The 72,089-nt window shown below is 42.3% G+C and overlaps 1 protein-coding gene across 2 annotated transcripts; it reads left to right on the forward strand.

Moving 5' to 3' along the window:
• The first annotated feature begins 5,613 nt into the window (after window positions 1-5,613).
• LOC103720072 lies at window positions 5,614-15,061 on the forward strand. 2 transcript variants are annotated; one of them, XR_005508801.1, is made up of 4 exons: window positions 5,614-6,662; window positions 13,625-13,821; window positions 13,965-14,228; window positions 14,824-15,061. XR_005508801.1 is itself a non-coding variant. In XM_039119806.1 (3 exons), exons 1-3 carry the CDS (start codon window positions 5,799-5,801, stop codon window positions 14,083-14,085), a joined length of 1,182 nt encoding a protein of 393 aa, XP_038975734.1. In that variant the 5' UTR covers window positions 5,614-5,798; the 3' UTR covers window positions 14,086-14,332. The 2 variants fall into 2 exon arrangements, 1 of the variants encoding a protein (XP_038975734.1); XM_039119806.1 differs by lacking the exon at window positions 14,824-15,061 and having other exon boundaries at window positions 13,965-14,332.
• Window positions 15,062-72,089: the final 57,028 nt, after the last annotated feature.

Raw genomic sequence — 72,089 nt, forward strand, 5'->3', positions numbered from 1 at the left:
CTTTCCTAAACTCTTAAGCCCATTTATAATGTCAGTAAAACGAGTAAACATATCAGTTATGGACTCGGTAGATTCCATTTTAAACAATTCATACTTGTGTACTAATATGCTTATCTTTGATTCCTTAACTTGATTGGTCCCTTCATGTGTGACCTCAAGTCTGTCCCAAATTTCTTTGGCAGTAGTGCAAGTAGATATTCTATTAAATTCATTAACATCTAATGAGCAGTAAAGCATATTTATAGCTTTTGCATTTAACTGTGCTAGTCTTCTATCACTTTCATTCCAATCCATTTCTGGTTTGGGTATGATAGTGCCCTCTATGTTAAGTGTGGGTGTGTGAGGTCCTCTAGTGATGATTTACCACAGTTCATAGTCTGAAGCTTGAATGAATATCCTCATTCTAGCTTTCCAATAAGTGTAGTTTGTGCCATTAAATAGAGGTGGTCTATTTGTGGATTGCCCCTCACTCATAGAGCATCCCACTTGGGTTGTCATGATCTTTAACTCTTGATTGTTAGATCAATGAGCACTATTAGAGCACCTCGCTCTGATACCACTTGTTGCCCAAGGTGACAATCCAAGAGGGGGGGTGAATTGGTTTCTTCTCAATTTTGGTGTTTTAAAAGCTTTCTTAATTAAGTGCGGTGGTTGCTTTCTTAGATTATTTGAATGAGTTAAACTAGAACAAAGATGGAAGATAATGCAAGAATAAATGTAAACACAAGCACAACACAAACACAACAATATATAGTGGTTCGGTGCTCTCCTTAGCACCTACGTCCACTCCCCAAGCGACCCCTTGGGAATTTACTATAATCTCGCGGATTACAGTTGGATTGTTTTTCGGGCTCACAATCCAAAAATCTTTGTTGGTTTTACGGGCTCACCAACGAACCTATACACTTTGGTTTTCCGGGTTCACCAAAAACCTTTGTTGGTTTTGCGAGCTCACCAACGAACCTTTACACTTTGGTTTTTCGGGTTCACCAAAAACCTTTGTTGGTTTTACGGGTTCACCAACGAACCTTTACAAATAGTTCGACAAACAAAAAGAAAGATTCAAACTCCTAAATGAGCAAATGAAACAATATTAACTACAAAGAAGAGTTAGAAAATATTTATCGCTTTGAAGTGGCTTCTCTCTTCTTTGTCAAGGATGCTTCACTCTTCAAGGGAGGATGGAGCTCTTGATGCCTCTTTGAATCTGCTCAATCCCTTTCTTTGATTCTTGAATGAAGCTCTTGATGAAGAAGATTAGGGCACTTTTGTTTTCTTGTGTACTCTTTGATATTCCTTGCAAAAGTTGTTCTATCTGATGAATAGTGCCCCTTTAAATAGCTTCCCATATCCTTTGGACAAGCCCCAATGGTTAGAATTCAAAAACTAGCCGTTACTGACCTTGGGAAGGACAAAAAGTACATCTGCAGAACTAGCCGTTATGCTTCAGCCCGTGTTTGGGTCGGCTCAACCTGTCCTTGGGTCGACCCAACTTTCACTTGGGTCGACTCAAACATTCCTTGGGTCGACCCTCTCAGAAAACACAGAAACTTGAATTTCAGCCTTCCTTCCCATGGGTCGACCCAACCATTCTTTGGGTCGACTCAAAGTTCACTTGGGTCGACTCAACTTCTTCTTGGGTCGACCCTCTCAGTAATTCCAGAGAACCATTTTCTTTCTGCCTTTCTGTCTTGCCTTTGGGTCGACCCTCTCAGGGTTTGGGTCGACTCAAGCTTGGGTCGACTCAACCACTGTTTGGGTCGACCCTCTCAGTAAATCCAGAGAACATATTTCTTTCATGTTTTGAGGTTCTTGAAGTTTGGGTCGACTCATGCTTACCTTGGGTCGACCCAACTCACTATTCATCTGTGCCAATTTTGCAGAAGTGTGCCAAATGACTTCTTGATGTGCCGGGGTCGACCCAATCATCCTTTAGGTCGACTCAATCTACACTTTGCTGCATCTCAAGGTTAGATTCATTCAAATGAACAAAGACATGTATCTATATCAATTCATACAAATATACTGAGAGTAATGAACTTATAAATGAAGTATCAATTTAACTTATAATATACTCTAGATAATTGCTTGTTAATCATCAAAATAACACTATCATCCTCAAATATAAGTATCAATCTGTTTATACTCAATGTTTTGTAATCATCAAAAAGGGAGAGATTGAGGATGATAGTGTTATTTTGATGATTAACACAATGATTGAGGAAATATCTAATTAGCACTACAAGTTAACGTGATACATCACTACTGAGTTCGACACTCTCGATACATTAGAAGAATGAGATCAAGATGTCTTTCAACGATTAATAATGAGATTAAATTTGTGATAGAAAAGGGATAGAGAATTCTAAATTCTAATTTAGCAAAGTTTCAAGTGAAATGTACTCTTAAGGGCAAAATAGTAATTTTAATTGTTAAGAGTATGTAGCACTACCATGGCATACATTCAAAACTGCTTGAAACATATTTCATTGATTGTGTAGATGAGTCTAACCTAAAGATGCAGCAAAATGTGAAATGATTCGACCCCAACATCGGTGGAATCGACCCGGCACATCATGGAACCATCAGGCACACCTCTGCAAAAATGGCACGGATGAACAGTAGTGGAGTTGACCCTAAGTAAGCTTGAGTCGACCCCAGGAGAGGAGCCGACCCCAAGGAACCTTGAGTCGACCCCAGCTTCAAGCCTCAAGAAAAAAAGTCTCTGGAATTTACTAAAAGGGCCGACCCCAACTTTCCTTGAGCCGACCCCAGATGGAGCCGACCCCAGGAATGCTTGAGTCGACCCCAATGGAGTCGACCCTAACTGAACATGAGTCGACCCTAAGGCTATGTCGTTCAAAATTGTGTCTCTGGAATCCCTGAGAGGGTCGACCCCAATGGAACTTGAGTCGACCTCACTATGGTTTGAGTCGACCCCAAAAGGGTTGAGTCGACCCCAGTGAAAAATAGCTGAAATATAAGGTTCTGTGTTTCCTAAGAGGGCCGACCCCAATGTAGCAGGAGTCGACCCCAGTGAAAGTTGGGTCGACCCCAGTGAAAGTTGAGTCGACCCCAAGTATGATGAACAGTGGTTTGAGTCGACCCTAGGAAAGTTTGGGTCGACCCCAGCACGGGCAGAAGCATAACGACTAGTTCAGCAGAAGTACTTTTTGACCTTCCAACAGCAAGTAACGGCTAGTTTTTGAAATCTAACCAATGAGGGGTGACCAATGGATAAGGAAAAGTATTTAAAGTAACACTATTCATCAGAGAAAAGATCCTTTTGCAAATCAATCAAAGCTCATTCAAGAAAGAAAAAGCCCTAGCATTCTTCATCAAGTGCTTCATTCAAAGAACCAAAAGGAAGTGGTTGAGCAGATTCTAAGAGACATTAAGAGCTCCACCAACCCTTGAAGAGTGAAGCAATCTTGACAAAGAAGAGAGAAGTCTCATCAAAGCGATAACTATATTCTAAACTCTTCTTTGTAGCTCATAGTTGTTATATTTGCTCATCTAAGAGTTTCAACTTTCTTCTTCTTCTTAATCACCTTGTAAAGGTTTGTTGGTGAGCCCGTAAAACCAACGGTGTAGGTTTGTTGGTGAACCCGTAAAACCAACTGTGAAGGTTTGTTGGTGAGCCCGTAAAACCAACATAGGTTTTTGGTGATCCCGGAAAACCAAAGTGTAAAGGTTTTTGGATTGTGAGCCCGGAAAACAATCCAACTGTAATCCGAGGGATTATAGTGAATTCTCAAGGGGTCGCTTGGGGAGTGGACGTAGGTACTTAGGAGAGCACCGAACCACTATACTTCTTGTGTGTTTGCATTATGTATTGTTTTAACTTCACTCACTCATCAATTAACTCAATTAAGGTAGTAAAAATTTTAGAGAAACCAATTCACGCTCTCCCTCTTGGCTTGTCACCTTGGGCAACATCGACCATCAAGATGGTCCCTGTGAGTCTTACCATCCACCAGTGACACCTAACAGCATGTAGTGGCCACCCAGCGAAATGGAATGATTAACCTTTAGGTGCAGTTATCGTATGATACAGTTCTTTTATCGTGGATCCCTACAGATCGGAGGTCATGGATAACTCGTCAAACCCCGTCGTCTGTCATATGTCTAGATTTATTCGACTTGAGTTCGAGAGGGAAAAACTCTTTCTCCACCGTATATACTGCTCCGGCCAAGGTCTTAGAACTCAGTCTTATAAATCACATAGGATCACTCCTCATCTATCAAGGTCGATAGATTCCATGTAGGTGAATACCCTACTCCTACAGTGAACCTACTGCAGCCAATCTACACTACAAAGACCCATATGACTAGAGACCATGTATATGTGCAGTCAAACTACAATAACCTCACTGTGAGTAGCCGAAGCACCGCAGGTCAAAGGACCAGTTACACTATTGCAACATCAAGCAAGTCACTGACGAGTGGATAGACATCCAAGTGACTTCTTGTCTTGGTCACGCTCAGTACCCTTGTTCTCTAACAAGCACCTGCACTATCACTTCAGTGTCCCTACACTATGGACTCGAGTCTCGTCTATCCATAAGGAAAGCGATCTGTGCACTGATCTCATCGGATCGATCACCGTCCTCGTGATGATCCATTGATCAGGAGAATTTAGAATTTAATCACCAATGATACATGGCTCAAATTCTCAATTCTTGAGAATATATATCACCATCTTATTAATTCCTTGGACGATTCATAGACACATAAATAATATGAATGAAAAAGATGCCCATTTATTATTCAATAATAATAAAGTCAAGTACAAAACTATGTCCCAGAATTAATAATGTGTCAGTCAGATTGGCTTCTAGGGCATATATCTAACAAATACGTTGGCATATGATTTGTCTTAAAGGTCGTGTTTAAGATGATTAGTGACATACCGCCAGCAGACTAACGGTCCTGAAGGACTTTGCTGCAAGATGATGCGCAGCTTACTGCAAAAAGATTAGTTGGTGTTATGACCCTGCCATAGAGAACATGTGGTCATAGCTTAGGATCGATAAGATAAATTGAATATTTGAAAAAATTCGAATTCATGAAAAAAGAAATTTTCAGAATTTAAGAAAGATTTGATTTGTATCTTAGTATTGCGTATATACTTATTTTCTGTATATTATTGCCTGATTTATCTAGCTAGAGTGCTCATTGCTTACTGGGTTGTTTAGTTTATTATACGATTTATTATTTTTTTTTCAGATTTATAGAACTAGACTACAAGGGTTTTCAATATGAGAGAACGATTTGAAAAACTCTGACACAAGTTATTCTAGATTAGGGTTTATTTAAATTGATGTTTTATCTTAAAACTATTGTTAGAATTGTGAAATATAGTAAGTTGTGTTAGTTAAAAAAATAAAGTTTGCATATTATTGGTTAATGATTTTGCTGCATAATTATGATATCATATTGAGATGTCTTGAATACTTGTGGGGAGAGTTCTTTATGAGTCGGGGGCATGACAAGTTGACTTGGTGAGTTTGATGAATTAAATGGTTAGATCGGGTCGAAAATTAAATTAATAAATTTATTTATTTATTTATTTGTTTGTTTTAAAGACGGGGAAGAGAAGGTATGTGCGTAGGGTGGAGGGTGAGGGTAACGGCGGGTCGAGCGGGGATGCCCTATCCCCCGATCTTTGCTCTTCGGCGCCTGGTCTCAAATTCAAGTTTCGTTTTGCCGCGGTTTGTTTCTTTCGTTCCGTTTCTTTTTTAATTGAATTGCCCAGCTGAAATCCCTGAAGAAGGGGAGGAGATCGATAGGAAACCATGGCCACCAGCAGCAAGCCTGCCTTCGACGGCCAATCGCTTGAAGAGTTCTTCGCATCCTTCGCCTACAAAGGAGGAGGCGGAGGACATGACGATGGTATCAGGAAGAGGAACAGCAGCGGAGGAGGAGGAGGAGGAGGAGGAGGAGGAAGGGTTGATAAAAGAGTAGGACAGGGATGGCGCCTCCTCAGCCCTAACAACAGCAGCAGCAACAACAGCAACAACAACAATACTCCTCCTCCACCACCACCACTACCATCATCGTCGCTCCAGAGCACTACCAATAGGAAGAAGACCACCATGACAAGACCGGCGAGCATCCTCAACGGCCTGTCGCCTGCCGAGTTCATTGCATCCTTTGCCTACAAAGGAAGAAGGGTTGATGATAGAATAGGAAAGGGAGAAGACCTCCTTAGCCCCGGCACTCCTCCTCCACCGCCGTCTCTCAGGAATAGGAAAAGGAAGATGACAGCCGCCTCCACCACCACCGTCAGACGGGTCACCCGTTTCTTCCCCTGTCCTGCCGAGAGGTTTGTCGTCGTTGATGTCAAGAAAGATATCACTGGGAAGGCGAAAGCCTCATCCAGTGGCGCGGCCACCAGGAAGAGGCCAAGGACGACGGGCAACAAAGGCAGGACGGATGCAAACAGGCAGCCGCAGAAACGCAGCAAGGGGAGGAGAAAGCGGCGCAGCATCCAGCTATCTGCCGAGGAGAAGTACTCGGACGCCTACAGGAGAGTCAGTGATCACGATATGTGGGATGCTCCGCGGTCGTCCCACAACCTCCTGCAAGAAAGACACTGCTTCGATCCCTGGAGGGTCCTGGTTATATGCATCCTGCTCAATGTAACAACGGGCGATCAGGTAGCTTCCCTTTTCTCCCCCAAAAGTTTTATTGGTGAGATGAGTTGCCCTTGCTTGCATAAGGAAGATAACAGAAAAAGTTTTATTCGTTCATTTGCAATGAGTACCAAATTGACGGAAAACCTTGAGAAAAGGCTTTAAACATGAGCAACGAAGTAGCCTAGGGACGTTAGAAAAGATGCCTAGATGTTTTGTTGTCTGCATTCTTGAATTTTTATCACTAGATTTTGGGTGTAATTTCATCACTTTCTAGTTGCCTTAAACATCACTTTTGTGTCATCATATCAAACCTTATTTCTTCCACTCTCCTCTCCAAGCCAATGTTCTGCTTGTGCTATCGCCATGTTCTCCTAATTTTGTTTTGGTACGACCATTGCATGATTTTGCCAAATATATTTTCGAAATTTGAGGTGTTCTTGATGTTACTGAAGGTGCTAGTCTCAGATGCCCTTCATCAATTCTTGCCTAATTTCTCTGGACTTATTTTCCTCCTGTATTCCATCTTCTTTTCTTCTTTAGCCCCTCTCTTTTTTTTCCTGTTTATAAGAAGAATTTCAGATCTTGCAAGATTTGGGACTTACTTGAAACATATCAATTTTATTTTGAAGCCTTAGAGCTGCTAAGGCTGCACTAATATGTCAAATTAGCTGCTTCATGCGGCCCATTCATGATTCTCAAAAAATTTTATCATCCGAACCCATGTCGGTGTTAACTGGACCTGGAGTTTCCTTGATGGAAACATACAATTGCAAAGTTCCTATCGAAACTTGTGAAAATGTATAACTAGTTGTCATTGTTAGAACTAAAAAAGAAACTAATTTATCCACATCATGGATGAATTGCCACATGCCATTGCATGGCCTCTTTACATGAACTTGCTTAGGAAGAGTAGAGGTAATATATAGAAAGGGCTGGAAATGCGCTTGGGCTGGGCTTCGGGCTAGGCCCGACAAAATTCAAATTGAGTTTGGGCTTAAAATGTAGAGCCCATTTGTTTTTTGGGCCGGGCTCGAGTATGTCATTGGCTGAGAATAATGTATCATGCATCATTTACATGTGCTATAGGAGAAAGCCAAATTTTTAACTAGATTATTGCCTTGTGAAGCAATATTATGAAATATTAAATTTCAATCGGGTCTGGCTGAATCTATTCTTGGCCCAAACGGATAATTTGGGATAGGCTCGGGCTCGGGATTGAGCCTGGATTATCCAAAAATTTTGGGGTCTAAGCTTGTCCCGAAGCTCGAGAAAAAATTTGGGCCAGGTTCGAGTAGGGGCATGGCCCAATCCGGCCCGGCCCACTTCTAGCTCTAATTATTTCTTAAGTTATATGTTGTCATAAATCACTCTCATCAGGTTCTCACCATATGATTGTCTTTCTTCTTTCCTATATGGGTAGTAGAAATGCCCATGCAACAGTGGCATATAGTAGTCAACAATTGCTGTGCAAGGTGGTGGTTGTGGGCTTTTCCCTCTTTTTCTTCCCCTTCTCATTCTAGCTACTTTTTTTTCCTCTCTCTCCTTCCTTGCCTTTCTATTTACTAATTTGATGTGCTAGCATATTTTCCAACATGGACAGATGGTTTGTGTAGCATTGCTTCTCCCAAGTTGGAATCACCTTATGTACAAAGCAATCCTCCAATCATAATAACAGAATAAGGTAATATGTTTATGTTTGTTGGCCTTGGCTATTTTCTAATTATCACACAAGGTCATTCTGTACACTTACAGGCCCTTATCACCTTATCACCTTATCAAAATAGTTTTCCTGATGTCTATATCGTTTCCTTACATTGCACTTTTGACTTTGGTTCGTATAGAGCCACAAACAAATCATATATCATCAGCTTTCTATATCTGTAGTTACGATCATATAATTGAGGGTCTTAACCTCAGCTACGAATCTAATTAGTTCGTGTTTGAGATTAGAATCTTATTTCTCACATGATAGCCCAATATTAGATATTCATTGATTTTGAAAAATTACTCAAGACACTTAATGGCATCCCATTGCTATAGGCATGTCTATCACCTTCATTGCTATAGGAGGCAAGCCATAGGAACCTTATTGATCCTTAGGGATTTAGAATGTAGAAAGATCTGCAGCGCATATCTTATGGAAAGTGGGTTTAAGATCAAATGGTTATTAGATCCGATTCACCATGAGCCAAGAGGGTTGGGCTTTATTTTAGAAGAAACTTCAAGTTTGCCCTCAGTGGTTCAAAAACAGACCTGATATTTATTTAGTGTGTGAGGTGCTACATGTGTATCATGTGTGTGTCATTGCACTCATGCATATATACATATGAACATATATACATATGAAGATACATATATATATGTATGAAATTTGTGCCATGTCCTTAATTTTCTAAGCTTGCTATGCCAGACACTTTATGACACATGGGCATTTGACACTCATGTGCTGTGTCCTGATAACAATGCATCTTATGTTATAGAACACCACACACGCCTCCCAAATTTTAAATCCACCTCATTCAAGTGCTAACTACACTTTCAATACAATTGAACATCAAAGTAGTGTAAATATTTCTTTAATCAAATCAACCTAACAAAGGAAGCTTTTTTTTCCCTCTTAAAAGTTAAACAAATAGCTCCGTTTCTCTTTTTAATGTAACTTTCACCTTTTGTAACTAGTTTGTTTAACAAGGTTGGAAAATTTGTGACTTTGGTCAACTTGCACGCTTAGTTTTATGACTCATGTTAACTTGATAGCTAAGGCAACTCATGCATATAGACATGCATAATTTCCTTTATTTAATCACCTAATCAACTTTTAAGTGATTTAAACATCTATGATTAATGATCTAGTCATTTAATAACAATGGTTAAATAAAGACATGCACAAGCATATATATGTATGTATATATTTATATACACATGTATGCATGCATGCATGTATCAAGGTCTTAAATAATGCGGGATAGGTTTGTCCTAGTATTTTTTTTTTCCATGGATGAGACACCTTTCATACCAACACTCAGGATGGTAAACGACTCGCCCCATCTCGGCCCATTCCTGGTGGACATCAAGCTGTTCCACCATTATTTAAAAGCTTGGTACTATGTATCTATATGTATACATGCGTATATAAAATATGATGATGAATTATTTGTTAATTTGTCAAGGTTTATGGTAAAATCTTATACTTAGCAGGTATATCCCTAAATCCTAATGCTCAAACTATATGCATGCAAGCATGATGCACATAAATGGATGGATGGATACATGCTTGCATGCATGTGTGTATGTATGCATTTCATGTATGGATGCATGCATGCATGCATGTATGCTTGTATGTATATATGTATATATGTACGTATAAATGATGCCTGTAATCTCAAACACAATGTGCCTAGAGTAAATAGGGAGTTTTGGAGCTCCATATATTTGGGTCATCGCATTATGGACCAATGTGAATGGATTGCGCTATCCATAGTAGTATGTTACTTTGTTATCAAGAGATTTTGGAAGCAATGTTTTCTTGATGACCTATACTAGCTTGTCTAAGAACAATGTCTATTGACAAGATTTTCTATCAAAAGTGGTTTCTTGTTGAAAGGTCTTAGAACCAACATCTTGCTTTCCTTGTAATCTTATCAATCCCTTCTTTCCAATCCTTATTGGCAAAATGTTTGATTTTGTTCGTTCACCACACCTAAAAGTGATGGATGCACAAATCTTGTAAAAGGCGGCCTGACACTATCCAAAACTTTATGATGGACAAGGTTTCGAAGTGGGATGTGTAGGTTTTGGTGGAAAAGATGTGGATCTTCCTTCCTATGGTTTGACGGATGTCCCTTTTGTGATTTCACTATAGAATTAGTTGTAATTGATTGATCTTTCTTCTTTGGAAGACCATACTTGGAATTATGCTCTTGTAACAATAATTTTGCATCAGATAACCTTCATAGTTTTATAATTGTTTCTTCTTATTGAAGAAGATATCATCTTAAACTTTGTATGGATTGGGTTTGCAATGAATACCGCATTGATGCAAGACCTAGAGCTAGAGTTTTGAACAAATGCGATGAAGCGGCCTAGGAATTTTGAAAAAGAGGATTTAGATGTTTGCAATTCTGAATTTTTTGAACAATGTTTAGATTTTAGCTCTAGTTCAAAAACATTTGAATATTATTAGCATTGACATGCTACAAACTTCAATTTGAATTCACCATAATGAACATTGCTTTTACTAGATACATGTAAACGATCTCTTTTAACAAGAATGTAGATTGTACAATTTGAAATGATAATTGTAACCTTTGTTTAATGCAACATGTAGATCACGTGAAATATATTAAGATTTTAGTATAGCCATTTCCAATAATCATGTCCGGGATGTCCTACTCCTTTTCTTCGGAATGAGCGCGGAATAGGATTCATGTGTGAAGTTGTTTTATAGTGGGCTTAGAGGATTTACAAAAGATTAGTGCTTATAGTCAAGCATCATTGAATAGCCTTTGATGCCTTTCACGAGGGATGATGTAAAATCTGAGTAAACAAAAATAATAAAGTGGGAAAATGTTGAGATTTCTTGATAGACTTCTTCAATAATTGCGTCATTTCTAGACTTATAATTAAATCTTAAAATGTTGTAAATTATATAACAGAAATATTTCATTTTTATTTTTTAATGATATTAATTTTCTATGTTCTCAATATTTTTATCTTAGCATCAGAACTTCAAGTTGCTTTGGTCAACCTGTGAGCCAACACGGTGCCAACTTGATTAGACTTGACTCAATCCATATTTGAAGACTCGTGAATTGGGTTGGGTTCGAAAATTGGACCCGATCTAAAAATCTGGGTCAGATCTGGATCTTTTTCTCACCTAATTGAATCCTAATGTCATTCGGGTGTAGTTTGGGTCAAGAAAGGATGGGGCCGATTCAAAATGGACTCACCTGAACCCGAACGTTTTGGGTTTGGTTCGAATCAATAATATACAACTTAGTAAGCGTCAATTTAAGTTTCCCATGATGCTTGGGTTACTATGGAAGCTTGCCATATTTAAAATGTTTCCCATAATGGCTTGGTCTCCTTTTGGATTGCTTGGCTTATTATGGTAGTTTGGATAGATTTATGGCATCTTGGGTGGAATTTGTTAGTTTCGGTGCCGACAAGGCAGTATGAATTCTTCAATGATGCCATATAAATCCTCCTTGATGAATCGGTAAATCGGATGAGGTCACACTAATCCTTCTTCCTACGGATATAAATAAGACCACATAATTTACTTGAGGTCCTTTGGCCAAGCGTCCCTATATCATTATTGTTAATTTTAATGAGGCCACATATACCACTTACCAAATGTCTAAAAAATTCCTCATCAATAATTTGGACAAGGTTGAATGTAACAACTCTCTAGAGGTCCGCATATAACTTCGGGTATGGTATTCATTTTAGTTATCAATTCTTTTCATAAAAAGAATTAACTTTTTCTATTTGATATAAAATGAAAAATGGATATAGTTTTATTTCATTCCTTTTAAAATATTTTAAAAAATTACTATCTAACATAATTGAAGATATCAATAAATTTTACGTATTTTGTATATATCATATAAGTATTTTTTTTAGAAAAAGGGGATGGCTCAAGATTATTTTCTATTTATGTTGTAATTGAAGAAACTATAAAAGGTATACCCATGTGATTTGAAGGATATTGTTTAATATAGAAGATGTATCACTAATTATTCAATTCTTGTAATCACATTATGGTTCAAAGTATTATTGACTCCATTATTGTTTGATTGTGAAATTAAAGCTTGGTGAAGGTTGTAAACCATGAAAAAACTCACCTTGGATGGCTTGTTCCATCTTGATGATGCTGATGTCGAAGCAAGTTGAAGTTTCCTACTAGCTGAATCCTATATTAATTTGCTCAAATTAATGAACCAGGAAGGTTATAAGAAAATTGAAGGGAGGGTGGGAACAAATTGTTATCCGAATTGATAGCAAAGCCCAAAAAGAAGGCAATGTATTTGCCAAAGCTTATTCACTCGGATTTGCATGATATTGATCATGACCATGTGGAAGAATAGTTGGTACTGATCAATCTTGATCTTCAGGTCAAAGCTTTGGAAAGTAGGAAAATAGCCATAACTATGGTAAATACAACGGACCTTCAACATTGATCATGACTTCCTTATTGACCATGGTGGAGCAAATTCGATATACAAGTACGCGAGCATGTATGGTGCCACAGCCAACCTACAATCGGATGCAAGTGCAATGGTGATGCTGAGAAATTATTTGGTTACTCTGACTATAGTAACACATTGTAAGTGATTGCATAACCATAAAAGAAGAAACAAACAATGTTCCGATCTGTTGCTCTGTTTCCTTTCTTTCGGTCTTCCTAAATTGACCAATGGCAAGATCTTTGGGAACTTTATGTTCAATGTTCTTCAAATCCTGTTTTATGCTGCACCATACTCCAACTGTTGGAAATAATCTGATGAGGGCAGATATATCATAGAACCTTTGGCGAACGCATAATCTTAAAAGGATAAGATAAAGTGGGAAAACAACTTGGGTGCAGAGTTGAATGGCTTAATGGGAAACCTAAAAGTTCAAAAAAAGAAAAGAAAGGAGGGAAAATAAGCTGCATATATAGCATACCTGATATCTGGGAATGAACTGGATTTTCTTGTTTGAATTAATTCTCTCCCTGCACAGTGTTCTTGCTTGCTAGATTCCTAGATAGGTTGCTACTGCTCTTTCCTTAGCGACTGGCCAGAATGAAATGCTGATATATACATGCTGAGTAGTAGAGAGACCACATCCCCCCTGCCCCCCATAATAAAGCCTTCAAAAGGTCTTTTTCTAATATGGAAAAAAAGACAAGGGAAACAAGTTCCAAACAAAAATTGAACATGCATATAGATTGTACTTGTCATGGCCGTCGGCCGATTCACGTGTCACCTCGGGTGCAGGTTCGAAAAGTATTGCCAGGTTTTTTCCTTCAGTTTCCTGATGCAAAGTCCGTGAACAAGAAACTGAAGGAGCAGATAGTGGATAAGTTGCGGAGCCTGGGCTTGCAGTGGAAGCGTGCTCAGTTGATCATTGATCTTTCTGAACGTTACTTGAAAGGTGACTGGACTCATGTGACCCAGCTCCCTGGCATTGGCAAGTGAGTGGATCTAACTTTAACCTCTTTGTTTCCATCAAATTATTTGAGGTTATTTTTGTGTTTCTTGTTCAATTTCCCCAACATCTGGCTAGAATATTCATAGTGGACTGACATGTTTTGCTGCTGTCTTGTCTACTCCACAGGTATGCTGCTGATGCATACGCCATATTTGCTGCAGGCAAGCTAGAACAGGTGAAACCCCAAGACCATAAATTAGTTGAATACTGGAAGGAAGTTGGCGAGATGTTATGCAGAAAAAGCTGACTGTCACGAGTCCTTTTGGAGCTTAGTTTTATGTTTGTAATGGTGGATGTTTTGTTTACTTTTGAGGTGCCAGTTGGCATGAATGCTTGACAGCCAGTTAGAGGCATCTGAGTTCTCTCTTTTGATGTAAGGAATGACAAGAGGTATGCATCTGGTTTGGCTTTATCTAGTTTTGTAAGCTATGATTTCGTGCGTCTATGGTTCAGGTTACTGATTGTCTCTATGCTGATGGCACTGCTTGGGTTTATGTTCTCTCATTGGTTAGGTTTATGCTTTGGAATTGCTAATAACTAGTTTGTGTCGTATGATGCATGTGAGAGGACTATGTTTAGCTCTTGTTAAACTATACATGTACTACATGGGATGACTGATCGTTTGTGATTTATTGGTCGAAATTGGACTTTGTTGCTCTTCATTTTTCTTTTTTATGTTGGAGACTAGATTTTTCCCCTTTCTAGATAATTGTGAAATTTCTCCCTCAGTAAGTGTTTGATGGCATTTGTAAAGCACTTACATTCTCCAGTTCATTCCTATTCATTTTCCATTTGTCAGGATTCCCATTTTGATACTCTGATTGATCAGAATGAATAGAAGCATCCACGTAGTCACCGTCACTATTTTCCATAAGGCATGATCCTGCCTTGGATAATAATTCATTTTGAGACAGTTGTGCTTCTTCGTTAGTTTGCTTACCCTGTGCATTGCAGGCAATTGACTGGGGTTCTTGTATATTTGCAGAAAATTCATCAGGGTGTTTACTGTGCTATGATCCATCTTCTGTAATTATGAGTCTAACAAAGGAATCACTTGCAAGATTACTAAAAAGGGCAAGTCCCCTTTACTATCATTCTTTTCATAGTTTCCTACACACAGCACGGTACTATAAATAGCTTGCTTCGAGCATTGGCTTTAGAATAATCTTGTTTCTCTTTGGAAGCAACTATAAATGTTTTGGTTAATGCTAATCAGTTAGAAGCAACTATAAATGTTCTGGTTAATGCTAATCAGTTAGAGCTTTCTGTCTGTTTGGTGGCAGAATCCATATTGGCGCTACAGGACACATCAGAATCACAGGACAATGTTTGATGTGCAAACTGTTCATCACTTCCCAATTGATTGCACTGCAATCAGTACCAGGACCGGGAACTTGGCTGCCATGAAACAAAACATATGGTTCCAGGGTACTACCTGTAGAAGGAAGCATAGATTCATCAAGTAGCCTGGCAACTTTGATGGAATATCAGCAATGAATTAGTGCCAAAAGATCAGAAAATAACATATGAAAGATTTCGTAAGACAAACCAGAATTCGAAATAATATCAGCACCAAAATGAACGTGTGACTTTAATTAGCATATTTTGTCGGTTTCAAAACCATATTTACTTATCAACAATAACATACTTAAGGATGAACACAAAAGGCCAAGAAATGATTTCCGTATATTAAGGATAGCAATAAAATAGACAGGTTGCAAGAGAATCAAGATGGTTGTCTTTTTCAAATTTATATCATTCCTTTCGTACACTTTATTCGCCTGTAAGTGGAAATGCAAATCACCCACTTGGAAGCAAAACACTACCGTATGTTTTCAAATGCATACGCTGAGGACCAGTGAACATCAGAAAACCAATAATATAAGCCAAGACAGTTTCACCCTACGTTCCTATGCAATTGCAATTATATATGACAGAGAATAATTAGGAACAACACAGTTTTGGATAGAGGTTCAACTGAGCCGAGCCGAGTCGAGTAGTTAGAGGCTCGAGCTCAACTCGATTCAAAATAGTTAGACTCAAAACTCAATTCGAGGTCGATCCAGTCTTAATATCCAAGCTCAAAGTTGATTCAATTAGAAAAAAACAATACTTGAAATTGACTTGTCTCGACTCGATTATCAATCAAGCTATATTCGAGCTCAACCTTGAGCTCGAATTCGAGCCTTGGTCATAATTAAAAGGTATAGACAAAAGTTAGAAGTTAGGTCAGATTTAAAAATAAATATTATATTTTAAAATATTAACTTAATAATATATATTATTATAAATATAATATTATTAAAAATATATATAGTCGATTAGGCTCACAAGTTTCATGTCAAATATTTTGCTACTCGAGCTTGACTCAAAAAACTATTCGAGCTACTCAAGATCGACTCAAGGTTGGTAATAGTCGAGGCGAGTCGAGTCAAGTTTGGATCTGAGTCGTACTCAATTTGGGGCCTACTAAAAATTTAATTTTTTCTGTATTTTAAATGTTATAATATTCGGTGAGTTTGAGTAACTAAAGTGGTAAATGAATTGAAAATTTTCGCCATAAGTAAATATTCCAGACATTTTATTTTAATAACTCTTGATGATTCCATGTTCATTATCTTTAAATTTTGCTCCAAGCATGACTGTAGACATTGAGAAGTCCTTAGTAGAATTTCATCACCCTTTAAGATTATCCAGCATCTATATGCAAAAAGTGGCATGTGCCTGCATCCATATTGGTCTGTAATGGGATTATGTGGCTTAATTGGCTGTAGGTGATAGCTTAGCCAGAGCTAAAGAAAGGCGACATCTTTTCGAAGTAGTTTATGTTGAAGGAGAGGCAGCAGCAAGATGAGAAGAAGGTTTATGTGATGACCATGCACATGGATGAGAAGGTGGTGGCTCTCCATCTAGGCAATTTAGGGCGTGCTCGCCAAGCTCACACCATCCCAGGCTATGTACATCAGTGTTTGGCAACATCAAGACAGGGTATGGAGAAATGAAGGACATGAGCTACAAGTTTGCCATTAATTTTTGGCTTTCTTTAATCATTAAGCTATTTTAAATGCTTATCGATTTTTGTGATGATCCATGAGTAAAGAAGGAATGTAATGAACAAACAATGGGGATTGTTGTGGTTGAAATTTGGCCTGAGGGTGACCACACTGGAGGAAGCTGAGAAGACGCCGGCCGGGACGGAGAAAGGGAAGAAGGGAAGCCACCTCCTGTGCTCCGGGATACCTGCACAAAGTCTTGGCCAGAAATTCCGGCGAGGACCCTCCGATGGCTAAGTTAGCAGAGTTTTTGGAGAGGTTTCTGAGTGTTTTGAATTGCTTTGTCTTGCTTTTAATGGCTTATCGAAGGCCTTTTCCTACTCCTTTTTTATAGGGTGAGGGTCTCGGCCGTTACCTGAAGTCTCGGGCCGAGCTGTGATCAGCTGGTCATTAGCCGGAGGCGGCGTGAATCACGGAGATCAATCCCACGGGCGGAGAATTCATGAGATATCTTTTTAGATTTGTTCTTTGACGGGGCCGAGGTCGGCTCGGCCTTCAGCGAGGTTCGAGATCGGCCTGGCCTCTGGCCGAGGTCGGCTCGGCCTTCAGTGGGATTCGAGGTTGGCTCGACTCTTAGCGGGGTCGAGGCCTGGCCTACTCGGCTCTGAGGTCTGCTCGGCAGAAATTGGGTGGTTCCATGCTGGAGTAGGACGATCCATTTTGCCTCCGATCATTTTTTCCCGACTTTCGAGTTTGAGTCGTTCTTTGGCTCGAGCGAAGGAAGTAGCCGAGTTGTCGATCGTCCTATGCTACGACCAAATGTTCGTGAAGATGTATGTGTCGAGTGGGGTACACCTCTCATATCTTTGGAGCTAACGGCTTTAGGCCGAGCTTCTCGAGCCGAGCTGGGGTGGTTTAAGCTGATGGTAAGATACATAGCCTTACAAAGTCAATGAAGAGCTCACTATTTTCGAGCTCGTCCGCTGGCGCATTTCAGGCACCGAGATCGGACATCAGGTCTGCTTCGGACCTTAACGCGAAACCTAAGGTTGGGATCCTGTTTAACTTTCACACTGCAGTTCGCTAGGGTATCTTTTAGGTAGAAGGTCATCATGAGTTTTGATGCCTTTTGGCCTTGTAGATCTTTTTAGGCTTTAACTTGGGCGCTCGAACTAAGGTCGAGGCGCCCTCAATTTTTTTTTGAGGTCGAGGGAGCTTCTTCAGCTCACTGTCGACGCAGCAGGGCGCCCCGAGCTCGGGCCGGGGCGTCGTTGAATGTTCCTGCGGTTGAGGGAGCCTCTTCGGCTCGTAGTCGACACTGCAGGGCACCTCGAGCTTGGGCCGGGGCGTCATTGCATGTTCCTACGGTCGAGGGAGCATTGCATCCTTGATGGCTTCCGCAGATTTCTTCGTGCACTTTCCTCATCGCGTAGTCGGCCTCTGAGGGGCGGAGACATCTGAGGAGTGGCGATGTGAATGATAGACGATATAGCTTGCCCTCGTACATGAGGTACCGAGTCGCTTGGCACTTGATGAGAGCATAAAAGTGCAATCGTCATACCATCTTAATTAGTATTATAGCTAATCATTAATAATAAAATTAACTAATTAACGTTGTATTTGTATTTGAGTGCAAGTAATCCAAGAAACCCAATAACATTGGGTTTGAGCCCAATGCCCGGCAGCCCGAGCTCAAGTCAAGCCAACATTCCAACGCGTCCCAACCGCGTCCCAATCCTCCACGCCATCAACGACGTCCCAGGGATCTCGCAATCAGCCCAGACACATCTCCAGCTCCCAAGTCCGCCCTTGCAGCACCAACTTGATCGTGCCAGGCCGTCCGCGCCTTCAGCGCATCCCCACCACGCCTCACAGCCATCCAGCCAGTTTCCCAATCCTCCACGCCATCAACGCGATCGAAGCAACGTCCCACGATCAGCCGTGCCGACCACACGTCCGTTTCTTCTCCCAGCATGTCTTCACGTCCTTCTCCCAGTGCCCATCAAGCCATGATCGGCTCGTCCCAGCGATCCCACGACGCCCTCCTGTCGATCCCGCGGCCAGCCCCTCTTCCGTCCGTGATCCCACACTGCACCCCGCCTCTTCCGCGTCAAAGGGAAGAGCAATGGTCCCATCGTCCGCGTCCGAGCTTCCCGGATCTCTTCCGTGCCCCAGCAATCGGATCCCCCAAGCATCTCCCGTGATCTAAGCATTCCCGAATCAGCCTCCCCATGATCCAGCCATCCTCTTCATCAGCCATCCGTAAAGGAAGAAACCAGCAGCAAAACCGATTCCGAGCGATCATGCATGATCCCAGCCTCCCGCATCATGCCAAAGATCCCGCGGTAGCCTTCATTGTCAGCCATCGTAGCATCCCGCGTCCGCCCTCTCCTTCCTCCCGTCGATCCCGCGGCGCTCTTCATCCGGATCCACGTCCTCCTCCCAACCTTCCGTTTCAGTCTCTCAGCGTCACGCGATTCATCCCAAGCGCAGCCCGGATGATCCTCTCAACGTAATTAGGGGGGTGGACGACCTATTTAAGAAGGAGGGTGGAGCGCTTGGTGAAGGAGGAGTGGTGGAGGTCGGTTGGGCCAAAGAACAGGGGAAGGAGCACTCGGTTTGGGAGAGAAGAGAGAAAGAAAAAAAAAGAGATAGAGCATGGCTCTGTTTTGAAAAGAAAGAATAAAAAATTAGGGGAGGAGAAGAAAGGGGGAGTTTTGTGGTTTTTCTTCCTTTGTTTTTACGTTTTATTTTGTAGAAGGAGGAAGCATTAGGCTTCCAATCTTCATTTTATTTTTGTAATCAATTTATTTTTATCAAATCTATTATTTCTCTTTTATGAAATCCTTGTTCTAGGTTCAGTTTAATTTCCACTTTTTATGCAATCTTTTAATTTTTTTTATGCAATTTATTTTTTAGGCTTCAATCTTCTTAACTTCCATCCATTTTCTATGCCAAAGCTCTTCTTTGATTAGTTAAATATATAAATGCTTTCGAATCTAAGTACCTGTCTTCTAGTTAATTTTAATTAGAAAACATTCTCTGGTAGACCAGAGAATCATTCAACATCCCCGACATAATGTTTTTCTTTTGTTATTCAAAAATCGATTTTGAATCCGAATGAATGTTTTGATTTTTATGCAACTCCAGTCGCCTCCCTGTGGATCGACCTCTTACGACCACTATTCTTCGAGTAGAAAAGGTAAGAGTATAATTAAATTAAACTTTGTTTGTCGGTTCTAACAACGATCTGTTTAGCTTATTTTTAGGTAAACAGAAATCGGACAACAAAATTTTGGTGCCGTTGCCGGGGAGGCAAATCGAGAAGCAAGAATGATCACGAAGATCAAATCGAATTTTGGATGTCCGGAGTGAACGTACTATGGTAGTAAGTTTATTATTATTATTATTAATTTTTTCTTGTTTTGATTATTTTTAGTTAATAATTTCGTAGTTATTAAATTCTGAAATTTGAAATTTGGAATTTAAAATTTTGAAAAAAAATTTAAAAAAAAAATCAAAATTCTAAAATTTAAAAATTTAAATTCAAAATTTGAATTCTGAAATTCAAAATTTGAAATTTAATTAAAAAAAGAAAAAAATTGCTAGTAATTGATAGGGTGCAATCCCCCGAGGTTATCATACCTCTATTGGGGCTCCTCACGGAGTAATCTCTAGAGCTTATTCAACGGACATTCGGAGATTGACTGGCGCATAAGGATTAATTTTTAGTTTACATTCAAGTTATTCCTATATAAAAATTTAAATTAAAAAAACATAAAATAAAAAAAATAAAAAGAAAAAGAAATATATATATAAAAAAATTTGCTTGCTCATTTAATCAGTACAACCTAATGACATTTCATAAACTTTTTTTTAAAAAAAATCATTGAATATTTACTGCATTTAGTATTAAGCATTTGCATAAAATAATTTAAGGGCAAAATCCATTAAAAAGATAAGGTCGGAAAGTCATTACCTGTCCTTAGCCCAAAAATCACCACCTTGCATACATATCCTAAGCCAAATTAAATTAAAATCAATTAAACGTTGTTCTTAGGGTTTTCGAGCTCAATTAGGCTTTTGGAAAGAAGCGGCTGAAAGCCACTCCAGTGAGAATTTAGTAATTGGTGATGTCTAGGAAATTTTACAACAGTGAGAACTGTTACGGGTATTGTGGTACTGGTGTATCCCTTCTGGCACCACCACACACTCCGAAACTTTTCTGGTCACTGGTTACTGGATCGCTTAACTGGTAAGCTCAAGCTTAATATGAAAGGGAGATTAGGAGCTGTCTAATCTAGGAGAGAATTTTAGGAATTTTTACCTAATAATTCTCCACGCAACTAGATTTAAGAAGCTACTAAACCTTACTTAATTCTAAGACTAATAGAGTCAAATTGTTGTGTGGTATTGGTTGTGGTCATCTGTGTCTAGCCCTTCTTTTCTCTTAGAATTTCGTTCATTTTAGGAGTCAAATCTACTGAATTGTTGATAATGTATGCATGGTAGAAGGTCATTAAGGGGTAAGTTAACACCATTTGATCCTGAGATTGACAGAACTTTTCATCACAATCAGCGAATTGTAAGCCAACCATCAATCTCTACAATGGGTGAACATATTAGAACTTTGAATGAGTTGTTTGCACCCGCATCCGCTAGTCCCCTTACTTGCATAGTATTACCAATTAATAATGCAACCCAATTCGAGATTCAGGCTGCAACAATAAACATGTTACCCAAATTTCATGGGTTTGAGAGTGAACAACCGTATATTCATCTAAACAATTTTTTGACAATCTGTCAAACGTTTAGAAATCAAAACTTAGATGAAGAGGGTATTAAATTAAGGTTGTTTCCCATGACTTTAGAGGATCGTGCTGCTGCATGGCTGTATTCTCTTGCTTCAAATTCCATCACATCATGGGAACAACTATCTAGGAAGTTCATGGCTAAATTCTATCCCATGGTAAAGACTGAAAAAATTAAGGATGCCATCAGAACTTTTAGAGAAAAATCTGGAGAGGAATTTTTCCAACTTTGGAAAAGATTCCATGATCTTTTGGTCAAGTGCCCGCACCATGGGCTTGACAAGGCTGGTCTAGTACATTTCTTTTACAAAGGATTACCTCCAGCACATAGGAACATGATTGAATCCATGCATAAGGGTAGGTTCATGAACCAAACCCCTGATCAAGCCTATGAGTTCCTTGTGGACTTAGCTGAAAATGCACAAAATTGGAGTAGCTACGGTCAGGAGATAGATAGAGATGATTATGGGTCTAGAGAACCAAGTACCTACGGAATAAAAACAGATCCAGAACTCAAAAATGTCATGTCCAATCTGGTGAATGGGGTGAATAATCTAAGCAAAAAGTTGGATGCTTTTATGGTTTCCACTAACTCAAACTCACAAAAAGAGTCAAATCCCATCATGAAAGTGGAACATGAGCCACAAGGCTTATGCATCTTGTGTAACAGTTCTGAGCATCTAGTGGAGTGTTGTCCTAGTTTACCCAACATTAAGGCCGAGCAAGCAAATGCTCTAAATTCATATAGTGCCTTTAAGAAGCCCACTCCCAACTCGTTTAGCCCAGTTTACCACCCTGATAATGGTTCCACCCAAATTTCTCATACAAGCAGAACGAACCTATTCAGCATCAAGGTGGTCTACTAGGTTTTCAGAACAACTTTCCCAGGATAGGTCCATCACAAATGAACCAACCTTTGGTTCCATCGGTACCTCCTTATAATGCCCCTATCCCACAGCAACCTTCACCATTAGAAACCATGATGGCTAATATGATGAAACAACAACAAGATTTTATCAAGCAACGACAACAGACCAATACAGCCCAAGCCCAGACTAACCAATTCCATACGCAAGCAATTGCAAAACTTGAGGTTAGTCTGAGCCAAATAGCAAACTCTCTAGGGGATAGGAAGAAAGGTGAACTACCTAGTCAACCAGTGCCTAACCCTAGTAGACAACAAAATCAAGGTCAGAGAGGTCAGTATCAAATCGATTCTAATGGAAATCTGACCTATGAAGTCCAGGCAATTGCCACTTTAAGGTCTGGCAAGCAAGTGGACAATAAAGTCCAAATTCCTGAACACGTAAAAGAAAATAAGAATGAATACAATAAGAACCCTATTCAAAAGAGGGGTCAAGAACAGGACAAAAAGGAAGAACCCATAGAAACATACTGTAATAACCCCAAAATATTTTTTTTATATAAAAAAGGATAGAATAGTCCTTTAAAATTGATATGAGGGGTAAAATTGGAAGGAATGAAAAGATAATGGCATAGTTGTAGATGCGTTGAAGTGGTAAGGGTAAAATTGGAAAGGAATCAAAAGTTAATGGCATAACAGTAGATATGTTGAAGTATTAGGGGCAAAATGGGAATTTAATAATATTAAAAAAGGGTGAATAGTATCTTGATGTGATTTAATTGGAGGGTTTGAGCTGGCTCACGGGAGTGAAACAGAGAGGAGAGGGGGAGGGTTCTCAGACGGCAACAGAGAGGAAGAAAAAGAAGGAGACGAAAGGAAAGGAAGAAAGGAAGAGGAAGAAGAAGAAGAAAAAGAAAAGGAAGGAGATCCCGGTTGCGCTGCCAGCTGAAAGGAAAAGTGTAGATCTCCTTCCCCTCTACGCAAGAACCTCGATTTCCAAAAAGAAAAAGGTAAATATCCATCCCTATCTAGTCTTTTGATGATATTAGGCTATACAAAGGGTGGATGTAGTCTAGAGGGGTCGGATAAGGGTTGTAGAGGTGGTTAAAAGAGGAAGAATCGGATTTCGACAAATTTTTCCGGCACTACGGAAAAACTGTGTCGAAGTCCCAACTTCGGTGAATTATTTCGGAGGTCAAACGGCCTCCGATAGTGATGCATATTACTATTCTGGAATCCTCTATGAGCGTAGGATGTTAGGTAAAAATTTCATCAAATTTGGAGTCTGAAAAGTGGATCAAACCTGGGATGAAGTAACCGGCTATCGGTCCGGGTTACTGTTCATCCGGGTGGAAATAGGGGATTTCATGCTATAATAGGGTATTAAGCCTAGATCAAGCTAAAAGGGACCTTGTACTCATGCAAAGGAGTTCCTAATATACATAAATGGTGAGTTAATTAATTAAAAAGAAAAAGAAGAAAGAAAAGAAAAGATTTAGGGAACGGAAAAGTTGAATCAATTAAATTTCCCTATGTTATAATTGGCACGTAGATTATGACCCTTGATACAAGACTAAATGTATTGTAAATGCATGTCACAGTTGGGCAAGAAGTTAGGGAGCAAAAAAAAGAAGCCCCCTACTGCCTACCATAAAGTTTTGGAGGCGTATCGAGGCCGTGCCAGATTGACAGGTGAGTGGGAGTCATGTACTTTGCACCATGAGCATTCTTAATTCATTTTCATGAATGTCGCCAAGTGTGAATTGATTCCACTTGTGCATATTGACTGATATTGTAGTAGATTCCTCTATAATCTTGATTCTCCATGCTTGATTATTCTGTACATGCATTTGAGGGAACATTGAGAGGAATTACGAGGGGTTGATGAGTAATCAAATTGATTCCGAATTGTGAAATGATTTCTTTTGTAAATTGATTTCATTTCCTCTATTTCAAAGATTTGTAGAGCCTTTTTAGTGGTATATTGAGTTGTATTGCACTTCCTTGACCCTCACTTCTAACCCTGATGTTAGTTTATGATTGGGTAATGATCAAGTGAGTGGTAGTCTTGATTATACTCCTTTTTAGTAGAGTATTGGGAGGGTGCATTATGGCATTTATGCATGGCTTGGCAGTATCTGTAGGACACCTATAGTCGATGGGGGTTGAACATCAGCCTTTGTGCACATAGTAGCCTTCTGGGTGGGCGGAGCCCAGTCCCTTCCTAGGGGGGACACGGCCCTAGGCGTAGGATCGGCCGGTCCTACGAATTATATTCTGCTTGCCGCCGGGCATAGTAAGACCCTGCGAGGTGCAGTACGACTTTCCGCGGATGTAGAATTCCCGCGAGGTGCCATTTAGTATATAGATGTGAGATGGATTTCTGTTCTGGATACTGGCCAGTATTTACATGATCAGTGTGGTATCTTATCCTGCATATGCATGTGACAGTGGGGAGTTGTTGCTGGTTCGCCTGGGGCGTAAAACCCACCTTCCGATAGCTGTCTAGCTTTTACATTATCGATATGGTGTCTTATCCTGCATATGCATGTGACAGTGGGGAGTTGTTGCTGGTTCACCTGGGGCGTAAAACCCACCTCCCGACAGCTGTCTAGTGATGATTTACATATTGGTGTGGTGTCATATTCGATATATGCATATGGCAGTAGGGAGTTGTTACTGGTTCGCCTGGGGCGTAAAACCCACCTCCCGATAGCTGTCTTGTTGATGATTCAGCCTATTGACACCTGATTTATATGATTCAGTACTATGACCTGTTGAGCATATTCATGAGTAGCATATATGTTTACTTGATTATTCCATATATGCTTCAGATGAGTTAATATTGATTGTGGTGGTATTGATGACTTACTCCATATTCTCTATGTTGAGATCATGTTCATCTTGTTATTGATTTTGAGATTTCACCTCGAGCCATGATTATATCTGGTCTCATGTGCATAGTACTCTCTACTTCACTCACTGAGTATTTATATACTCACTCTCCAGTTTGGTGTTTTTGATTGCAGGGCAGGTATTGTATAGAGAAGAGCAGGGTTAGAGATTGCCTGCTAGCTGTGCCGCTCCATAGTATAGTATAGTATAGTATAATGTAGATAAATGTTTATACATTTTGGTGTATTATAAACCTTCTATTGTATATAGTGCATAGTTACAGTCATAGATCCTGTTGTGGATATGGGTTTGACCATGGATGGATTAGGAAGCAGGTATATATATATGTGTGCAGATGAGTTATATGCCTGAGATGATGTATTGATATATATTGTCCAGGTTTATTATGTGACAGATTATGTGATTGCTGCTCTAACAGGTAGTGTGTTGTATGTATTGAGATAATCCTGACAGGTCACTATAGGAAAAGTGATCATTTTGTGCATGCATCATGCCAAATTTTTCAAGATTTATTGATGATTGATAGGTAGTAGGGTTCTACGCGGTGGCTGGTGGCCTTATGCCTACCCGCACCCTAGGACCGTCGCGGCGGCCCGCCGGGAACGGGGCGGGGGTCGTGACAAAGCTTGGTATCAGAGCAAAGGTTAAGAAAAGTCCTGTCAGAGCAATAGGGTGAGTTAGGATTAAGTATAGGATTATACTATGGAGCATAAGGTTTTTCTGTATGTTAATTTATGAGTCATTTACAATTCAATAAAATATATTATGACTCAGTGTGTAACGACTGCCCTCTCTTTTTAACTCTTTTAGAGACATATAAAGAATACCTCCAAGGAGAGGACCTGCTCGTCTTGGAAAGAGGATGGAGCCAGATATAGCATTGGATGCGGGTTCCGCACATGTCGAGCCCTAAAGAGAAAAATCTCCTCCTGCAGACAGGCAGAGAGTTGATGATCAAGGAGAGGTAGGAAGTAGAGATGCATTGATGGAACAGTTACTGGCGGAGAATCAGGCTCTGAGGGAGCAGATTGCTCGGGGAAAATCTCCTGCCCCGTCAGTAGTATCCATCCCACCTCCTGTACCTGTGCCAAGAAGTTTGGCCAGGCGGACTCTAGATGATGAGGGGATTACTGTACAGAAATTTCTTAGGCTCAGAACCCCGGAGTTTAGGGGGAAGAAGGTGAAGATCCTCAGAGATTTCTGGAGGAGACTGAAAAGATGATACGGAGACTGCCCTGTTCTGATGCAAGAGCTATAGAACTTGTAGGGCTTACAATGAAGGAAGATGCCTGGGACTGGTACCAGAGACAAGTGGAGAACAGATTGTACAGTAGGAATCCTCCAACCTGGGAATAGTTCAGGCAAGCAATGGTGGATGAGTTTTTGTCTCCGGCTGAGAGGCAAAATCGGGCTCTTCAGTTTGAGAGGCTAAAGCAGATGCCCGGAATGAGCGTATCTGAGTATGCTCGTGAGTTCACTAGATTGGGGAAGTATGCTCCTTACATCATCCCCACTGAAGCTGCCAGGATAGAAAGATTCAGGCGGGGTCTGATTTCCCCGCTTTATAATGCAGTACTGGCAGTAGAGGTCCCCACCTTGTCTAGGCTGATAGATAAAGCAAAACAGTGGAAGACCAGAAACAAAGAAGAAAGAGCTGAAAGAGAACAGAGGAAAATAAGTATGGGGAAAGGGCAAAGTAGCAGAGGTAGATATGAGGAAGTAGATCTCTCGGAGGGCCTGACGGAGCAGTCTGTACGCTCAGCTCCACCTGCCCCACGTAAGAGGAAATGGAGGGAAAGAGGTCAATCACAAGATACTTTTCTACCATCAGTACCTCGTCCTCCAGTCACTATGGCCAGAACTGAATCTAGGTTCCAATCATGGCCAGTATGTGGCATATGTGGAAGCAGCACCCTGGCAGATGCAGAATGGGTCAGGAAGTGTGCTACAGATGTGGACAGCCGGGTCATTTTGCCAGAGAATGCCCGCAGGGTGCCACCCAGCAGTTTGTGCCTTTGGCATCATACCCTTCTGTGCAGATGGACAGGCCTAGTAGTAGAGAGCCTGTAGGCAAAGGCAGAGGTCAAGCACAAACATCACAGCAGAGTGCTGGACCATCTCAACTGTCAGCTCCAGTAGGCAGAGGGCAAGGAAGGGTGTTCACGGTAAATCCATAGGAGGCACAGGCATTGAATGCAGCTGTGACAGGTATGCGTTTCATTGATAAGATTAAAGCTAGAGTGATATTTGATTCTGGAGCTACCCATTCATTTGTGTCCCCTTATTTTGCTAAAAAGTTAGCTAAGGATAAGATATTGATGCATATTTTCTTAGCTATTAATACACCTGTAGGGGATAGTATAAAAGCGAAGAATGTATATCCTACCTATGTGGTAGAGATAGAAGGTAAAACACTCCTAATTTATTTGATTCCCAATACCATACCGAGCAGAATATGAAGAGCAAATACACTCACCCCTTTGAGTAATCAGATAATTTACTCTTTTAAATTCGAGGACGAATTTTATATAAGGGGGGGAGGATGTAATAACCCCAAAATATTTTTTTTATATAAAAAAAGATAGAATAGTTCTTTAAAATTGATATGAGGGGTAAAATTGGAAGGAATGAAAAGATAATGGCATAGTTGTAGATGCGTTGAAGTGGTAAGGGTAAAATTGGAAAGGAATCAAAAGTTAATGGCATAACAGTAGATATGTTGAAGTGTTAGGGGCAAAATGAGAATTTAATAATATTAAAAAAAGGGTGAATAGTATCTTGATGTGATTTAATTGGAGGGTTTGAGCTGGCTCACGGGAGTGAAACAGAGAGGAGAGGGGGAGGGTTCTCAGACGGCAACAGAGAGGAAGAAAAAGAAGGAGAGGAAAGGAAAGGAAGAAAGGAAGAGGAAGAAGAAGAAGAAAAAGAAAAGGAAGGAGATCCCGGTTGCGCTGCCAGCTGAAGGAAAAAGTGTAGATCTCCTTCCCCTCTACGCAAGGACCTCGATTTCCAAAAAGAAAAAGGTAAATATCCATCATTATCTAGTCTTTTGATGATATTAGGCTATACAAAGGGTGGATGTAGTCTAGAGGGGTCGGATAAGGGTTGTAGAGGTGGTTAAAAGAGGAAGAATCGGATTTCGACAAATTTTTCCGGCACTACGGAAAAACTGTGTCGAAGTTCCAACTTCGGCGAATTATTTCGGGGGTCAAACGGCCTCCGATAGTGATGCATATTATCATTCTGGAATTCTCTATGAGCGTAGGATGTTAGATAAAAATTTCATCAAATTTGGAGTCTGAAAAGTGGATCAAACCCGGGATGAAGTAACCGGCTGTCGGTCCAGGTTACTGTTTATTCGGGTGGAAAATAGGGGATTTCATGCTATAATAGGGTATTAAGCCTAGATCAAGCTAAAAGGGACCTTGTACTCATGCAAGGGAGTTCCTAATACACATAAATGGTGAGTTAATTAATTAAAAAGAAAAAAAAGAAAGAAAAGAAAAGATTTAGGAAACGGGGAAGCTGAATCAATTAAATTTCCCTATGTTATAATTGGCACGTAGATTATGACCCTTGATACAAGACTAAATGTATTGTAAATGCATGTCACAGTTGGGCAAGAAGTTAGGGAGCAAGAAAAAGAAGCCCCCTACTGCCTACCATAAAGTTTTGGAGGCGTATCGAGGCCGTGCCAGATTGACAGGTGAGTGGGAGTCATGTACTTTGCACCATGAGCATTCTTAATTCATTTTCATGAATGTCGCCAAGTGTGAATTGATTCCACTTGTGCATATTGACTGATATTGTAGTAGATTCCTCTATAATCTTGATTCTCTATGCTTGATTATTCTGTACATGCATTTGAGGGAACATTGAGAGGAATTACGAGGGGTTGATGAGTAATCAAATTGATTCCGATTTGTGAAATGATTTCTTTTGTAAATTGATTTTATTTCATCTATTTCAAAGATTTGTAGAGCCTTTTTAGTGGTATATTGAGTTGTATTGCACTTCCTTGACCCTCACTTCTAACCCTGATGTTAGTTTATGATTGGATCATGATCAAGTGAGTGGTAGTCTTGATTATACTCCTTTTTAGTAGAGTATTGGGAGGGTGCATTATGGCATTTATGCATGGCTTGGCAGTATCTGCAGGACACCTATAGTCGATGGGGGTTGAACATCGGCCTTTGTGCACATAGTAGCCTTCTGGGTGGGCGGAGCCCAGTCCCTTCCTGGGGGGACACGGCCCTAGGCGTAGGATCGCCCGGTCCTATGACTTATATTCTGCTTGCCGCCGGGCATAGTAAGACCCCGCGAGGTGCAGTACGGCTTTCCGCGGATGTAGAATTTCCGCGAGGTGCCGTTTAGTATATAGATGTGAGATGGATTTCTGTTCTGGATACTAGCCAACATTTACATGATCAGTGTGGTATCTTATCCTGCATATGTATGTGACAGTGGGGAGTTGTTGCTGGTTCGCCTGGGGCGTAAAACCCACCTTCCGATAGCTGTTTAGCATTTACATTATTGATATGGTGTCTTATCCTGCATATGCATGTGACAGTGGGGAGTTGTTGTTAGTTCGCCTGGGGCGTAAAACCTACCTCCCGACAGCTGTCTAGTGATTATTTACATATTGGTGTGGTGTCATATTCGATATATGCATATGGCAGTAGGGAGTTGTTGCTGGTTTGCCTGGGGCGTAAAACCCACCTCCCGATAGCTGTCTTGTTGATGATTCAGCCTATTGACACCTGATTTATATGATTCAGTACTATGACCTGTTGAGCATATTCATGAGTAGCATATATGTTTACTTGATTATTCCATATATGCTTCAGATGAGTTGATATTGATTGTGGTGGTATTGATGACTTACTCCATATTCTTTATGTTGAGATCATGTTCATCTTGTTATTGTTCTTGAGATTTCACCTCGAGCCATGATTATATCTGGTCTCATGTGCATAGTACTCTCTACTCCACTCACCGAGTATTTATATACTCACTCCCCAGTTTGGTGTTTTTGATTGCAGGGCAGGTATTGTATAGAGAAGAGCAGGGTTAGAGATTGCCTGCTAGCTGTGCCGCTCCATAGTATAGTATAGTATAGTATAATGTAGATAAAGGTTTATACATTTTGGTGTATTATAAACCTTCTATTGTATATAGTGCATAGTTACAGTCATAGATCCTGTTGTGGATATGGGTTTGACCATGGATGGATTAGGAAGCAGGTATATATATATGTGTGCAGATGAGTTATATCCTTGAGATGATGTATTGATATATATTGTCCAGGTTTATTATGTGACAGATTATGTGATTGCTGCTCTGACAGGTAGTGTGTTGTATGTATTGAGATAATCTTGACAGGTCACTATAGGAAAAGTGATCATTTTGTGCATTGATAGTCAACTTTAAAGACCACGCAATAGCACGTATCTGGTAGGATAGTGATTACGAGTATCGATCCACAGGGATTGGGGTATAATTGTTTTTCTTTAAAAATAAAAATATTTGAAAAAGAGAATTCGTGAAAACTACTAAATAAGCAATTTAATAAAAGAAAATGCAATTAAAATGATATCAGTTTGGGAGAACCTAGGGCAAGGAATTCACCACTAACATCGGAACAAGGATTAATTATATTTTAATTTATTCTTGGATAAACATGCAAATTGGCTACAAGCCTAATGAGCATTTGAATAGAAATTCACAAAAGTAATTTAGGCATAATCCATCTTTAGTTTAGCATGAAATGTCTACCCTAATCTAAGGTGGTAGCACATCGCATCTTCCTTAAGCATGAACTATCTTATTTTTACTTCAATGATCATGAAGAGCAGTTGTATAAACTTCATATTTAAAATCACAGAAATTAAATATGAGATGAAATAAAATATTCATTAGACGCAGAATAAGGTTTATACAACTCCAAGAATAGAAATTAAAAATATAAAAATCCTTGGCCCTTTGTTAGGGCTGCATCCAGCCCTAGTGAGGAGATCAGCCTTCCATGGAAAATTGAACAGCTGCACTGCAGGGGGACTTCATAATGATTGGCTCCTTCCTCCCGTCGGCTCTCTCCTCTCTTCTCTGTCTCCCGTGAGAACTTGGCTTCTCCCCTGTTCCGAAGAGATCCTGGAACCGGACCCCCAAAGCTTGGGACCAGCCGGCTCCCTCCTTCCGAATAGAAGTTGATGGGAGCAGCCCCCCCCACCCCCCCCCCCCCCCCCCCCCCCCGGTGGGGAAGGAGGAATCTACTTCTCGGTTCACGCCTGGGCCTTTTATAGGCTGCGTTTCTCCCCGTCTCTCCCCTGTTTCAAGTTGAGATAAAGATGGATCAACGGCAGCGGGATAAGGCTGAAAGATTCTTGCTTGATCTCCGGACGTGCTATGGATAACGTGGGAAGAATCCGTCGCGTGTGGAAGCTGGATGATGGAACGACGTCATGGATGAAACAGTTGGGAGCGAGCTGGGCGATGGGAAGATGAACACGAAATGAGATGAGCGGAGGAAAAAACGACTGGGTGGTTGTTCGGTTTGGATTTGTGAGAGGAAATCTCAGATACAAGTTGATCTGGAACGAGAGGAAGTTCGGGAAGCTTGGGACGTTGGGAGTAATCCGGAACAGGGGATTTGAATTTATCCCGTGGAGATGGAACCAATCCGAACGGGATGAAGAGGAGATCACATGTGGCTCTGTTTTTTTTTTTGGGATAAGGTTGCAGCTGGAACAGGGGAGTTGGAACGGCTACGAGGAAGCGTGGGAATCCGGCTGAGATGCTTGATTCGGCTGAGAAGGATAAGGATGAATGCGGAGCTGATGCTGGGATGAATCCGGATATAGTGGATAAGCTGATACTCTGTTTCGAAAGGAGAAAAGATCGGAAGCTGGCTGGGTGTGATCGAGATGAAGGGAAGATGTGAAATGCTGGTCCGTGAAGCTTGGGAAGGACGTGGAGTAGTTGGATTCAGAAGTTGGGAGGAAGGGCTGATCTGTGGGATATTAGAAGGATAGATTCAGCTGGATACGAATGATCTTGGGATGCTGGGATCTAGCGGAAGAAGCCGGGTTTTTCTTTGAATTCATCCCGGATCATGCGGGAGGTCTTGTTGTGGGACACGGGAACTGAGAAACTTGGATGCCGTGAATGCAGGGGAGCTGGGAAGATGTTGTTCCGAAGATGGGATAGGATGCAAGCTGGTTCGCATATGCATGGGCTGCCAAGGACGTTGAGAAGATCCTGGTTCTGTTCCAAAGTAGGGGGATAAGGGAGGCTTTGAATTTGATTTGCGGTTGGCTGAGATCCGAGGAGATGATCCATGGGATGCTGGAATTTGGAATACGGAAGGGATAAAGCTGGGAGCGTGGAGTTGAGAGGTTAGGGAGGAATCACGTAAAGATTGGGCGCAAATCCGGATCGGGTCTGGATTCGGTTGAGGACATGGATGAAGATAAAAGTTGGTTTGCTTGGCATGCGTCGCGGGAGAAGATGACGCTGAGATGTGAATGAATGTGTTCGGCTGGGATCACATGACGAAGAACAGGGGATGTTTCGGTAGAGAGACGTGGAGGAAATGTGGAGAAGGAGATTGGGTCGACTCGGGAGGATGTGGGTCATGCACGCGTGAGCTTCTTCCGTGATGCTCGGCATGGCTGGAAAACAGGGGATGCTCACGGGATGAGGATGACTCCTGGGATCAAGCCGAAAGATGGGATTTGGGTTCATCTCGTGGATCATGGGACTCTATTTTGAGATGCAGGGAATCATGTGGTCCTGGAACATATCCATTCAGTTGGGAAGAAATCTAGAACAACTTTGCTCTTCGGACATGGGAGGGAAGGAAGAGTCTCTGTTTGGGACATTTCATGGGATCAAACATGGATGCTAGGATGAAGCCAAAAGAATAGGATGCGGTTTGGTTCTATTTTGAAGCAGGGGGCTAGGACAAGATCCATGCACACATGGAAGAAAGGGACTTGTTTTAATGAGTGAATGATGTGAAGAAATTAAATGCGAATGGTTGAGATGTGATGCAGAAGAATTGAGATGAATGGCCGAATTAGAACCGAGAGAATCTACTTCACGGGATGCATGCTATTCGGGTTCAGTGATCATCCCACATGAGTTTGACTTGACCTGTATACATTAGACTCGATCAACAAATAATCAAATCAAACTTGAATTACCTCTAATTTATTAAAAGGTGTTGATAAAAGTAATACATTTTTTTAGTTAAATTTACAAAATATGTGAATTAAAATAATGATAAGTGCTATGAATAAGATATTAATTTATGCATTATTTAGCACTTATCACACCCCCCAACCTACATTTTGCTAGTCCTCGAGCAAAAAATAAAAACTAACTCACTTTCGCAGGAATCGCGATTGCATTTACCGTATGCAATAAGGCTTTAAACCCCTAGGTGGCCCTAGTGGACGAGTTTTGTCTCGTGAGGGTTTCCGGCTCAGATACCCACAAACTGCTGTCGAAAGAATTTATTTTATTATTTTATAAAATCTAATTTCAAATGCATAAGTGCTAAAAATTTCAAAAGCACATAAAGTTTTAATTACTAAGTCAGCCCAAATCCTAAATCAGTATGCAATTTAAGTTGAAGTCATTAAGTTTTTGTTAGAGAGTTGTAAGGCTAATTTATACTTGGGTGCTCGGTGATGTCTGGACCATACACAAGCTAAGGCTTTAGATTCTCCAAAATACTGCTAAAACTAGTAGTTTCCAAGAATTGGTCAGATAAGACCTAATCACTGATTCAAAACCATCCTACCTTGCAGGATTTCGAGAGTTGTGGATGTTTACTTTAATACCTCATGGGCTTTATCTGTAATATTCCAGTTTACTCGAATTTTTACAACGACGGCTTTCACACTATCGTCTTTTTCAAGGTCAATATTATTTTCTCTTTTTCTCTATTTTTTTATTTTTTATTATTTTTTTATTATATTTTTTTTATTTTATATTTATTATGCACTTTTACTCTTGTAATGATTCCTCCGTGTAGCGAGCACTCAGTCAACACTCCCACACCAGATGGCGTAAGGTGTTGGGCATCAAGACTCCCCTACAGACCTATGCTCGGGTTCCTCATTACAAGCCCGCTGACCTTTGACGATAGGTAGCCATTTTCGATGTACCTGACTAAATTCACTTTTTTTATTTTTAACAATAAATACGGGATAATAGTGAATTAGATATGAATGATTCATCAGGACTCAAGGTTGCTACTAGACTTAGTAACATAATGTTGAACCTAATCCTTAGAAGTGCAGGCCATGTGTGTTGTGAAATTCCAAAGTAAAAATTATCTTACAACTCGCTAAAAGAATTTTTAATAAAAAGAACTCAAATTGACTTACTCCTGACTAGTTATTGGGCTTTTTTAGATTTTGTATACTTTGTGTGTTTATCATTTCAGCACTAAAGCATAGAAATTAGTTTTTTTTTTTTTTGAAATTCACTTTTTTTTTTAAATTCACTTAAAAATGTGAAAATGCGAAAAATTTCTTCAAAAATTCGAATCCTATAACCCCCCAACCTAGATCAGACATTGTCCTCAATGTTTTTTTTTTGAATATTATATTATTATTTTTTTTTAAATTTTTTTTAAATATTTTATTATTATTATTATTATTATTATATTTTTTTTTACGAAAATATGATGCATATGGAGGATAGAAGCATTGTACCTTAGTTGCATCAGTAATATGAGGACTTCTGAAAAAAAAAAATAACAAGAAAATGTGCAAAAATAATCTATGGAAATTGGGTTGCCTCCCAACAAGCGCTAAGTTTAACGTCTTCAGCCAGACGCATCAGGTGCAGTTAAGCATGCATTAAAAGAAAAACACATCAATTCCTCATGTTTGCCCTAAAATCACTAGACAGCTCCTAACTGGTTTGAAGAGGGCACCTAAGCCTCCAATCCGGTCTAATGAACTGAGTTGACCAGGTAAGCTCCCAGGTAAGTGGGGGGGTCACGATACGTTGCAAAGGTCCCACTAAAAAACCACTTGCCTCGAACAGATGAACTGTCTCCCTTGGGACAAAGCTTGCCTAGACATCAACTGAGCCACAGAGCGAAATTGGTGCAACTTTCGGTGATCTTCGTCCTATTGAGCTCGAATGTCCCTAGGGGCCAACTTCTAATTGATTTTATTTAACGTGATAGCTATGTGAGAATTGATTCACCTAATTTGGGCAAGAATCTGGTGATGAAATCCAGTTCTTATCTTGTTGGGGTGATTGCCCTTACTATGTGCGGATTAATTTGTGTATGTGTATCAGGCATGCATTCACACTTTTGCTGAATTTAAAATCAAACAATCACCACAAAATTTCAGGCTAATTGGGAATCAATTTAAATAAGAAAGGTTCAGATGTTACCAAGAGGAATTTCCCCAGCAATTTTTAAAGCAAACCTTTACAGTATTTCTTTTTCAGCCATTCCCTTTCTGATTGTTCCAAACTTCCCCTTCGGTTCCTGATCAAATGATACCAAGAAAAATCAAAAATTAGTAAGAGAGAAGAAGGGGATAAAGAAAGTAAAAATAGAAACTATTTTTATTTTATTTTATTTTTTTTTTTGAATTTTGTTTTTTTTTTAATAAAAAGAAAAACAACTATGCTACCAATCCCCGGCAACGGCGCCAAAAATTGATAGTCAACTTTAAAGACCACGCAATAGCACGTATCTGGTAGGATAGTGATTACGAGTATCGATCCACAGGGATTGGGGTATAATTGTTTTTCTTTAAAAATAAAAATATTTGAAAAAGAGAATTTGTGAAAACTACTAAACTAAGCAATTTAATAAAAGAAAATGCAATTAAAATGATATCAGTTTGGGAGAACCTAGGGCAAGGAATTCACCACTTACATCGGAACAAGGATTAATTATATTTTAATTTATTCTTGGATAAACATGCAAATTGGCTACAAGCCTAATGAGCATTTGAATAGAAATTCACAAAAGTAATTTAGGCATAATCCATCTTTAGTTTAGCATGAAATGTCTACCCTAATCTAAGGTGGTAGCACATCGCATCTTCCTTAAGCATGAACTATCTTATTTTATTTCAATGATCATGAAGAGCAGTTGTATAAACTTCATATTTAAAATCACAGAAATTAAATATGAGATGAAATAAAATATTCATTAGAAGCAGAATAAGGTTTATACAACTCCAAGAATAGAAATTAAAAATATAAAAACCCTTGGCCCTTTGTTAGGGCTGCATCCAGCCCTAGTGAGGAGATCAGCCTTCCATGGAAAATTGAACAGCTGCACTGCAGGGGGACTTCATAATGATTGGCTCCTTCCTCCCGTCGGCTCTCTCCTCTCTTCTCTGTCTCCCGTGAGAACTTGGCTTCTCCCCTGTTCCGAAGAGATCCTGGAACCGGACCCCCAAAGCTTGGGACCAGCCGGCTCCCTCCTTCCGAATAGAAGTTGATGGGAGCAGCCCCCCCCCCCCCCCCCCCCCCGCCCGGTGGGGAAGGAGGAATCTACTTCTCGGTTCACGCCTGGGCCTTTTATAGGCTGCGTTTCTCCCCGTCTCTCCCCTGTTTCAAGTTGAGATAAAGATGGATCAACGGCAGCGGGATAAGGCTGAAAGATTCTTGCTTGATCTCCGGACGTGCTATGGATAACGTGGGAAGAATCCGTCGCGTGTGGAAGCTGGATGATGGAACGACGTCATGGATGAAACAGTTGGGAGCGAGCTGGGCGATGGGAAGATGAACACGAAATGAGATGAGCGGAGGAAAAAACGACTGGGTGGTTGTTCGGTTTGGATTTGTGAGAGGAAATCTCAGATACAAGTTGATCTGGAACGAGAGGAAGTTCGGGAAGCTTGGGACGTTGGGAGTAATCCGGAACAGGGGATTTGAATTTATCCCGTGGAGATGGAACCAATCCGAACGGGATGAAGAGGAGATCACATGTGGCTCTGTTTTTTTTTTTGGGATAAGGTTGCAGCTGGAACAGGGGAGTTGGAACGGCTACGAGGAAGCGTGGGAATCCGGCTGAGATGCTTGATTCGGCTGAGAAGGATAAGGATGAATGCGGAGCTGATGCTGGGATGAATCCGGATATAGTGGATAAGCTGATACTCTGTTTCGAAAGGAGAAAAGATCGGAAGCTGGCTGGGTGTGATCGAGATGAAGGGAAGATGTGAAATGCTGGTCCGTGAAGCTTGGGAAGGACGTGGAGTAGTTGGATTCAGAAGTTGGGAGGAAGGGCTGATCTGTGGGATATTAGAAGGATAGATTCAGCTGGATACGAATGATCTTGGGATGCTGGGATCTAGCGGAAGAAGCCGGGTTTTTCTTTGAATTCATCCCGGATCATGCGGGAGGTCTTGTTGTGGGACACGGGAACTGAGAAACTTGGATGCCGTGAATGCAGGGGAGCTGGGAAGATGTTGTTCCGAAGATGGGATAGGATGCAAGCTGGTTCGCATATGCATGGGCTGCCAAGGACGTTGAGAAGATCCTGGTTCTGTTCCAAAGTAGGGGGATAAGGGAGGCTTTGAATTTGATTTGCGGTTGGCTGAGATCCGAGGAGATGATCCATGGGATGCTGGAATTTGGAATACGGAAGGGATAAAGCTGGGAGCGTGGAGTTGAGAGGTTAGGGAGGAATCACGTAAAGATTGGGCGCAAATCCGGATCGGGTCTGGATTCGGTTGAGGACATGGATGAAGATAAAAGTTGGTTTGCTTGGCATGCGTCGCGGGAGAAGATGACGCTGAGATGTGAATGAATGTGTTCGGCTGGGATCACATGACGAAGAACAGGGGATGTTTCGGTAGAGAGACGTGGAGGAAATGTGGAGAAGGAGATTGGGTCGACTCGGGAGGATGTGGGTCATGCACGCGTGAGCTTCTTCCGTGATGCTCGGCATGGCTGGAAAACAGGGGATGCTCACGGGATGAGGATGACTCCTGGGATCAAGCCGAAAGATGGGATTTGGGTTCATCTCGTGGATCATGGGACTCTATTTTGAGATGCAGGGAATCATGTGGTCCTGGAACATATCCATTCAGTTGGGAAGAAATCTAGAACAACTTTGTTCTTCGGACATGGGAGGGAAGGAAGAGTCTCTGTTTGGGACATTTCATGGGATCAAACATGGATGCTAGGATGAAGCCAAAAGAATAGGATGCGGTTTGGTTCTATTTTGAAGCAGGGGGCTAGGACAAGATCCATGCACACATGGAAGAAAGGGACTTGTTTTAATGAGTGAATGATGTGAAGAAATTAAATGCGAATGGTTGAGATGTGATGCAGAAGAATTGAGATGAATGGCCGAATTAGAATCGAGAGAATCTACTTCACGGGATGCATGCTATTCGAGTTCAGTGATCATCCCACATGAGTTTGACTTGACCTGTATACATTAGACTCGATCAACAAATAATCAAATCAAACTTGAATTACCTCTAATTTATTAAAAGGTGTTGATGAAAGTAATACATTTTTTTAGTTAAATTTACAAAATATGTGAATTAAAATAATGATAAGTGCTATGAATAAGATATTAATTTATGCATTATTTAGCACTTATCATGCATGCATCATGCCAAATTTTTCAAGATTTATTGATGATTGATACGTAGTAGGGTTCTACGCGGTGGCTGGTGGCCTTATGCCTACCCGCACCCTAGGACCGTCGCGGCGGCCCGCCGGGAATGGGGCGGGGGTTGTGACACATGCAAACCTAACGTTCCCTTTCCCAGTAGACTTCAGGACTCCAAGAAATAATCTAACTTTGATGAAATAATGGAAGTCTTTAAAACTGTTCAAATAAATATACCTTTTCTCGATACCATACGATAAATTTCCTCCTATACAAAATTCTTGAAAGACCTCACCACGGTCAAAAGAAAAACCAGCATCCCTAGGCAAGCTGTTATGGCTGCACAAGCCTCATCTCTCATTCAACAACAGATTGCCCCGAAATTCAAAGACCCTAGTTGCCCCACCATTGAAATAAAAATAGGAGAGACGATCATCTAGAGAGCCCTATTAGATTTAGGAGCCAGTGTGAATCTACTTCCCTACTATGTATACCAAAAGTTAGGCTTGGGGGAATTAAAGTCCACAAATATTACCCTTTCCTTAGCAGATAGGATGGTGAAGTACCCCAAGGGGATTGTAGAGGATGTAATAGTGAAGGTAAACGAGTTTTACTATCCTGTGGACTTCGTTATCTTTGAGACCGAATTTGTAATACATCCAGATAGTCACACACTTATAATTTTAGGTAGACCTTTCTTAGCCACAGCAAATGCTGTGATAAATTGTCGAAATGGCATGCTGAAGTTATCTTTTGGCAACATGAAAGTTGAGCTTCATGTCTTCAACATAAGTAAACAACCACCAGACGATGAAGAAATCAATGAAGTTGACATGATTGAAAGTCTGGTTCAGGAGACTTTCTTACAAACTTATAGTAAGGACCCTTTAGAGGCTTACCTTGCCCATTCCGAGGAAGGGGTCGAGCATGCGCTCCCTAATTCTGTTCCCCTTATTAGCATAGATTGTCATCAGCCGACTGTTCTTCCTCGAACTCTTCCAAAACCATTCTTAGATAATGGTTGAAAAAAAAATGAATCTACATTTTGTCTGGCTGAAGACATAAAACTTAGCGCTCTTGGGAGGCAACCCAACATATAAATATTATAATATATATATATAATACAAAAAAATAAAAAATAAAAATTTACTAACATGCAGGTTTGGGGGTTTTTGCCCCAATTGTCAATTTACCTATCCATATCAGGTAACTTCTCCTCTGTCCTATTACTGCTTTAAATTCTCTTTAACATTGAGGACAATGTTAGATTTAGGATTGGGGGTGTTTTTAAGCATTTAAAATAAAAAAAAATTTAATTTCTATACAACACACAAGGTATATAAAATCTAAGAGCCCAATGACTAGTCGGAAGTAGTGCAAAGTGAGTTCTTTTTATTAAGTTCTTTTTAGTGAGTTGTAAGCTAATTAGTGCTTTGAATTTCACAACACATCTGACCTGCATTTCTAGGGTATAAGGTCAACATTGTGTTGAGAATATGGTAGCAACCTTGAATCCTGATGAACCATCTTTTTCTGATTCACAAAAAAAAATAAAAAAAAATGGTGGATTTAGTCAGGTACATCGAAAAGGGCTACCTATTGTCAAAGGTCAGCGGGCTTGTGATGAGGAACCCAAGCATAGGTCCGTAGGGGAGTCTTGATGCCCGACACCTCATGCCAACTGGTGTGAGAATTGTCGACTAATTGCTCGCTACATGGAGGAATTATCATAGGAGTAAAAGTACACAATATATACATTATCATGTTTCTTGAAAAAAAAATTATGTATATTGACCTTAAGAAGACAATAGTGTGAAAGCCGTCGTTGCAAAAATTCGAGTAAACTGGAATATTACAGATAAAGCCCATGAAGTATTAAAGTAAACATCCACAGCTCTCGAAATCCTGCAGATAAGATAATTTTGAATCAGCAAATAGGTCTTGTCCGACCAATTCTTGGAAACTACTAGCATTAGCGATATTTTGGAGATCCAAAACCTTAGCTTATGCATGGTCCAGACTTCACTGAGCACTCAAGTATAAATAAGTCTTACAACTTCCTAATGGAAAACTTAATGACTTCAACTTAAATTGCATACTAATCTAGAATTTGGGCTACTTAGTAATTAAAACCTTGTGTGCTTTTGAAATTCTTATCAGTTATGTACTTGAAATTAGACTTTCATTCCATAAAAAAAAAAAAATATGGGATTGAAGTTTGTCTCGTCCACTAGGGTAACCTAGGGGTTTAACGGCTTGTTGCACGTGCTAAGTGTAATCATAATGCTCTACGAAAGTGAGTATTTTATTTCATGTATATATATAATAATAATTAATACTTTTGCACTCTCATTTCTGCACTAAATTGCTAGAGACTAGCAATAAGCTGGTTGGGGGATGTGATGAGAGCACAAAAGTGCAATCGTCATACCATCTTAATTAGTATTATAGCTAATCATTAATAATAAAATTAACTAATTAACATTGTATTTGTGTTTGAGTGCAAGTAATCCAAGAAACCCAATAACATTGGGTTTGAGCCCAATGCCCGGCAGCCCGAGCTCAAGTCAAGCCTGTTAGATGTATGCCCTAGAAGCCAATTTTGGCTGACACATTATTAATTCTAGGGACATAATTTTGTACTTGACTATTTATTATTGAATAAATAAAGGCATCTTTCTATTCATATTATTTATGTGTCTATGAATCGTCCAAGAATTAATAAGATGATGATGCGTATTCTTAAGAGTTAAGAATTTGAGCCATGCATCATTGGTGATTAATTTCTGAATGCTCCTGATCAATGAATCATCACAAGGACGGTGATCGATCCGATCAGTGCACACATTGCTTTCCTTATGGATGGACGAGACTCGAGTCCACAGTGTGGTGACACTGAAGTAATAGTGCAGGTGCTTGTTAGAGAACAAGGGTACTGAGTGTGACCAACACAAGAAGTCAGTTGGATGTCTATCCACTCGTCAGTGACTTGCTTGATGTTGCAGTAGTGTGACTAGTCCTTTGACCTGCGATGCTTCGGCTGCTCACAGTGAGGTTATTGTAGTTTGACTGCACAAATACATGGTCTCTAGCCATATGGGTCCATGCAGTGTAGATTGGCTGCAGTAGGTTCACTGTAGGAGTAGGGTATGCATCTACAAAGAATCTATCGACCTTGATAGAAAAGGAGAGATCCTATGTGATTTATAAGACTGAGTTCGTAAGACCTCGGCCGGGGCAGATTGCATAGTGGAGAAAGAGTTTTTCACTCTCGAACTTAAGTTGAATAAATCTTGACATATGACAGACGAAGGGGTTTGACGAGTTATCCATGACCTCCGTCCTGTAGGGATCCACGATAGAAGGACTGTATCACATGATAACTGCACCTAGAGGTTCATCATTCTATTCTGCTGGGTAGCCACTACATGCTGCTAGGTGTCACTAGTGGATGGTGGGACTCATAGGGATTATCTTGATGATCGATAAACCCTAATGAGTAGAGTTGGAATCGTTCCGACCCATTGAAAGGAGTTTTCAATGATATTATGATAGAGATCACAATATATCTCACTACCAGTCAGAGTAGAACCTATGGGGTCACACACACTAGAGGCATTGACCGATCCGATGGTTGAATCGTGATTAGGAATCATAAGTAATCAATTCGATTGATAATAAGTTGAAGAAGGAACAAAGGGAATTGATTAATTGGACTTAAAACAAGAGTCCTACTTGGAGTAGGATTCGTAGAGTTCTAATTGGATTAGGACTAGGAATCCTACTTGGACTGGGATTCCTACTTGGACTGGAAATCCTATTTGGAGTAGGACTAGGATTCCTACTTGGAGTAGGATTCCTATAATCCTAATTAGATTAGGATTTTTTGAATTAAAATTGGATTTCTACTTGGAATAGGATTCCTAGAGTCCTAATCGGATTAGGATTTCGGATTCAAATTAGAGTCCTAATTGGATTAGGACCAAAATTAAATAAGTCCTAATTGGATTAGGATTTCTTAAGTCCTAATTAATTATTAATCTAATGAATCAACAAGACTCCTAATTGGATTAGGATTGAAGGGGTCAATTGAGTCATGGTTCATTAAGTTCTAATTGGATTAGGACTTACCTAGATTAAACCCAAATTGGTTCACCCTTGGTCCAAGCCTAATTAGATTAGGACCTAACCATGAGTGACCTTCCTAATCCTCCCTAAAGGAGGATTAGGTTAACCATGAAGGAGGGGCACACGCCCCTCCTCCTTTTCCTTGCTTGGTGCGGCAAAGAAGAGGGGCCGGCGCCCCTCTTGGAAGTTTATCAAGGAGCTCCTACAAAGTAGGAGCTCCACATGCTATTTAAGAGGAGGCGTGGGGGCTGACCTAGGGTATCATTGAAGCCCTCTCCCTCTCCAATTCGTGGCCCCCTCTCCTCCCCTTTCCTTGGTTCAGCCGCAAGCAAAGGAAGAAAAAGAAAGGTGGCCTCTTCATCCTCCCTTCCTCCTTCCAACGCAAGGAAAAGAAAGAAGGCTGCAGAGGTTTTGTTCCTTTACTATTCTTTATCCTTCTTCTTCCTCCTCTCAAGCACATTCAAGAGTTGAAAAAGGAGAGAAGATCAGCCATTAAAAGTTGTCTCTGCAAGGGAGCTAGCACCCCGGGGAGACAAAGAAGCTTGATCGGTTCCTGCTTCGTGTGGATACCCGTAGAGGCCGGACACTTGAACGGCTTCAAGCGAACCTTCATCCAAAACCACGATCATCAGTTTGCAGTGATCATCTACCCGCACAAGGTGAAGATCTGATCTTCTAATGTTTTTAAAAGTTTTTAATCCTTATCTATCTATGAACGGTTTTTGAACAACGTTCATGCGATGAACGGTTGATCCCACGCATGCCTCTTCCGCTGCATCTGAAATTTTTGAAATTTTTCTGCGGCATGGGTGGGTTTTCTAACAGTGGTATCAGAGCCTAGGCATCGTAGATTAAGGTAAGGATTAATTATTAATAGGCTTATTAGATCTGAAATTTAAATGGTTATGCATGCTGAAAATTTTTCTGCATGCAGATTTTTTCTAGGGTGCTGATTTTTGCATGCTGATTTTTATGTGATAAAAAGATGATTCTAATTGCATTGTTAATGGGATTACAAAGTTTAGAATCATGATTAGCATGATCAGCAACCTATGTCATGAGATAATCAATTAGATTTCAGATCTGAAAATTATAATTGCTGCATGTGGTGATGATCATAGGATTCAAACCCTTTTGGTATCAAATATAATGACCTGCAATGTGATCTGTAATGTCATGTAATTTTTCAGATGCTTGCATGCATCTTATTTGATGTTTTGAGAGGCCTGCGTGCCTCCTAAAAGAGGATGTAATTTATTGTTATTTTTATTTTACATCTGGTTGTATTTCTGTAATGTGATGTACGTTAACGATCAAGTTAAAGACAAGGCATGAGATGAACGGTGATCTAAGCGGTTGATGACGATGGGATCAAGAGTTGATCAAGGATCGAATCAAGGAGGCTTGGAACCAATTCAAGAGTTGAAGACCAATTGATCGATTGACGTGCATGTGCTTGTAATACGACCTAATTAGAATCCATGATCATCACCTAGTTAAAGTTTAGCTTTATTTGATGCTGCGATTATAACTGCCTGTGATGTGCCGTTTGCATGTGATGTGAATGAGAGCGGGGTAGATAGGTTTATATGTGATGTAACAAACCCAATTGAGACCTAAATTAAAACCTTCTCAATCAAGTCAAGAGTGAACCAACATGAGCAAGTCATATTAGATTAATTGATCTAATTGGTGTCTAGGAAAGCATGAAAGGTGGTTACTTAATTAGGACCTTACTCTCTGAGTAAGGGGAGCCTCCCACCTGCTTACCTGGCCAATTGTTCGATTACCTCTTATGAAGAGCTCAAGTTGCAAACACTAAGACCTGATTAACCGATATTAAGTCCATAGGTCTTCCGCCGTAATAGAGCTGCTAAGGTCTTTCTGATGTTGATTTGTCTCGGCTGGATACAGTGGTCAAGTTGCATCGGGGGGCTGGACCTCTCTATAGACATGAGATGTTGTAGGGTAAAGGTGGGGTTGGGCACCAATAACTGTTAGGTGAGGACCCAATGACGACCTTATTCCTGCAGTTATACGGTGGGTCTGACTTAACTAAGAAATGGGACCAATAACTGTTAGGTGAGGTCTTCATGTCTTAGAGACCAAGTAGCACTGCAACATACTTGAGAAGCATTGTACAAGAGTTGTACACTCATCCATCTATGTGTCACCAATAACTGTTAGGTGAGGTGCCATGTAAATTGGTGAGACCGCAGTACCCACTAGAAACCCTAGTCGCGTAGGATTTCCGTTTTCTTACCAGGGGAGTGTAAGGAATTCGAGAAAATAGTGGGAGATACATTTGTTCTAAAAGACCTTAGAACAGATTAATGATCAAGTACAAAAGTCTAACTAGAATCTTTACTCTCTGCAGATCATAATGTCAGCCTCAAACCCTTTGACCCGTATTCTTGAGACCAACCGATTGACCGGTACCAATTACAAAGACTGGCTAAGAAACCTCAAAATTATTTTGAACTGTGAGAAAATAGGCTACATACTCGATTTAGATATCCCCACACTACCAACACGTGCTACCGATGTTCAGCGTGAGATGCATCAAAAGTGGATGGATGATGACATTAGAGTCAAGTGCTATATGATGGCATCCATGTCCAATGAACTCCAATGCCAGCATGAGAATATGAAGACTGCTAGGGACATACTAGCACACCTGCAAGAGTTGTATGGTGAGCAGAGTCGCACAGCTCGTTTTGAAGTATCCAAGAGGCTCTTCAAAGCAAAGATGCGCGAGGGGCAGTCTGTCCATGATCACGGTCTGACTATGATCAAGGACCTAGACGAGCTTGAGAAGCTCGGTATGAACATGCACAAGGAATTGCAAGTAGATCTGATCCTTCAATCCCTACCTGATTCATTTGGACAGTTTATAGTAAACTACCACATGAATAAGAATGAATGCACTAAGACTGAACTGATAAATATGTTGGTAACTGCTGAGGGAGCCTTGAAAGGTTCAAGGGGCAATGTCCTTGCTGCTGAGTTGACTTCTGGTTCCAAGAGAAAGTCTACTTGGAAGAAAAAGAAGCCTGCTAAGAAGCAGAAGAAAGACAAGAAGCCAAAGAAGGAAGTTCAAAAGAAAAAGGCTAATGACAAAGGAAAATGTTTCCACTGCAACGTCGACGGCCAATGGAAGAGAAACTGTCCTTCATACCTCGAGAGCCTGAAGAACAAGAAAGGTGACACACCTTCAGAAGGTATAGACTTGCTCATAATTGAAACTAATCTAACGGTTTCTTCTACTTCTAGTTGGGTTATAGATTCTGGTTCTAGTGCTCATTTGTGCACTACCATGCAGGGTCTAAAGAAAAGTAGAAGGCTGGCGGAAGGTGCGGTAACCCTTCGGGTTGGCAACGGGGCAAAAGTTGCTGCTGTGGCTGTGGGCACCTACCATCTGCGACTACCGTCTGGTTTTAGTTTATTACTTAGAGACTGCTATTATGTACCTGCTGCTAGCAGAAATTTGATTTCTGTTTCATGTCTAGCACAGGAAGGTCATGTTTTTACATTTGACAAAGACTGCTGTTCTATTTATTTCAGAAATAAAATAGTCGCACGTGGTTTTATGATTGACAGTCTCTATCATTTGCATATGGATGTATCTGTAAATGTGTCTGAGCAAGAAGTGAGTGCCAAAGGATCCAAGAGATCCAGGGATGAGATAAACCAAAAATACTTGTGGCACCTCAGGCTTGGCCATATTGGAGAGGACAGAATGAACAAAATGGATAAAGATGGGCTTCTCGGCTTATTGACTTCCGAGTCATATCCAGTTTGTGAGTCCTGTCTTCAAGAAAAAATGGCTAGATTGCCCTTTGTAGGACATGGGGAGAGGACCACTGAAATACTTACCCTAGTACATACAGATGTATGTGGCCCATTCGATGTGCTAGCCAGGAGATGTTATTCGTACTTCATTACCTTTACCGATGATTATTCACGGTATGGGTATGTGTATCTTATGAGACACAAATCTGAATCTTTTGAAAAGTTCAAAGAGTTCAGAAATGAAGTAGAAAAACAAACTGGAAAACCTCTTAAGGCTCTTCGATCAGATCGAGGAGGAGAATACCTTAGTGGAGAATTTCGGGACTATCTCAAGGACAATGGCATAGTCTCACAATGGACTCCTCCGGGTACACCTCAACTCAACGGGGTGTCAGAGAGAAGAAATCGGACTCTATTGGATATGGTCCGGTCCATGATGAGCTTCACTGATTTACCTATATTTCTTTGGGGAGATACCTTACTTACCGCAGTATATCTACTGAATAGAGTTCCCTCTAAATCCGTTCCTACCACACCGTATGAGATATGGCATGGTAAGAAACCAAGTCTTGGTCATCTCAAGATTTGGGGATGTCCGGCCCACGCCAAAAGACTACAGGCGAACAAGCTAGAGGCTAGGACCATAAGTGCTCGTTTTATAGGATATCCTAAAGAGTCATTAGGATACAATTTTTACGTCTCAGAGGATCACAATGTGTTTGTGAGCCGTCATGCCATCTTCTTGGAAAACCAGTTTATCCTTGATAGAGGCAGTGGGAGGAAAATTGAGCTTGAAGAGAAAGTCTCTGAAAAGCAACGAGTCATGGATCCTATCGAACCCATTCATACAGAGCCAGTACACGATGTCCCTCAACCACCTCGCAGATCTCGTAGGGTCTCCCATCCTCCCGATAGATACTTAGGTATACTAGAAGAGGATACCGAAGGAAATGTTCCTAGTGGGAGATAGGGATCACATACAAGGATCCCAAAACCTACGACGAGGCGATATCTGATATCGATTCCGAGAAATGGTTGGAAGCTATGAAGTCAGAGTTAGACTCCATGCATTCCAACCAAGTCTGGACCTTAGTAGATCCACCAGAAGGTATTGTACCTATTGGATGCAAATGGATCTACAAAAGGAAGATAGGTTCGGATGGAGAGGTAGAGACCTATAAAGCAAGGCTAGTGGTGAAAGGGTACAGTCAACGCGAAGGCATTGACTATCAAGAGACCTTTTCACCTGTAGCCATGCTAAAATCCATCCGAACATTGCTTGCCATTGCAGCATTTCATGATTATGAAATCTGGCAGATGGATGTGAAAACTGTTTTTTTGAATGGATATCTTGATGAAGATATCTATATGGAACAGCCTTTGGGTTCACTTCCAGTGATGGAGATCACAAGGTCTGCAAGCTGCAAAGGTCCATCTATGGACTAAAGCAAGCATCTCGGAGTTGGAACACTCATTTCGATGACGCAATCAAAACGTTTGATTTCATCAAAAACGAAGAGGAACCGTGTGTTTACAAAAAGGTTAGTGGGAGTGCTGTCGTGTTTCTCGTACTATACGTGGACGACATCCTCCTGATAGGGAATGATATTCCCATGCTAACCTCGGTCAAGGTCTGGTTGTCAAAAGAGTTCTCCATGAAAGACCTTGGGAAGCATCCTATATTTTGGGAATAAAGGTCTATAGAGATAGATCTAAAAGGATGCTTGGCCTATCACAGAAGATGTACATAGAGGAAGTGCTGAAAAGGTTCAGCATGGAAAACTCTAAAAGGGGTCTCTTACCCCTAAGGCATGGAATTCATCTCTCCAAGAAGATGTGCCCCAACACATCTGAAGAGATTCAACGCATGAGCAAGATCCCCTATGCATTAGCAATAGGGAGCCTCATGTATGCCATGCTATGTACACGATCTGATATAGCCCTTGCTGTGAGTGTCACAAGCAGATATCAGTCGAATCCAGGTGAAGAACACTGGACAGCTGTGAAGAATATTCTTAAGTACTTGAGAAGAACTAAAGATTTATTCTTAGTTTTTGGAGGATCATCAGAGCGGCGCTTCCACCTCATACGCGACTATGTTGAGAAGAAGTATGTCGAGGTGCAGAGAGTAGACTCCGTGGACAACGTGGCAGACCCATTCACTAAGCAGTTAAGTCAACAAAAGATTGAAGCCCACCTTGAGAAGATGGGACTCAGATATATGACTGATTGGCTTTAGTGCAAGTGGGAGATTGTTAGATGTATGCCCTAGAAGCCAATTTTGGCTGACACATTATTAATTCTAGGGACATAATTTTGTACTTGACTATTTATTATTGAATAAATAAAGGCATCTTTCTATTCATATTATTTATGTGTCTATGAATCGTCCAAGAATTAATAAGATGATGATGCGTATTCTTAAGAGTTAAGAATTTGAGCCACGCATCATTGGTGATTAATTTCTGAATGCTCCTGATCAATGAATCATCACAAGGACGGTGATCGATCCGATCAATGCACACATTGCTTTCCTTATGGATGGACGAGACTCGAGTCCACAGTGTGGTGACACTGAAGTAATAGTGCAGGTGCTTGTTAGAGAACAAGGGTACTGAGCGTGACCAACACAAGAAGTCACTTGGATGTCTATCCACTTGTCAGTGACTTGCTTGATGTTGCAGTAGTGTGACTAGTCCTTTGACCTACGATGCTTCGGCTGCTCATAGTGAGGTTATTGTAGTTTGACTGCACAAATACATGGTCTCTAGCCATATGGGTCCATGCAGTGTAGATTGGCTGCAGTAGGTTCACTGTAGGAGTAGGGTATGCATCTACAAGGAATCTATCGACCTTGATAGAAAAGGAGAGATCCTATGTGATTTATAAGACTGAGTTCGTAAGATCTCGGCCGGGGCAGATTGCATAGTGGAGAAAGAGTTTTCCACTCTCGAACTTAAGTCGAATAAATCTTGACATATGACAGACGAAGGGGTTTGACGAGTTATCCATGACCTCCATCCTGTAGGGATCCATGATAGAAGGACTGTATCACCTGATAACTGCACCTAGAGGTTCATCATTCTATTCTGCTGCGTAGCCACTACATGCTGCTAGGTGTCACTAGTGGATGGTGGGACTCATAGGGATTATCTTGATGATCGATAAACCCTAATGAGTAGAGTTGGAATCGTTCCGACCCATTGAAAGGAGTTTTCAATGATATTGTGATAGAGATCACAATATATCTCACTACCAGTCAGAGTAGAACCTATGGGGTCACACACACTAGAGGCATTGACTGATCCGATGGTTGAATCGTGATTAGGAATCATAAGTAATCAATTCGATTGATAATAAGTTGAAGAAGGAACAAAGGGAATTGATTAATTGGACTTAAAACAAGAGTCCTACTTGGAGTAGGATTCGTAGAGTCCTAATTGGATTAGGACTAGGAATCCTACTTGGACTGGGATTCCTACTTGGACTGGAAATCCTATTTGGAGTAGGACTAGGATTCCTACTTGGAGTAGGATTCCTATAATCCTAATTAGATTAGGATTTTTTGAATTAAAATTGGATTTCTACTTGGAATAGGATTCCTAGAGTCCTAATCGGATTAGGATTTCGGATTCAAATTAGAGTCCTAATTGGATTAGGACCAAAATTAAATAAGTCCTAATTGGATTAGGATTTCTTAAGTCCTAATTAATTATTAATCTAATGAATCAACAAGACTCCTAATTGGATTAGGATTGAAGGGGTCAATTGAGTCATGGTTCATTAAGTTCTAATTGGATTAGGACTTACCTAGATTAAACCCAAATTGGTTCACCCTTGGTCCAAGCCTAATTAGATTAGGACCTAACCATGAGTGACCTTCCTAATCCTCCTTAAAGGAGGATTAGGTTAACCATGAAGGAGGGGCACACGCCCCTCCTCCTTTTCCTTGCTTGGTGCGACAAAGAAGAGGGGTCGGCACCCCTCTTGGAAGTTTATCAACATGCTATTTAAGAGGAGGCGTGGGGGCTAACCTAGGGTATCATTGAAGCCCTCTCCCTCTCCAATTCGTGGCCCCCTCTCCTCCCCTTTCCTTGGTTCAGCCGCAAGCAAAGGAAGAAAAAGAAAGGTGGCCTCTTCATCCTCCCTTCCTCCTTCCAACGCAAGGAAAAGAAAGAAGGCTGCAGGGGTTTTGTTCCTTTACTATTCTTCATCCTTCTTCTTCCTCCTCTCAAGCACATTCAAGAGTTGAAAAAGGAGAGAAGATCAGCCATTAAAAGTTGTCTCTGCAAGGGAGTTAGCACCCCGAGGAGACAAAGAAGCTTGATCGGTTCCTGCTTCGTGTGGATACCCGTAGAGGCCGGGCACTTGAACGGCTTCAAGCGAACCTTCATCCAAAACCACGATCATCAGTTTGCGGTGATCATCTACCCGCACAAGATGAAGATCTGATCTTCTAATGTTTTTAAAAGTTTTTAATCCTTATCTATCTACGAACGGTTTTTGAACAACGTTCATGCGATGAACGGTTGATCCCGCGCATGCCTCTTCCGCTGCATCTGAAATTTTTGAAATTTTTCTGCGGCATGGGTGGGTTTTCTAACAAAGCCAGCATTCCTGCGCGTCCCAACCGCGTCCCAATCCTCCACGCCATCAGCGATGTCCCAGGGATCTCGCGATCAGCCCAGACGCGTCTCCAGCTCCCAAGTCCGCCCTTGCAGCACCAACTTGATCGTGCCAGGCCGTTCGTGTCTTCAGCGCGTCCCCACCATGCCTCACAGCCATCCAGTCAGTTTTCCAATCCTCCACGCCATCAACGCGATCGAAGCAACGTCCCACGATCAGTCGTGCCGACCACACGTCCGTTTCTTCTCCCAGCACGTCTTCACGTCCTTCTCCCAGCGCCCATCAAGCCATGATCTGCTCCTCCCAGCGATCCCACGGCCAGCCCCTCTTCCGTCCGTGATCCCACGCTGCACCCCGCCTCTGCATCCGCCTCTTCCGCGTCAAAGGGAAGAGCAATGGTCCCATCGTCCGCTTCCGAGCTTCCCGGATCTCTTCCGTGCTCCAGCAATCGGATCCCCCAAGCATCTCCCGTGATCCAAGCATTCCCGAATCAGCCTCCCCATGATCCAGCCTTCCTCTTCATCAGCCATCCGTAAAGGAAGCAACCAGCAGCAATACCGATTCCGAGCGATCATGCGTGATCCCAGCCTCCCGCATCATGCCAAAGATCCTGCGGTAGCCTTCATTGTCAGCCATCGCAGCATCCCGCATCCGCCCTCTCCTTCCTCCCGTCGATCCCGCGGCGCTCTTCATCCGAATCCACGTCCTCCTCCCAACCTTCCGTTTCAGTCTCCCAGCGTCACGCGATTCATCCCAAGCGCAGCCCGGATGATCCTCTCAACGTAATCAGGGGGGTGGACGACCTATTTAAGAAGGAGGGTGGAGCACTCGGTGAAGGAGGAGTGGTGGAGGTCGGTTGGGCCAAAGAACATGGGAAGGAGCGCTCGGTTTGGGAGAGAAGAGAGAAAGAAAAAAAAAAGAGACAGAGCATGGCTCTATTTTGAAAAGAAAGAATAAAAAATTAGGGGAGGAGAAGAAAGGGGGAGTTTTGTGGTTTTTCTTCCTTTGTTTTTATGTTTTATTTCGTAGAAGGAGGAAGCACTAGGCTTCCAATCTTCATTTTATTTTTGTAATCAATTTATTTTTATCAAATCTATCATTTCTCTTTCATGAAATCCTTGTTCTAGGTTCAGTTTAATTTCCGCTTTTTATGCAATTTTTTAATTTTCTTTTATGCAATTTATGTTTCAGGCTTCAATCTTCTTAGCTTCCATCCATTTTCTATGCCAAAGCTCTTCTTTGATTAGTTAAATATATAAATGCTTTTCGAATCTAAGTACCTATCTTCTAGTTAATTTCAATTAGAAAACATTCTCTGGTAGACCAGAGAATCATTCAACATCCCCGACATAATGTTTTTCTTTTGTTATTCAAAAATCGATTTTGAATCTGAATGAATGTTTTGATTTTTATGCAACTCCAATCGCCTCCCTGTGGATCGACCTCTTACGACCACTATTCTTCGAGTAGAAAAGGTAAGAGTATAATTAAATTAAACTTTGTTTGTCGGTTCTAACAACGATCTGTTTATCTTATTTTTAGGTAAACAGGAATCGGACAACAGCACTCTATTCGTTGGGTTTCAAGCTTATCCGTAGGGAAGACTCTGTTTTGTAGGAAGCTAATAAGAGGGTCCATCTAGTTTGGCTCGGTTTCTCTGCATAGGACTGGCTCAGGATCTTCTGTGCTTGGTGCCTTCAGGTACTCGAGGAAAGTGGTCTTCGGAAGCTCGTCTGAATTGGACGTCGCTAGCTTTGACAGCAGGTCGGCCCTCACGTTCTTCGACCTGAGAATATGTTGAATATCGAAGTTGTTTAAAGTTGAAGTGATATCCCGTACCTGTTGGAGGAATTTCATCATTGATGGCTCTCGAGCTTCGAAATCCCCCAGGACTTGGCTCATCACCAACTGGGAGTCGCTGAAGACCTTCATGCGATGGACGTTGAGCTCTTTCGCCAACTTTAACCCTCGATCTCCATGAGGATCTCCGCTCGGGTGGATGTGAGGGGAGTGTATTTTCCGAACTTCTGGAGGGGAGACCTCGGGCGAGCCGAGCTTTTGGGTCGAGGAGGAATTTTCTCGTGCCGGAGGATTTGCTCCTTGGTCGGCCGCGCTCCTTATGGCACTTCTTCTGCATCTAGGAAGGCAGTTCGGCCGCCTCCCGCCACAAGGACATGGCTTCCTTAGCCTTGTTATACTTTCGAGCTCGGGCCAGCATCTCTGCCAAGTTGGCGGAAAAGTTCTTCTCGATGGAGAAAAGAAACTTGTAGGACCGAGTACTAGTCTTCAATGCTGACATGGCCATGGACTGGTCGAGATCGCGAACCTCCCATGTAGTCGAGAAGCGATCAATATAGTCTTTTAAAGATTCTTCCTCCTATTTAATGTCGAGGAGGAAATCTGAGGTTCGGCACTGACACCGGCTAGCAGCAAAATGAGTTGCAAACTGCCTGCCCAGCTACTCAAAAGATAGAACTGAGCCAGGCCTTAGCCTGGAAAACCAAAGGCGAGCTGCCTTGCGGAGAGTTGCCGGGAATGCCCTGCAGAGTAGGGCGTTTGTGGTCCCTTAGAGTGTCATGAGGGTTTGTAGCTTTCCAAATGATCCAGAGGGTCGGACGAGCCATCATACGGCTCAATTTGCTGCATCTTGAACCTCAAGGGGATCGCTCGTCAACAGTCCATCGAGGGAATGGAGACTCAGTTGTGAATTCGAGATCGGCGTCGCGCTTCGGGCCTTGTTCTCGGAGCGCCTGGATCTATCGCTCCAACTCCTCGACTTTTCTATCGAGCTTTGCGACGGGCGGGGCTTCTGTTGCAGCTCGGCATGGGGTAGACCTTGCCTTCAATGGTTGTTTCTGTACTCGAGGCATCAGACTTCGGCATAAGCTCTCGGGTGATGGCTGCATGACAAGCCCTCCTGGCTTAGGGTTTGAGCTCGGTGGGAGCTTCAGCAGTGGCGACGCTCCCTTTCGCCGGCTATCATGCACTGCTTGGCAGAGGAATGACGTCGCGAGCGCCATCCTAAGGACTCACGCCCGCAAGAGGGGCTGTAGGCTGGGCTCCTGCCTACTGCAAGCCTTGAACGGCCGCGGTGAGTGTTTGGACTTGCTGGACGAGTAGATTAAACTGCACTGGCTGGACCTGAGGAATTTGATCTACCGGTGCCGCAGGAGGTGGGCTTTGGAGCAAGTTGCCGGAAGTTGGTGCTCGGCTCCTCGATGTATTAGAAGCTCCTCAACTCCTCAACCTCATGATCACGACTCAGACCTTTCCTCTCACGCCAGATGTTGTGGTTGAAATTTGGCCTGAGGGTGACCATGCCGGAGGAAGCCGAGAAGACACCGGTCGGAACGGAGAAAGCGGAGAAAGGGAGCCACCTCCTGTGCTTCGGGTACCTGCACAAAGCCTTGGCCAGGGATTCCGGTGAGGGCCTTCCGATGGCTAAGTTAGCAGAGTTTTTGGAGAGGTTTTTGAGTGTTTTGAATTACTTTGTCTTTCTTTTAATGGCTTACCGAAGGCCTTTTCCTATCCTCTTTTTATAGGGTGAGGGTCTCGGCCGTTACCTAAAGTCTCGGGCCGAGCTGTGATCAGCTGGCCATTCGCTGGAGGTGGTGTGAATCACAGAGATCAATCTCGCGGGCAGAGGATTCGGAAGATATCTTTCCAGATTTGTTCTTTGACAAGGCTGAGGTCGGCTCGGCCTTCAGCAGGGTCCGAGGTCGGCTCGACTCTTAGCAAGCCAAGGCATGGCCTGCTCGGCTCTGAGATCTGCTCGACAGATTAGGTGGTTCCATGCTGGAGTAGGACGATCCATTTTGCCTCCCATCAGTGATCATGGATGTTTGTTTATTTTTGCTATCTATAATTTTCTCTCCTCTTTCAGCTTTCTTTGATCACAATGCTGGTTGAATTATTATAGATATCAATGATAATTGGTGATAATGAATGATTTTATTGATGATCAATGAAGAACGCATGTTAATGAGAAAAAATGAGGCTATAATAGTGATGTTTTTCCTATTGAAAGAGTGCATACAAAAAGTGCTATAAGATATAGGGTATGTTGCTGGTGGTCCAAACCGAGAACGATTGGCACAGCGGTGTGAACGGGGTTCCGTTTGACTTGCCTTGGTTGGTGTTGATTGCGCTCCACCTTCCACCGGGAAACCTGCAAGCAAGCCTCGCACCACCACTGGGGTAGTGGGGGCCCTCCGACGATCAAGTCAGAGGAGATTGGAGGAGAAGAAGAGATAATAGTAGCAAGTAAGAGAATGCTCTGGAAGTTCTTGCTTCCCCCCCCTCCTCCCCCCAGCCGCATATATACCAGGCTGGGGGGTCTTTCAGGGGAGTTCGTCATCGTGGGGCACGATGGAGCTGCCACTGACACGGCCGTTACAGGGCGTCGTGGGGCAGCGCTGGGTACGGCCATGACAGCGCTGGGTTAGGCCCCAGGAGATTCTTCCGGCGCTAAGCCAGGCATCCGAGGGTTAGGCCTCAGGAAATTCTTCCGGCGCTAGGCCAGGCATCCGAGGGTTAAGCCTCAGGAAATTCTTCCGACGCTAGGCCAGGCATCCGAGGGTTAGGCCTCAGGAACTTCTTCCGGCGCTAAGCCAGGCATCCGAGGGTTAGGCCTCAGGAAATTCTTCTGGCGCTAGGCCAGGCATCCGAGGGTTAGGCCTCAGGAACTTCTTCCGGCGCTAGGCCAGGCATCCGAGGGTTAGGCCTCAGGAACTTCTTCCGGCGCTAAGCCAGGCATCCGAGGGTTAGGCCTCAGGAAATTCTTCTGGCGCTAGGCCAGGCATCCGAGGGTTAGGCCTCAGGGAATTCTTCCGGCGCTAGGCCAGGCATCCGAGGGTTAGGCCTCAGGAACTTCTTCCGGCGCTAAGCCAGGCATCCGAGGGTTAGGCCTCAGAAAATTCCGCTCGTTGGTCGGCCAAGGCTGGCGCAAGCCGAGGCGACCGGTCGGGGCTTCAGGCTAGTCTGCTCCCGGGATGATCATCGGGTTAGCCTGGCATCCGAGGGCCAAGCCTCGGGAGATTCCGCTCGTTGGTCGGCCAAGGCTGGCGCAAGCCGAGGCGACCGGTCGGGGCTTCAGGCTAATCTGCTCCCGGGATGATCATCGGGTTAGCCTGGCATCTGAGGGTTGTCAGGCCTCAGGAAATTCCGCTCGTTGGTCGGCCAAGGCTGGCGCAAGCCGAGGCGACCGGTCGGGGCTTCAGGCTAGTCTGCTCCCGGGATGATCATCGGGTTAGCCTGGCATCCGAGGGCCGAGCCTCGGGAAATTCCGCTCGTTGGTCGGCCAAGGCTGGCGCAAGCCGAGGCGACCGGTCGGGGCTTCAGGCTAGTCTGCTCCCGGGATGATCATCGGGTTAGCCTGGCATCCGAGGGCCGAGCCTCGGGAAATTCCGCTCGTTGGTCGGCCAAGGCTGGCGCAAGCCGAGGCGACCGGTCGGGGCTTCAGGCTAGTCTGCTCCCGGGATGATCATCGGGTTAGCCTGGCATCCGAGGGCCGAGCCTCGGGAAATTCCGCTCGTTGGTCGGCCAAGGCTGGCGCAAGCCGAGGCGACCGGTCGGGGCTTCAGGCTAGTCTGCTCCCGGGATGATCATCGGGTTAGCCTGGCATCCGAGGGCCGAGCCTCGGGAAATTCCGCTCGTTGGTCGGCCAAGGCTGGCGCAAGCCGAGGCGACCGGTCGGGGCTTCAGGCTAGTCTGCTCCCGGGATGATCATCGGGTTAGCCTGGCATCCGAGGGCCGAGCCTCGGAAAATTCCGCTCGCTGGTCGTGCGCCTGTCGCTTGCCGCCCGACGGGATTTCTCCGTGGCCAGCTGCGATCGTGTTTCTCCTCCTCTCCCAGCGTCGCCTGGGGAACACCAGAAGGGCATTAAATGCTAATTGAAGCGTTACCTGGGAAATCGGACCGCCAGTTGCTGCTTGCAAGGAGTGTCAGTTAAGCGGCCGCGATACGCGCGTTCTTCGAGGCGGATGCGGCCTGGGCGCGAGCGGAGATACGTGGACCGAGGGATACATGCCGCCCGGAGTGTCCTGCACAAAGAATGCAATTAAAGAGAACGACGCTTAGGAGATCGTGGGAGGATACGCCTCGAGAGCCGGAACGGCTCCGGATTCGGTGCGCCCGCCTTTATTGGAGCCACCTGCATCGGAACGACCGGGGGGCCTCGTAAAACAAAATATCAGCTGAGCTTCCACTATCAACAGGAACACGCCTTACATCATAGTTTGCCATAGTGAGGGAGATCACCATGGCGTCATCGTGGGGAGTCTGAACCCCCTTTACATCCTCATCAGAAAAGGTGATTACATTACCGACCCTCTGCCTCTTTGCGACGACTGTTGCTCCGGACGCCTCAGTCGAGCCCCCTGCATTCCTCTCGGGTCGGGGGCAGCCCCCAGTGATAGTGTGGATCACGCCCGCGACGGGTCGATTCTGCTCCCGAGGCTCCTGAGGGGCCGGGTCGGCCGGACGCGGGTCTGCGGGGGGACGTCGGTCGTTCACATATCGACCGAGACGCCCTCGGCGGATGAGAGCCTCGATCTCGTCCCGAAGCTGGAAGCAGTCTTCGGTGTCGTGGCCGTGGTCCCGGTGGTACTCACAGTACGCCCGAGAGGGCCTCCTCCCAGGAATCTTCTTCATCTGTCTCGGGACCGGGAGGTCCTCCCGCCCCTTGATTTCCATGAGGTTCTGGGCCCGGGGAGTCAGGAGAGGAGTGTACCGGTTGAAACGTCGGGGTGGAGAACGAGGGCGTAGGGCGCCGTGGTTCCTCGCCGGCGACAGGCTTCTGCGCCGACGTTGAGGCGTCGGGCTCCTCCTCTGGCGTGCCTCTTTTCGCCTTTTCTTCCCGAGCTTTGGAGGGATCTCGGTGGCCTCCTTGCTCCGGTGGGCGGCCGCCTCCTCGGCGTCCGCATACTGGTTCGCCCGGGACAACAGCTCCGGGAAGCTCCGCGGCAGGCGTTTGTCCAGGAAGAAGGTGAGTCTGCCCCTTCGGAAGCCACGCTTCAGGGCTGAAAGAGCCACCTCCTGGCTCAGGTTCCGGACTTCCAGCGTAGCCTTGTTGAAGCGGGTAAGATAATCCCGCAAGCTTTCTCCCTCGTTTTGCCGGACATCAAAGAGGGAGTCGGAGACCAGTCGCCGCCGGCTACTGACGGCGAAATGGGTGATGAAGAGGCGAGTAAACTGGTCGAAGGACTGGATTGAGTTAGCCTCCAAGCCGGCGAACCACGCCCTTGCCGGGCCACGGAGGGTCGCCGGGAAGGCCTTGCAGAGGAGAGGATCTGATGCTCCGTGGAGGAGCATAAGGGTCCTGAAACTCTCGACGTGATCCCGCGGGTCCGCCGCCCCGTCATAGGGCTCGATCGCCGGCATTTTAAACCCCGGCGGATTCGGGGTCCGCAGGATCCTCGAGGCAAGCGCCGGCTGGGAGGAGATCTCCAAGTCGGCGAAGGGATCTTTGGAGTGGCCCTTCAGGACCTGGAGTTGTCGGTGGAGATCGTCCACCCGCCGGTCCAGGGAGCGCGACCGATGGGTGGGAGACAAGGAGCACCGAGAGGGGGACCGACTGGAGCGCGGGTTCCTTGAAGACTGGGGGGTCTGGGAACGCGCCCGGGCCCGCCTCTCGTACCCCGCGCAGCTCCGATGGGAAGGTCCCGGTAGAATGGACCGTGCTCGAGAATCTTTCTCGCGCCGGCGCTCCTCCCCATGGGAGAGGAAGGAGCGCGGGTTGAGGAGGACAGGTGAGCGCTCAGGGAGCAGCGGCTCCTGGGCCCGCTGCGGCGCCCGAGACATCACACCCTGCAGGTTCTGCACTGCCTCCGTGAGGGTGCGAACCTGCTGGGCTAACTGGTCGAACTGAGCGGCTTCGACCATCTGAATGGGAGGTGGAGCGGTGGAGTGTTGCTGAGAATGTGTTGGAGACGCAGCGGCCTCCCGACCGGAGGCGCGAGAGGCCCCGCGACCAGAGGCATTGGAAGCTCCACGACCACCTCGCCGTGCCATTACGATCGCTCTGAGATTCGTCCCTTCCTCTAGCGCCAACTGTTGCTGGTGGTCCAAACCGAGAACGATTGGCACAGCGGTGTGAACGGGGTTCCGTTTGACTTGCCTTGGTTGGTGTTGATTGCGCTCCACCTTCCACCGGAAAACCTGCAAGCAAGCCTCGCACCACCACTGGGGTAGTGGGGGCCCTCCGACGATCAAGTCAGAGGAGATTGGAGGAGAAGGAGAGATAATAGTAGCAAGTAAGAGAATGCTCTGGAAGTTCTTGCTTCCCCCCCTTCTCCCCCCAGCCGCATATATACCAGGCTGGGGGGTCTTTCAGGGGGGTTAGTCATCGTGGGGCACGATGGAGCTGCTACTGACACGGCCGTTACAGGGCGTCGTGGGGCAGCGCTGGGTACGGCCATGACAGGGCGTAGTGGAGCTCCGCCTTGTACGGCTGTTACAGGGGATCGTGGAGCAGCGCCAGATACAACCGTTGCAGGGAGTAGTGGAGCAGGAGGCTGCGGCGTGCCTCTGGGGAATAGCCTGTCGTTGTCGAGAGATGTCCGACTCGGGGTCGGGCTGCGGAGCCGAGGATGTCCGACTCGGGGTCGGATTGCTGGATCAAGGGGCAGCCGACTCGGGGTCGGGCTGCGGAGCCGAAGATGTCCGACTCGGGGTCGGATTGCTGGATCAAGGGGCAGCCGACTCGGGGTCGGGCTGCGGAGCCGAAGATATCCGACTCGGGGTCGGACAGCTGGATCTAGGGACTGCCGTAGTCTTCCTGGGTGCGCGTGCCGGTCACGTGGGGCATGGCGGCTAAGTTCCCCCGTAACAGGGTACATGGCCTCTGTAACTAACAAGTTCAGAGGATCAGTTGCTAACATTGGCCAACCCAGAAACCATATGTAGTAAATATTGGTTCTCTCGCTGCTATCCGGTGAACAGATTTAATTGGCAGCACTGCCAACACAAAGAGAACACCAAAAGATCGTGTGCAACTGCTTATTTTTTTTAATGATTATGAAGATTGTCCAAGGATCCAGTACCATCGATCATATTAACCTAAGTTACAGAATTAGGTTCCACCACAAGGAAAGGATTTTAGATATTTAGCTATCAAACATGATATTTGTTGTGATTGAAATCTGGCCTGAGGGTGACCACGCCGAAGGAGTCGGTGGAGTCGCCGGCCGGGACGAAGAAAGAACGCCACCTCCTGTCGTGACGGCGTACCTGGATGAAGCCTCATTGGTTATTCCAGTGAGGGCCCTTCGATACTTAAGTTAGAGTAGGTCGAGAGTATTTGGCCAAAAGTCCTTGAGCGTTACCTGATTCGGCTTATTTATAGCCCTTACAGGGGTGCCTAGGTGGTGAAGGGATGGTGCATCTTCATTATGGGAGGAGATGGACTTGGCCAGGTGGCATATGTCCATGGCTGGCTTGAGGCACACGGTCTGGGCCGTCCTTGTGGACAGCATGGCGTCGGCAAGTGTGGTAGGGTAGGCCCTTGATTGATATGTTGTGGCACGGCCAGCAAGTAAAACATGGTGCGGTGAGATTGCTGTAGGGCATGGCCGCAGCATTTAGTTGGCGAGGTCGGCTCGGCCTTCGGTGGGGGACAAGATCGGCGTGGCTCTTAGTAGGGGCCGAGGTCAGCCTGGCTCTTAGTAGGGGCCGAGGTCGGCCTGGCTTTTAGCGGGGGGTCCGAGGTCGATCTCGCTTGCTTTGCAGGGCGCCCCGAGCTCGGGCTCGGGACGTCATTATACCTGCGATCGAGGGGAGCCCCTTTGGCTCTTTGTTGCCCAGTAGACAGCCCAAGAGGGGAGGGGGGTGAATTAGGTTTTATTAAAATTTTGATACTTTTTAAGTAATCTTATGAAAGCTTTCTTGATTTTAATCTAAGAAGATAAATCAACTTATGAATAAATCAATACAGAAGAGACACTCAAAGAACCACGACACAAACACATGGAATTTTATAGTGGTTCAGAGCCAACCTTGCTCCTACGTCCACTCCCTTAGCCTCACTTAGTAGTCTATAATCCCTAGGATTACACCCACTTGTTTTACAAGCTCACAATCTAACTTGTTGTTTTCACGAGATCATAACGAACTCGGTCGGTTTTTACAGGCTCACCGACTAGAACCAACCCGATTATTTTCACGGGCTTACAATCCAACCTAGTTGGTTTTCTCCGGATTACCAACTACAACCTACACAATGTTGATTTTACACAGGCTTACTAACAACCCTTAAACTCCTTGATTTAATCTTCTAATCAAATCAAGAACCAAAGAAAACAGAATATATAAGTTACAGCAATATATAAGTAATATAAAAAGGATACAAGCTCTCAAATAGATTTTATGCTGAAGAAAGATGTGGCTTCTCCTTTTCTGAATCCTCTCTTGAATGCTCTGATGGTTGAGGATCGGATAAATGAGCCTTGAATGTGAGGAGTATTCCAGAAATTAACGTGAGCATAGTAACTCCCCTTTTCCTTTTCAAAAAGGCTCTAAAGTTTCGTTTGGAAAGATGTAAACTTGAATGCTCTTCAATGGATACTTTGTTCTTGTCTCTCATCTCCTTTTAAACACTTTTCAGGGCTCTTCTTTTCGAAAAATAGCCGTTGGAGAGAGTAAAAGAGCCGTTCTGATATTACTGTGCAGCCTGACAATATGACCGATGAGATTGGAGTCAACTCACGTGACTAAGTGAAAGAGATCGGTAGGTTCTAGTAGTGATTGCATGCTGAAATTTTAAAATTTTTCTGTTACTGCACCTGTTCGGGTTGCCTACGTACCCCTTCACAAGGAGGATCAAGCCACACGTAGTTCTTTTTAATTTAAAATCGCATCGAAAAATATTGAATTAAACATTTTAATTCTAGCATGCATAAGAAATCAGATTTCAAAACATCACTACAAAACACATGATCGATATGCCGGAATCGTTTAAACAATTATGCTAAATCATTTGCATGATTAATATCAGATCTGAAATAAGATTATTAAGTACTAAACTTGACTAATCTATGATCCAACTAATCTTCGAATACCCATTGAATAGGTTCTGAAGATTACTCTATGAAGAGCCCCTGAAGAGGTTTAACCCTCGAGGATTAGACTTATCTAAATTACTAGTATCAGATTATACCTTTGCAAAATTAGAATATAATGGATCTGATGCTCGAGCTTCATAGCCACACACTCGTCTGGCCTTTACGAGTAATCCACGCGAAGCTCCTGGAGTGATCCAATCCTGCGGAAGTGCTAGCTTGCACAGAATTTCTTGAAACTGAAATCTGATCTTTCCAACGCTATCAACTTTTGATCTGCCTTTTTGGAAAAATTTGGAGGAATGGTTTATAGGGATTGAAGAGGACTTAGATCTGATCTAAAGGCTCTTATCAGGGACCCTTAACACTAATGGCATGATGGACTTAGAGGAGGAAGAAGTTGGCTAGATTGAATGCAGAATTTTTCCATGCATGAACTAGCGTTCCTCTATTTTCTTTTTCCTTTCTTCCTTCTTTTTTTTTTCTTTTTCTCTTAATTTCGGCCACAAGCTGATGGAGGTCCTTTTAATGTCGCCCTCCACTCCTCTTCACATGCCAACCTTCCAATATTTTGGAAGGATTTTATGGGGTTTTGAATTCAAAATTCAAATGCTTGTTTCATGCGCCAACACATGATGAAGCTTGATCTAATCTAAACCATTCATCATGTCGCCACTTACTTGTTTCAATTTTGAAATTCTCATGCCCACAATCAGATTAGAGGGTCATGAGGTGATTTTGTGGTGTTTAATTTCGAAATTCAAACTTAATTAGAAGTGAGATAAAGATAAGGATGACATATGCCATGAAGAGAGAGAATTTGATCTTATCCAATTCTTTTCCTGAATTTATCTCTCCATTTCGCCCCATCTGATGATGAAGGAGGTCCCTGATGTGTGCCACATGTTCCATGGCGCCATTAAATAAATTAAATTAATTTTTAATCATATTAAAAATTAATTTATGGCGCCACGCATGGATATATGACATGTGGATTTCAAGATCCGAACAATTTCAGATCAAACCCATTTAATTTAATTAAATCCTAACAATTAGAATTGTCCAATTACCTTGGGTTGAACCTAATCCAATTAGGTCAATCTCTAATTAAGCACAAATTTAATCTAATTTAATTTGGTTGACCTAAGTCCTCTTGATTCAGACCTAATCCAATCAGGTCAAAAATCCTGATTGAGCTCAGAATTGAATCCAATTCAATTTGGCTCATCCTTAGTCCATTTACTCAATCAAATTGAGTTTATTAGTAATCTAATTACTAATTAATTCTCCAATAATTACTTTAATTATTTTATAAGATAATTTGCCAATCGAATTGACCAAATTACTCCTGAATGATTCTAAACCATCCATCAGCTATCTTGATCAATCAGGAAACTTCTATGCGTGTGACCTCATAGGTTCGAACCTAGGCCGGTAGTATAGGAACGACTTCCTGCACTAATCGATGTGACCATCTAGCAATGGTACCCGACGTCCGGATAGGCCGAATATACGAAGCAAATATTCTGGAACCCTGGACTATGGTTACTGTATAATTCATCCCTTTGACTCCTAATGCAAGAATGACCTTAGAGTTCTGTCAACTCTGTAATTAGTGCATCCATGATGTGATTCAACTTTAAAAATTCTGTGACTCCTCATAAGGATTACTCTGGCCAAGGTTTTGCTAAATTGAACATAAAGCATTATCTCCTGTTTCCAGGAGGGGTCAATTCCATCTTGACTCACTCACTGATTTCGCAAGTATTTGACAGCACCCAGTAACCTTTCGTCCCAGAATTAGAAATTCTGCTAGTCCGGTACCAAAGTACAGTGAGTTGCTTGCTAATCATTGTGGTGATCTCAGGTCTGAGGGATACTTATACCCATATCCACTCGGAACATCTCTTGACAGTAGAGTGTTCCGGAATTGGTCACGTTCAGTGAAATGTACTCCTACACTTCACTTGTGTGACATATCAGTATCTCTATATTTCTTGGTTAAGAGGACAACCAACGTATATGTCTCACAATGACCTAATCTCGATAATGCTGTCGTCCTAGTAACAGTATATCATTTGGTCGCGAACAGGTTTAAAGACTTGAATATAAATCCTCCTTTATCATAAAATAAGTCCTAAGGACTTCATCATATAAGAGTTCATTTGAAGATGTTCAATAAAATGATGAATAATGCCAAATAACACTTTATTAATTTGTTAATTCATTTACAAAATTCAATCATCAATATGCTGACGATTGACTTTTAGGATACAATTCCCAACAACTCCCACTTAGCCTAAAGCCAATCGGCACAGTATCTAATACCCATCTTCGACTTGTGCTCGTTGAACTCTTTGATGCCGAGAACTTTGGTAAATGGGTCAGCCAGATTTTCTTTTATGTCAATCTTCTGAAGATCAATATCATCTCGTTCGACGATCTCTCGAACCAGGTGGTAGCGACGTAGAATATGCTTGGTCTGCTGATGTGCTTTGGGTTCTCTTGCTTGAGCTATGTTTCCAGTATTGTCACAAAATACAAGCACTGGACCATCAATGGAGGGTGTCACTCCAAGCTCGGTGATGAACTTCCACAACCATACAGCTTCCTTGGCGGCATCAGATGCTGCGATGTATTCTGCCACTGTATGCTGCTTGGAACTCTTCCAGCAGATGGCCCCACCCTTAAGAGTAAAGATATATCCCGACACGCTCTTGCTATCATCTTGATTTGACTGAAAACTTGAATCGGTATATCCCTTAAGTATCAAGTCAGAATCACCATAGACAAGCCACTGGTCCTTAGTATTTCTCAAATACTTAAGGATGGTTTTTACAACCTTCCAGTGGTTGCTACCTGGATCAGACTGGTATCTACTCACTATTCCTAATGAGTATGCCACATCTGGTCTAGTACATGTCATAGCGTACATTATAGATCCTACTGCCAAAGCATATGGAATTCTACTCATACTCTCTCTTTCTTGAGGAGTTGTCGAACAATCCTTCTTAGAGAGGTTAATTCCATGGCCCATCGAAAGATAGCCTTTCTTGGCCCATGAACCTCTTCAGCATAGTATCAATGTATGTAGACTGGGATAATCCAAGCAATCTTTTAGATCTATCTCTATAGATCTTCATCCCAAGGATGTAAGATGCTTCACCCAAATCTTTCATGGCAAATTGAGATGACAACCAGACCTTTATTCCTTGTAATGCAGGACATCATTTCCAATTAATAGAATGTCATCCACATACAAAACAAGAAATATAATAACTAAACCATTTGCCCATTTATAAATCCAAGGTTCCTCTTCATTCTTAATGAAGCCATACGATTTGATCACCTTATTAAATCGTATGTTCCAACTCCGTGAAGCTTGCTTTAATCCATAAATGGATTTTTGAAGCTTGCACACTTTAGACTCATCTGCCGATGTAAAACCTTCAGGTTGTATCATATACACTTCCTCTTCTAAATCCCTATTTAGAAAAACGGTTTTAACATCCATGCTAGATCTCATAATCTAAGTGTGCTGCTATTGCGAGTATAATCCGAATGGATTTGAGCATTGCCACAGGAGAAAATGTCTCGTCATAGTCTATACCATAACCCTGACGATATCTTTTGGCAACCAGACGGGCTTTATAGGTCTCCATCTTTCTGTCTGTGCTCCATTTTCTTTTGAAAATCCACTTACACCCTATGGGTTTAATCCCTTCGGGTGGGTCAACTAATGTCCATACATCATTGACCTTCATGGATTCCATTTCGGATTGCATGGCTCTAAGCCATTTATCAGAGTCATACCTCTACATTGCATCCATATAAGTGATCGGATCCTCATCATTTTCATCAAGTTCGACAGGATCCCTGTTCCGGACTAAAAAACCGTAGTATATGTCCGGCTGACGTGGTACTCTACCTGATCGCCTTAATGGTGCATCTAAGATGGGTTCGGGAACTAATCTAATCAAATCTGACTCAATAGGTTCAGTGGATGGTGTTGGGTCTTCTATATGTTGAATTTCTCTAAGTTCTACATTAGAGCTTCTACTTTCTTCTCCAAAAAATTTCTTTTCCAAGAAAAGAGCTCTATTGCTTACGAACAACTTTTGTTCTTCAGCAAGGTAGAAATAATATCCTTTAGTTTCTTTAGGATAATCGACAAAGAAACATTTATCAGACTTGGCTTCAAGTTTGTCTGCTTTCAAACGTTTGACATAAGCTAGACACTCCCAAACCCTAAGGTGAGAAGGTATCTGTTTCCATCCTGTCCACATCTCATGTGGTATTTTATTCACAGATTTATTTGGAACCTTATTAAGTATATAATAGGCTGACTCAAGTGCATATCCCCAAAATAATATGAGCAGATCAGCAAACCCCATCATGGAACGAACCATGTCGAACAGAGTTCGATTTCTCCTTTCTGACACACCATTATATTGCAGTGTACCTGGAGGAGTCCATTGGGAGAGAATCCCATTTTCTCCTAGATATGTCAAAAACTCACTGGAGAGGTATTCACCTCCTCGATCTGATCAAAGAGTTTTAATACTCTTTCGAGTTTGTTTTTCTACTTCATTACGATATAATTTGAACATTTCAAATGATTCAGATTTATGTCTCATTAAATAAACATAACCATACCTAGAATCGTCGTCTGTAAACGTAATGAAATATGAATACCCACCTCTAGCATTTGTACTCATTGGCCCACATACATCAGAATGTACAAGGGTCAACAAATCACTGGCTCGTTCGCCTTTTTCGGTAAAAGGTGATTTGGTCATCTTACCAAGAAGACATGACTCGCAGGTTGTCAATGATTCGCAATCATTAACATTGAGGATTCCCTCTTTATTTAACTTGTTCATCCTGTTTTTGTTAATATGACCTAGCCTATGATGCCAAAGGTAGACATCCGTGACATTATCTATTCTAGGGCGCTTACTTGACTTGTACATTACATTAACAGGCTGTGATAATATGTAAATCACATTACTCAATTATCCATGCATTACAGTAATACCATTCATAACAATATCACAGTAATTTCTTTTTATTGAAATCTTATAACCATTCATGGCCAAAAGGCCTACAGAAATTCCATTCAATAAAAAAAGACAAAAGTGACAGTCACTTAAGACTATTATTTGAGAATTGAATACAAGTTTCAGAATCCCTAAAGCTACAACTGGAACTGATCTTCCATCTCCAACATTTAGAAACCTTTCACTTTTTTCAAATCTCTCACTGACCTGTAGTCCCTGCAACGAATTACAAATATTAAAAGGACTTCCGGTATCCAATATCCAGGTTGAATTATCACAAATTGAGAAATTACAAGGTGTTATCATATAAGTACCTTGATCTGCAACTGATTGCATCTTTTTCTTTGGCCTGTTCGGATCATGAAAGGCAATGTACTGAGGACAGTTCCTCTTCCAATGCCCCTGCTTCTTCCAGAAGAAGCACTCAGCCTTACTCTGATCAGCCTTCTCCTTCTTAGTCTGACTCTGCTTAGCATGATGCACCTTTTTCTTTTGATTTTTATTTTTCTTCTTTCCTTTCTTAAAGGGTCCATGACCCCTGGACGAACCTCCCACTAAATTCACGACCCTTTTAGGAGTTGGTGATCTTTCTCAAAAGTTTGTAGTAAACCCAACAATTGGTGATAATTTACTATCGGTTTCGTCATACGAAAGTTAGTAAGAAATGGGCGGTACGAACCAGAAAGAGAGTTCAGTATTGCATCTTTCCCCAATTGATCATGTAGGGGAAAACCGAAAGTGCTCTGGCGCTCGATCAACTCAATCATGTACAATACATGATCAGTTATCGATGCCCCATTCTTCATTCGTGCGCTGAAAATAGTACAACTAGTCTTATGCCTTTCAACGTCGTTGGGAGTGCCAAAAGATTCGTTCAATACTTGAACGATTTCTTCAGGCTGGGCGTTCTCGAACCGGTGACTGAACTCATCGCTCATCGTAGCAAGCATAATGCATCGGACAGTGATACGGTCACTGGGCCACTTCTGATAAGTTTCTCTGACCGTACCCCGTGCATTAGCAGCAGGCTGCTTAGGTGCTGGATCCATTATCACATAAAGGATTCGTTCATGTTCTAGCACTATCTTAAGTTTTCTAAGCCAGTTGTTGAAATTGGGTCCAGTCAACTTATCATTATCCAACAACGAATGAAGTGACAAACTAGTGGCCATTTCTGCATAAAAAGAAAATCGGCTATCAGTATATGAATCGACAATACCCTAAAGATTTGGACTTTAGTCTCAAGATTCTTCCACTATTTTATATAAATTTGTAGTCTCTACCTCAAATTTGAAGAATTACACTTAAATCTTTAGTGAGCACTAGAACCCAATTGATCGCATATGGGCCCGAGTGTGGCTCGGCCAACCCATATGCACCTATTGGTAGGTTCTGAACTAATTGTTTCACCAAACAATTTCTAGTGATAATTTTGCCCCAGTCTATTTGGCAGGCATGTGGCGCCTCCACCAAAAATTCTGGTTAGGTCCAACCATTAAATGATAAGGTTTCATGTGATCTACTAATAGATGACCAAGCTCGAGTATGGCTCGGCTCACCTGATCACCTATTGAAGGTACACTCGATTCATCATGTATTGAATGACAATTCCAATGGTCAAATAATCACCAGGCATGTGGCGCCTCCAATGATTATCTAGCCATTGGACACATTATCATCCAACTTAATGGGAGGCTATGACCTAGTTATCTCTATAACTATTTCATTTTAGGGACCTAATAATTTTAGAGGATTTGATTTAATTAAGAATAGATGAGAAGAACCGATTAATCCAGATCCTTCCACTGACTTCATCAAGTCAGATTAATAAGAACTAGATTCAATTCGGTTAAGGAGACACCTAAATCGGTCATACTGATTTTTCTTAAGGCATGGGTCAACTCGAATCATTAAGTGATCCAATCAAAATGTGATTGACCATGTCAGTCAGGTAAGTGAGATCGGTGGAAGGGATATGCTATTAACTCGACAAAGACGAATCAGTGCGAGTAACTCCCAATTAAAAACCACCAGTCAAGTCTGCCAAACTTACCTTAGACACTGACTAGTTAATCAATTTCGATTTGATCACTCAAATGACTCGGGCTCTACCTCTGAGCCTAAATCAAGTTCCATCTTGGTCTAATCAAAGACATGGAATTGATCAATATACAACTATTGTATTTGACCTAGAGTTTTCTTGACCTAATCTAGTTACCACTTAATTAGATTTGATCAATTAACTCTAATTAGACCATGTTTGATTCTAATCCTAGGTCTAACCCAATCTTAAGAACTTGATTTGAGCTAACCCAAATGCCCCATGAATTATGCAATTGTCATTTAATTGAGTTACAATTCTAGATCTTGGTTTTCATATCACTTAATTCTCAATTATGTATAAGCTTATGAAAATTCTGATCATTGCATAATTCTTAATTACATATTAATTACAAAGTTTCAGTTCTTAAAACTTATTTTTCAGATCTGAGATTTGTAATTAATCATGTTAAAATTCAGATTTAATTCATGTTTAAATCTTAGATGATTTATGTTCATATATCACATATATAAACTTTTACGAATTAATTCAAACATCATACAACTTTTGCATTTATTTTCAGATCTGATAATTCTTTTAAAATCAGTGATTAAATGAATCATATATTTTGTTAAGATCTAATCTAAACAATTTTATGATTTCAAATTTATTCATGTTACATATATTAACATAACATGCATCACATGCATCTAAATTTCAGATCTAGCTAATCATTCATAATCAGCAATTAAATCATTCATAAATCTACTTTAGATCTGATCTAAACATATTCATAATTTTAGATTTAATTGCAATGATTAAAACATAAAAGTTTAAACAGAGAACCTGGCTCTGATACCACTGAAAGAGATCGGTGGGTTTTAGCAGTGATTGCATGCTGAAATTTTAAAATTTTTCTGTGACTGCACCTGTTCGGGTTGCCTACGTACTCCTTCATAAGAAAGATCAAGCCACACGTAGTTCTTTTTAATTTAAAATCGCATCGAAAAATATTGAATTAAACATTTTAATTGTAGCATGCATAAGAAATCAGATTTCAAAACATCACTATAAAACACATGATCGATATGCCGGAATCGTTTAAACAATTATGCTAAATCATTTGCATGATTAATATCAGATCTAAAATGAGATTATTAAGTTCTAAACTTGACTAATCTATGATCCAACTAATCTTCGAATACCCATTGAATAGGTTCTGAAGATTATTCTGTGAAGAGCCCCTGAAGAGTTTTAACCCTCGGGGATTAGATCTTATCTAAATTACTGGTATTAGATTTATACCTTTGCAAAATCAGAATATAATGGATCTGATGCTCGAGCTTCGTAGCCACACACTCATCTGGCCTCTACGAGTAATCCACGCGAAGCTTCTGGAGTGATCCAATCCTGCGGAAGTGCTAGCTTGCACAGAATTTCTTGAAGCTAAAATCTGATCTTCCCAACGCTATCAACTTTTGATCTGCATTCTTGTAAGAATTTGGAGGAATGGTTTATAGAAATTGAAGAGGACTTAGATCTGATCTAAAGGCTCTTATCAGGGACCCTTAACACTAATGGCGTGATGGACTTAGAGGAGGAAGAAGTTGGCTAGATTGAATGCAGAATTTTTCCATGCATGAACTAGGGTTCCTCTCTTTTCTCTTTCCTTTCTTCCTTCTTCTTTTTTTTTTCTTTTTCTCCTAATTTCGGCCACAAGCTGATGGAGGTCCTTTTAATGTCGCCCTCCACTCCTCTTCACACGCCAACCTTCCAATATTTTGGGAGGATTTTATGGGGTTTTGAATTCAAAATTCAAATGCTTGTTTCATGCGCCAACACATGATGAAGCTTGATCTAATCTAAACCATTCATCATGTCGCCACTTCCTTCTTTCAATTTTGAAATTCCCATGCCCACAATCAGATTAGAGGGTCATGAGGTGATTTTGTGGTGTTTAATTTTGGAATTCAAACTTAATTAGAAGTGAGATAAAGATAAGGATGACATATGCCATGAAGAGAGAGAATTTGATCTTATCCAATTCTTTTCATGAATTTATCTCTCCATTTCGCCCCATCTGATGATGAAGGAGGTCCCTGATGTGTGCCACATGTCCCATGGCACCATTAAATAAATTAAATTAATTTTTAATCATATTAAAAATTAATTTATGGTGCCATGCATGGATATGTGACATGTGGATTTTAAGATCTGAACAGTTTCAAATCAAACCCATTTAATTTAATTAAATCCTAATAATTAGGATTGTCCAATTACCTTGGGTTGAACCTAATCTAATTAGGTCAATCCTTAATTAAGCACAAATTTAATCTAATTTAATTTGGT

This window comes from Phoenix dactylifera, unplaced genomic scaffold, assembly GCF_009389715.1.
Source record: "Phoenix dactylifera cultivar Barhee BC4 unplaced genomic scaffold, palm_55x_up_171113_PBpolish2nd_filt_p 000620F, whole genome shotgun sequence".
NCBI lineage: Eukaryota > Viridiplantae > Streptophyta > Magnoliopsida > Arecales > Arecaceae > Phoenix > Phoenix dactylifera.

Excerpts from the sequence above, each read along its gene's own strand:
- LOC103720072 (XM_039119806.1), top strand. The coding sequence starts at position 5,799 with ATGGCCACCAGCAGCAAGCCTGCCTTCGACGGCCAATCGCTTGAAGAG. Across the intron at positions 6,663-13,624 it reads ATGTAACAACGGGCGATCAG|GTTCGAAAAGTATTGCCAGG; the intron begins GTAGCTTCCCTT and ends CCTCGGGTGCAG. Across the intron at positions 13,822-13,964 it reads CAGCTCCCTGGCATTGGCAA|GTATGCTGCTGATGCATACG; the intron begins GTGAGTGGATCT and ends TCTACTCCACAG.